Raw genomic sequence first — 60,591 nt, 5'->3', positions numbered from 1 at the left:
GGATTTTGCAGATTGTCAGAGAGGTCATTCAGGAGCTTCCACAGAAAGTCATCAACTGATACTGAACAATAGTTTAGACTCCATATTTCTAATTCTTATTGTCAATGTCAATAGATCTCTCAGAACTAGAAAGGGTTTTTGAAGAAGCATGGATATGCTAGTATCTATGGAGTTTCAGAAGAAACATCTTTAGAAGTATAATTTAGAAGTAAATAGAAGTACAATTAGAAACTGAAAAATAGTATATACAGGCCATAGAAATTAGGTTTTAGATAGCAGGCATAGATTTACCTGTATCTATTTACTTGGAAACCATCTAGGAACATTTGCTAATGTTTTATTCCATGTCTTTCAAAACAGATCAGGCTCCTCACATAGGACCATCCAAGGATGAATCATTGTAGCACTACAAGTTTAATCACGTCTGAGCACACAGGATTTTTGGTCACAAGTGTTCATCCTGATCATGCCTCTGCATAGTCCAGACAGAAAACAGCCTCAATATTGTAAGAGTGCTAATTAAAACATCATAAAATCAGACTTTGTCAAATAATTGTGTCAAAAGAAAGAATTGTACCTATGATACCTAGTGTCCAGGAGAACAGTGTAAAAAAGAATATCAGTGCTACAAAGTGATTATAATTACAGGGAATGTGCTAGTAATGAAAATAAAAATTTAAGAAAATTAAATCTTGGTAAATCTGAGCTTTAGCAGTGCGTGGAGCTGTCACCTTGCACATAGGTGACCGTGTCTCAACAAAGACACATCAGTGACAAAGAGCTCCACAGTCTCTAAAATTACATCTACACCTGCCAAGTTATCCTCTGTCCCAGAAGGGAGAGCAACAGCAAATTTGAGCAAAGTCTATCCAAGGTCTTCTACAGGTGAAACTCACATGGTGTTGGGACAATGAGCTCAAGATATAATACAGCAAGAACTCTGCAAGAAGATTTCTGCAAGCTCTTTATTGTGGGCTCCTTTCTGCAGGTTGCCTTTTGTGGGGCTCAAGATTTCAAGAAACCTTCCATTCTGCATGACAGTGACATTTCACTAGTCATAGAATATATAGGTTATAGAATAGTTGATACTCCAAATGATTTAATATTGATGCAAGTTACTTTTTTTATTTGGGTATATATTTGCAAGAGAGAAATTGTGCCTTTATAAGGCCCTAGATAAGACTTATTCACAGAATCACAGAATACCCTGAGTTGAAAGAAGCCCCACTAGGACCATTGAAGTCCAACCCCTGCCTCTGCACAGGACACCTCAAGAATCACACCATGTGCTTAAGAGCATTGTCCAAACCCTTCTTGAGGTCTGTCAGGCTGGTGCTGTGACCACTGTCCTTGGGAGCCTGTTCCAGTGCCCAGCCACCCTGAGTTTTCAGGATTCAATTCAGTTGCCTGAAACTCAGCGTTTAGTCACATTTGAGATACTGAGGGCTTTCCAGACACAGACACAGAGCTGGCAAATCTGACACAGCATCTTCAGAAGACTGACGGCCTTCTGCACCAGATCTAAAACAGTTTAAGACACTTTAAATATCATCATACCCTTAGCTATAGGCTATGAAACCACACTCAGTGCTTTGTGAAAGCTCAGCCAGTCCGAGCCAAACAAACCTAATGAGGTAGGATCAGATCCTGGAATGAGGAAATATCAGATTCCTTGGCCTTGAGGGTCTACTGAGCTGAACAGATATTTCATTAAAGGAGAATGGACTGGAATCCATGTCTGACCTGGAAGCCACTTGAGGTGTCTGGAATGAAAGTATACAACTTCATGTGGACAACTGAATCAGCCTAAATTTATGTGAGCTGAGTCCCACTGTGTTTCACCCCTATACTTGTACATCAGTCCTCTGCAAATGCTGCAGACAGAGCACAAAGTGGGGTGGAGCCTGCTTTCACACCACAGCAGATGACGCAGATTCTCAGTAACATTTCTGTTGTAAGGTACATCGCTGGGGAGGGTTTCCTTGTCGTGGTTACCCCCTTAAGAGGAAAAACAAAACCCACATCCTCTTCATTTATGCATATATATTGATAGATTGGTAGATAGACGTATATTAAAGAGCAAACAAGAGGGAACATCAGACAGAAATCATGGGTGCTTTCCTCCCTTGGTACACCTTCACTGCTGTCATTCTCCTGGCTATTCATGGAGGTAAGTACACAGTTTAATACTTTTGGAGATAAGTCCTGACGTACAGAATTCTAATTAAGCTAACATGTATTAATGTGAAGGAAGTAATCACAATTGTTATTTGAATTCTTATAATTAGTTCCTCTCAACTGTCAGCATGTGTTTGGTCTTTCACACAAACAAAATAATTTCTGAATGGGTCTTAAGTAAAGCTGCAAAGTCTGAGCTGTTTGGAGGAGTTCTGAGTAGAAAACATAATGATTATCTCATCTTTCTTTTTGGAGCCATACACATACCTTAACTGCTTGATTTTCTCTTTTTCTGGAAAACAGATTCACATAATGTGGCTTATACTACGTAGTCTAGTTTCCCTGCACAATATTTAAGATATGGGAAATATGGGGGATTGTTACTCACGATGAAAGCTAATAAATTAACCATATCAGTAACGTCCAAGGAAAGAAATCTGTGCAAAAGCAACAAAACTTTGGTGTGGGGTTTTTGCCCAAGCTCACCCCACTGATCTTGTTTCAGTATTATTGAAATGTAATGAAGTAATTCTGCTGAGCGGTTTTAAAATTCTACCCTGAAGACCATCATTGTGACATATGTGCATATTTGTGTGTCTGTATCCTTTCTAATTATAACAGCCATGTTTTCTAAGAGACTTGGAGTGTCTTACAGTATTTGTCAGCTCAGCTGTGTGTCTTGTGGCTTACTTTTTTAGGTTTGTGTGTGGATATCATTGGAGGAACTGAAGTAGCACCACACTCGAGACCATTCATGGCCCAAATCAAGGGACGAAGAGGAATTATTTGTGGAGGAGCTTTAATTAAGGAAAACTGGGTGTTAACAGCTGCACACTGTAAAACGTAAGTTCTTACTCTGATTCAGAGATTGTCCTTAGTGGGTGTCTGATATCTCTGTTCAAGCAGGAGAGTTAGTTTATCTGGTAATTTTATCCATTTATCATGACCATGATCAAGTTCTAATTACTGTGCATTATAGGTTCTATCATCAAATTTGTTATAGTGAGTAAAAAAATACAAGAAAGTATACTGATCACATCTGTTTCTGAAGAGATATCTAAAAACTTCAAGCTGCACACTAGCATAGAATAGCAATACTGAAGCAGTGAATTTGGGGAAAAGTTTTATCCCTGTTTTCTCAGTCAACCTGTACACTAGATGAGAGGAGTGTCCAGTCTAAACTGCTGCTCTGAGAAAAAAAATTAATTCTTGTAATTTTATTCTATAAGAGATACACAACTGACTGCAGAAAAGACAGCATGTGGTTAACACAGGAGCAAAAATCCTCCAAACAGAGGACAGGAGACACAGAGAGATCTCTGCCTTGCTTCGTATGTTGGCTGTGCAGGCATCTTTCTTCTCCTGCCCAAATTAAGATGCAAATGGATATTTAGTTCTAGTGAGTCCTTCAGCGAGGCAAGAAGTGAGTTTTGAATTACATCCCACCCCTACTTGCTTTTGTGAGGAGGACTGAAGCTGCTACTGAGCCAGACCTCACGCAGGCTCTCTCACCAGGACCAGTGAGCCACTGGACTCTGCAGACACCAGAGAAATGTGTCCATCTGTCCTGTCCAGACAGGGAGATCTGTGGGACCTACTGTAAAGAGAGCACTTGGCCCAAAAGCTGTGTGTTAACAGAAAGTAAAGAATGTTTCCAAATGAGATTCTGTTTAAGAGAAAATACAATTAATTATGAACCTAATGATAGCTCAGTCAACAGACAGCTCTCAGCAGATGAAAGAAAGGAGCGACCGCTTTCCAGGGTTGCATTTTTCACAATAAGACATGAATGAGTGCCAGTATACACATCTCCTAGAATATTCTCTCATTGAGCTGTGGGATGTGTTGTCTGCCCAAAAGCAGCTGTACCTGTGGTCAGGCAGTAATGTCTGCTTGACCTGCTTGGCCAAGGAGTGCCAGGCTGCTGGTCTCTGTCAGAGAGCCACAGCAGGCGCAACTCTGACACCACTTGAGGGTCTTGGAAGGACAGGAAGTTGCAGAAAAACCTAGACAAGAGGAATGAGCTGTGTCTCACACAGATTCAGAAAATGGTGTTGAAATATGTTAGAGTAAAGCAATGGTACATTTCAATACAGTCAGGATATCTGAACTAACACTGCTGTGGCCTATTTTCCTAAATTTTCAGAACAAATTATAGAGGACACTGTTGGTGAGACAAGTGCCCACAGCAAATCTGGTGCATCCACCACTCATTCAGTTCCCAAAAGGGAACAATAGGGATGGAAATAGTGTCAAGTACCTGAAACTTTTCTGTGCTCCTGGGAAGATGAAAATAAAATAGTATGAAGTTTGATTCACTGAGTCATATTTTTCTTTTAGCTGTTGTATGAACAGGGTCATCTTTTAGATATTTCTAATTACTGTTCTTTTCAGGCACAGGAAAAGAGACTGTAGCAGCTGGTCGTTATAGCACCATATTATTACCAGCAAAAAATTTAGGGTTACATCAAAATGAATCCAAATAACTATGTAGTCCTTTCCTTAGGAAAAAAAGCAAAGTTATTCTTGGAGCCCATTCATCAAAAAAAAGAGAAAAAGAACAGCAAGCTTTTCAGATTGCAAAACATAATCCTCATCCAGACTACAACCCCAGTACCAAGGAAAATGACATTATGCTGCTTCAGGTACAGATTTATATATCACTTATGGAATATAACACTACACTGAACTATTTTCTTCCTTCTTCTCATCTAGGGAGATGAGCCAAGGGAGTTTCTGGGGCCTTTTTTTCTGGAGTGACATAGTCTGTTCTGCTAATCCAACAGCTTGGGGAATTGGGGATGCACTGGTAACTAAGGCAATCAACAATTCCTCTAACTGTTGCCACGGCTAGTATACACATTCTGGAGCTTGATCAAGACATTTCAGTTTCTGGCTTTTCCATAAAGGAATAAAAACACATGCAGATAAAACATTTGGTTAAAAGCACTAACGTTCTGTCTGAAAAGGAGTTCTAATTAAAATGTCTGGCTTTTCTGATCTTCAATTTTGCCAGCATCAGTAATTACTGTTATTTTGTCTTCTAAATGGTCTGAGAGCCAGAGAAGTAAAATAAGACGTTTTTTAAGAGCTAATAGATCATCAAAGTAGGTTCTCATGAGACAAAGAATACTCATTTTCCCACTCTTACATTGATGACATAACTACCATCACAAAGAATTGAGGAATCTCAGAAAGGGATTGCATTAATTACCATAATGGGAATGATCCAATTGTTCATATGCAAGGGCCTCTGTTAGACTCTGTGCCATAATACCTGTTTTCCGTATCTTCTACAGCTTCAGGGAAGAGCAAAACTTAATAAAGCTGTGCAAACAATCCCTCTGCCATCTTCAGATTATGATCCCAAACCAGGAACAGTTTGCACAGTAGCAGGATGGGGTACGACTACAAGTCCTTTGAGAAATCGTCCAGGCAAGCTCTCTTCTGCCCTGATGGAAGTCAATGTCACTGTCATCAGGAGGGAAATATGCAACGATAAAAAGCATTATAATGGCAAACCTGTCATAACAAAGAACATGATATGTGCAGGAGCTAAGAATAAGGATTCATGTCGTGTAAGTATATCTACTATGACTGCATAAATTGTATAATAAAAATAAAATATAACATACCAGCATTACACATTTACGACCTCTCTCTTAAAATCAGTGAAGAATTTAATCAAATGTCAGTGAATTTACTAAAACTTGTTCTTCCAAGCCTTAAAATCAAAACTTAAGATGTGTAAATTCACCTTCACAGCATTTCAATATTGCAGTTGTGTCCAGGCATGGCAGATAGCCATCCTCATCTTCAATAAAATGAGTTTAATACTAAAATGTCCACACAACAGCTTATGAGCCCATTTGCAAGTAGATAATCTCAGTGGAACAGCTTATTTGATGTCGGAAGACTTTGAAATAGGTTTTGCTGATAAAAAGCATTTTAACTGTGTCCCAAGTCAAGTATACGACTGTGTAAGAACTACCACATTTTAAAAGATTTAAATATTGCATTTAAAAGGATTTTAATTTCTGGAGGCTTACACTTTCCATGAGGAAAGTTTTCAGCTTTTTTCCTTCATTTTCAAAGAGACTGATTCTTCCCTAGCTAGATTCATTCCCCATTACACACTTGAATTATTAGATTGAATTAAATTAAGCCTTTTTTTTCATTTGTTTTGCTGTCCGAAATCCTAATTTCCAAGGAGGAAAAAATGATCCTTAATAACACTGGCTACATTTTTATTTTCTCCATCTAACTAGTGAAAATTTTATTTAAAGGAAACATTTTTTAGATTTTGTTGATTTGAATGACTGTATTTTCCCTTTTTCTAGGGGGACTCTGGTGGACCTTTAAGATGTAATAATATTATGAGAGGCATCACTTCATTTGGGAAGAAGGAATGCGGCAATGCTGATGGCCCTGGTGTCTACACTCGACTCACAAAGCAACACCTTAAGTGGATAAGGAAAACCATAGGGGGGGCCTAGCAGATTGGGTTTGGGCCACATGGTTTGTGTAAATGAAATGGGCTTTTAAAAACAGCTTCAGTAGTCTGGTAAAAGAGGTATTCTCACACTCAGTTTCAGCAGCTTGATGTAGTTCTGCTACAATGGCATTTATAGCTTACACTGTCAGCCATGGAGTCATTGCGGGTATTTGGGGCTTACAACATCCCTGTAGTGCATGTTCACACTGAGCTCTACACAGACTGGTATTTCAAATCAAGAATCTAATCCTTGTTTGGGTCCTCACTCCTTATTAAGTATATATAGCACTCTTTTGTACTTGGAAGTCTGAAAATTAGTGGTGTGCTATGTACAAGTACAGACACCTAAAAACTTTGTTTCTCTGCAGCAAAGCTCTTGGTTTTATAGATGTAGTGGATTGTAAAGCTTCAGAAAATTTAATTGCAGCAATTGTGGGACATAGGTATTCATTTTCTAACTGTCTTGTATTTGAAACCTCTAGATTTTATCCCTTTATGTACTTTGCATTTAATAAAGCAATGGCAATAAAAATCTGCTGCTTTCAGCTGTCAATTTATGTGGAAAGCGCGGTCTCTTGCAGCATAGATGAACCATGTACTACCTATAGGATCTGTTAACTATCTGTGTAATGTTCCATACATGTTAAATGTTTGCAAATCATACCAAAATAAGCAGCACTGTGTTTAAAAAAATTTCTGAAAGCCCATGCTTCAGAGAAATGACATGACTGTATCAATATGATACAGCACTGTTGATAATATAAAGCACTCTTAATTTTATGATGTCAGTAGTGCTGCTTCAGACATGCAGTGAAATTTTTAAGGGCTTAAACAAGTATTTGTCAAGCAGCAAATAGACCTCTTGTGAAAAATGTTTCTGCCTGCTTCTGTATTAACAGACGAGCATTTTCAATGCCATGAGCACCTCAAAAAGGGCTTGGATTTATTTTGTGTTGCTTCAAGAGGTTTTTATTTGGAGGTAGACATTAGCTAAGAGAAAGCAGGGAACATTCAGTGGTGGAGATATTTTGCTTTGATTTTAATTTTTAAATTATTGCTCCATCCATCCTTGGTAATTAAGCACTACTTACAAACACAAAGAGAAAGCACAAACTAAAACTTTTTACACAACTGCATTTACCTAATGTCATTAAGAAGAGACGGTAGTTTTCTCACTAGAGAAGAAAGGGTAAAGATAAAGAAGGCCTGAACTACAGGGATCTCTACTGGAAGTTTGGATTATGAAAAACATCTTTTTAATGTTACAAACATTACACAGTCAGAACTTTCCATATTCCTATTCTTATTCATAAATTGTTTTTTTCACTCTTGGTCTGAACAAACAATATTTACACACAAAGGGACACACAAACGCAAAAGCAAAGCAGGAGCAGAGAAAAAGACCCTCAGACAAATAAGATTGCATCAGTGAAACTGAGAGGAGAATTTGACCCAGTGACTGCTACCAACACCCAAAGCAGTGACTTGATTCTGTGTTTAAACACACAGGAAATAAGAAATTTCAGAATTTTTTATTCTTGCAAACTACCAAACCCCTGCTTAGGCAAAAATTAATTCTGAAAACCTTCAGGAAACAAAATTGTCCTTATCAACTTGCAGCTCACCTAGGCCTGTTTCACCCTTCCCATACATTAGTCTTGCTTCATTTCTTTGTTCAGATTTTCATTGCCTTTCTTTCCTCATGCTGGTGCATTATCTCATCATTCTGCTTCCTCTTCAGCAGGATTTTTCTTTCTCCCCAAAAGTCACAAACAGCACCCTTGTCAGTGGAAAATCCCTCTCAAATCCTGTAATTCAAGTATTTTCTAATTTTCCAGCTGGTGGTTCTGAGCCAAGTGTTGGAGAACCTTAGAGATCAGGAAGGATAGGTTCTGACCAAGGAGAAGTTTTTAATGCATGAAGAAATGTGTTGCAGAAAAATGTGAAAAATGTGCAGCTTTCCTCTTGTAGCCTGAAATTTAGGACCTACCCCAAAATACTTTAAAAATGGTGGTTTTTTCACATGGATGTTTTTAGTGAATTGTGCAAAATAAGCCTGTAGAGTTGGACTTACAGGGTAAAAACAAAATTTTACGTTCTGTCACTACTGCCAGTAGCATAAACCAGTAGAAAAAAAGAAGCAGCAAGAGAGAACTGCATTTTCCAATAGATGGGGAGGTCTCTGCTAAAGAGGCATGATATGAGCCCATTCACCACAGAGTTTCACCACTGTGGAATGGAGCCCACACTAGCTAAGAAAAATGCTATGATAATTTGATGTCCCTGTTTTCTTCTCAGTCTGGCTATATGAGATAATTGGAGGGAAGTAGCAGGTATAAACCACATCACAGAAACTCACCTAACGTGTATGTAGGTAGCATCAAGTCAGGTCATGTAGGGGCAGAACTGGGCACATCTGCCCGACTCAGTGCTTTTAAGTGTGGGAACAAATGGATTCCCCAGTCATTATACTCCAGATGATTGTTTTGTCATATTGATATACCTGAGAAGAAAGACACTTGTACTGTATGAGCAATGAAGTTATTCTTCAGGCAAAAATTATTTTTGATCTTAAGTTTTGGGTTCTATATGTTGTACAGTGCCCCACCTTGGACAGGACTGTAGAGATGAAGATCTGATCTTGGTCAACTCAAATTTTCTCAAACCTCTGTGCCACCCCTGGAGACTCAGCTTTCGGTGGATACAGACCACAGATGAAGAACATGTTGAGTTCTTAAAAACAGGTTCTGATTTCTGTCCCTCCTGGGCCTGAGCAACATACCAGGCTTGTAACTGACAGTGAGCTAAAAGAATGCCATATTCTATAGGGAGGAAGTCAGGATTTCAAATTTTGACCAAGACTTCATATGTTAAGACCTCTGCACTGGCAGAATGAGGAGCCTACGCAAGAACATGGCCAGCTTTCAGCAGCTTCACACTCTGCACATTCAGAAAAGAGCACTAGAGTATGCATTTAATTTCACTTCAAATTAGTTACAGTCTGGAATGCACACTTGGATGTCTTCTCAGACATGGTCACATAATGGATCTACAGGTCACACAAACAAGGTCCTCTCGTAGTTATGGGCTTTTGAAATCAGTGGCTTTTCCCACTTTTAGATATTGTGCTTAAACACATCTGGGGCAATACAGCTTGACTAGTCAACACTGAGCAGTTAGTAACTAAGATATGAGAAGTTCTTAGGCTAAGAAACAGCCTTTCTTATTTTGACAATTCAGCATCCAACAAAATGTGCATGGTTGGTATTGGTCAGGTCCTTCCATGCTACAGCCTCCCATCTTGTGTCATGCACCTCCTCCTATACTGGGTATAAATGATATAAATATAATTTAGGTGCTGCCAAAGGAAAGAGAGAATTTCTGGGCAAATCAAAAAATGCATGAGCAAAGAGATTAATTCTACTCATTTATTTAACATTCAAAATGGGGGAAAATGTTTTTTACTATTCCTAAAACCTTTTCAATTATTTAAAATACTATTTTGAGTATTTAAATCAGATTCTGATTGTCTAATAAAATCTCTATAAACAAGCTTGTTCATATTAGAAGATAAGCACAGTATAAGCTATTTCCCACATTTGGGCATCAGCTTCTTGGCAGCAATTTCTCAATTGACAACCAGTATTACCATTTTCTGATCTTCTTTGAAGACCATATGAGATGACATGAGAACCCAGTAGCTGAGTAGCAGGTTTATTGCAATCTCTTACTAGCTAAAACACCTGAGGGGTCCCAACTTTCCAGAGCTAAAGTTAGTGACCACATAACTTGCGAGCAGCAGAAGATGAGATCTTAAAAATCATGAGAACTAAAGACATGATAGTTTCACATTCATTTACAGAGACAACTTGTGCCCCTGTCTGTTTCTTTTCATGCATTTGACCACAGTATTATTTTTCACAGACTAGCACTGCTCTAGTCCCCTAATATCCTAATCTTTCCCAGCTACAGGAAATATTCTAAATAAATTTTCAGTTGTGAAAAAAAAGAAAAATAAAAGAATGGACTCCAAACAATACAAGTTTCTGAGCTCAGAGGGCTTTTAATATAAAAATGCAAGAATGAATCCTTATCCCTTGCCTCTGATCATTTCTAACAATGAAAGCAAAACTCCAAAGGTGTTTGTAGGCAGAACACAATGAATAGCACTACTGATCTGTATCTGAATACCTTCTGAGGCCCTATCTTGCAAGGCAAATATATGTTAAAGTCCAAGGGCTTTATTCCTTGTGAGCACTAAATAAAATTCACAATATGATGACAGCTGCACTATTTGCTGGCAACCAGAATTGAATTGGCACCCTTATGAAATGAACTAACAGTTGTGTTCGGCCCAAATAGCATGCTCCTATGCCCATCTGAATTCTTAATTAACTTATTACATAACTATGCATAATAATAGAATTATTATGCAATTTTTTGTATTTTAAATCACTGTCAAATATAGTTGGTGGGTTTAAGGAAAGGAAGCAATTAAAAATCTAGTTAAGACATTTTCCTAATTATGTTAATTATCATAACCTTTATGAAAACAATAAACAATTCCCTGTAAATAATTTCTATTTAATTACATATTTAAGGTAGAACTCAAGGAGTATTTAGACAGATTCCATAAGACAATTTATGTGATACAAAGAACAAGGCAGACCCCTGAACTGGTCTCTGCTCATCATAGTCCTTGAATAATTCAAGGCAATATATATGAATTAGTATGTGGTTACCAGTGGGGATGCTAAGGTAATGTAAAATTTATTGCAAGAATCAAAGATAAAAGCAGGACCTAACACTTTATGCTAGTGCTTTACACAGTTGGATTCCTTCCATGTTTGCTAAAATAATTGAAATATACATTACATTATTCTTCAGAGTTAGGATATTTTTCCTTTAGGTTAAGACAAGCTACTAACATTTCACATAATAGATTGATGAGAAAATTTTGTTCTTTTAAATAAATTGTACTGTCCTTTGTCATGTTTTTATTGGAAGGAAGACACATATTTTGAATTATTGAATGGGCTGAATACATTAATCACTGGCTTTCAAGAAAAAAAGTCACAAGAATGAGCTCAAATAACTGTTATTAAAAAGCTTTGTTGCTGTGCATGCTCTCCCCAGACCCATGTTGTTTCCACAGACAAGACATCCCATCCACTGCCACAAAAATGAACCTACTCTGATCTGAGCTCAGGGTTATATGCGAGACTTTCCCTTTGCTACCTATAAAATAAAACATGTACAAAAGAAAAGGAAAGATACATCAGAATTCTACACTGATTATGCCAGTCATTTTCACCATCCACACTATGGCTTGTTCCACTTTACTGCAGCAGAGAAACATGTTGCATAGGATGTGGGAAGCTATCATCCTCTATTGACTGTTTTCATATTAATAAGGAGCCAAAGGAAATATATTCTTAATAGGGAGTAGGCTTTACCTGTCTGCACCACTTTGAGGAGACATTTCTGCCAAAGGAACACATTGAACCTGAACTACCATTGTCCATGCATTCACAATGTCAGTCTCATCTGTGCTTGGTAATGTCTCTCACTGCTGAGCCTTCCCATCTGGCTGCACAGGCCTTGCAGACAGCTTGCAGCAGCTGATCCAATAATGAGATACTGTCTCCAGCTGCTCAGTTATTACTGCTAAAGAGATCTTATAACAGTGACTCCACTAAGCCATTTAGTGGAACTGTGTTTTCAGTTTGTCTGCAGTTGTAGTAAATCTTGGGAACTACACATGGAAAGCAGAAAGCTACCCAGTCTAGCAGCACAAAGAATGTACCAAACTCATTAACGTGGTTGTTGAAAAATCTCACCCACAAGCAGACACTGAACTTGAACTGAAGGCAGGAGGAATCTGTAACTTAGTCGAGACTCTCAAGAACTGCGTTTACCTCATAGACTTCTTGTACCTTTTAGAGCTATGCCGATGCCAGGAAAACGAGTGAGGTTTTTAGGCACATGGCAGCAAGAGAAATTTGAAGCTTTGTTCCCTGAAGTTACTGGACTTTGTCTTTTCTGGCTGGGTCAGTTACTGGCAGTCACACTGGTAGGCTAAACCTCCAAGAGAAAAAAAATCTTCTGAGTAGTAGTTTCTAAAGCAGAACATATAAACCACATCCTAAAAGGAAGCACGAAAGTAAGAAGTCATATGTGACACGCTAAAATGAATGTGAGCGATCTGTGTCCTCCCATCACTCGTACCCCAAGTTCCCCGTGGACACAAGAGAATGGCACTCTTCTAGTTCAAGATACTACAAGGACAAACGTGAGGAACTGCGCAGCCCTGTGACACCTAATGAAGGTCACTGTTGCCAATGCAAAGTCTGCCCTTAAATTGTGAAGCTGATAGAGTGGCTCACTGGAAACACTATGGCTAAATGCAAATACCTGCTGTCCTGGTGCTGAGCTACATGAGTTCCTGCTAAACTTTTTTTATTTTAATTTCAACACCACTAAATTATTTTAGCAGAGATCAATTTTCTAGATTTGCTCCTTCTTAAGTTATTGAAATATACAGAATCTTTGTCAATATTTAGGATTGAGATTTTACAACTCGGTGAATTCCTTATGCTGTGTCTGTTCAGTGTCTGTAATGACTTTGAGGGAGGATGTTGAGCTATAATCTATGGAGGCACCCAAAACTGTCCATAACACTGATTGAAATTTAATTTACAGTTTAAGTCAAAAAGCAGTGGATGGCAATAGGGAGAAATCAGACAAGTTGAAATTATTCATTTGCATGGGTTTTGAGTGGAGTTTTCTGGGTTTATTTCATTGTCTCAATACCATGTTCAGGTCAGGTAATTTTCAAAGCAATTACATATTTTGCCTGCCTACAGGCAGGCAACAGCTACAACAACTTTCCTAAGGAATGGACATTACATCCAAAATTATTCTTTTTCTTTTTTCTTTTCTAGTAAATTACTCTGATAGTTCTATCAGAAGCATCTCAAAAACTGATCCAGTGCTATAAAAAGGTTATTATCTTTCAGTCATCATACTGTTCTGAATATACTAAGTGACAGTCACTCTTAATTACTAAAGTGCTCAACTGGTGCTGATAGGTCCTCATTCTTAGCTGGGGTCTTCAGCATTTGCAAGAGATTTATAAAATGAAATTCAGTTACAGTTTGTCAGATCATTTCTGTGGGTGTAAAACTTATGTGGTTAAAAGTGTCTGAGGTTGACTTAGAACCACCTAAGTCGCAATCATCCACCACAGCATTTATTCTGATTGTATCTTGATACTTCCACAATTTTTCCCTATATTTAATTTCCTATAGTAAGTTATTAGGAGTCTTCATAAGCAGGAATATGTCTGTGTAGCAACGATCTGGTCCTTTCTGTTCATGAATAACACCAGAGACAAGGAGGCTTAGCAAGAAACAACCTCTGCATATGGTGTAGCCCTACAGCACCATGGAACAATACAGAGCTATAAGGAACTCCAGTTTCTCTGTCAGGGTGCAAGGGAAACACTCTGCAACACATTTATTCACAGCAAAATCCTTCATCAAAGCACAGACATGTGTATCAGACATGTACATCTCCATGTACATGGAGATTTGGTTTAGACATCATTTGAAAGCTGGTTCAGTATCCTTACATCATGAGATGTAAAATCATCTGTCTATTTATTTAGAAGGGCCATTTACTTGTTTTCAACTCTTCAACATACAGTTGCTTTATTGTCCTATCTAAACATGGTAACAACCTATTAGTATAAAAAAACCCTCAAAACACATCCTTAGCTACACTGTAATAGCTCCAGCAAACCAAATTATGCTGCTCCACTACAGCTGAGAACCTGTTCCTTTGTCTCCTAATATTCAAACTCCAGAAAGCAGATGTTTTCTCTCTGACTCTTACACCTCTCCTCACCCTAGTGCTCTGGGAACTTTTCTTCCCCTTCATCATTCTCTCTGCATTTAGAGTTTTGGCCAAGACTGTCATTGCCAGCAAGGAAAGACGATGAAAAGTGTTTGGCTTCAAGACTGTCTCCTCTTCCATCACTTCTGCATGGAGACAGAAGTGGTGAATGAGAAACAACAAACTGCTTCTGAGTCAATCACACATGGTGGAGCTGAGAACAGCACAATTGCACATCCAGAGAAAATCCTGCTGTCCCTCTCACTGCTGAACCACCCTCAAGGTCAGTGGCAGTTTGCCAAATCAACACAGCTATACAAAAAGAACATAGCCGAAGTATGCAGACATTTCATCATTTCACCTGTGAATCTGTAATTGCACTTTGGATGATTTTCTCACAATTCATGCGCCAGACACGCAAAATCCCATCTTTCATTCCACCTCGCATAGCAAGGACTTTCGACTGCCAAGGACACCAGGTCATAACCTAAAGAATAAAAAGAAAACAGATGCCAGAATAGATTAGGAGGTCAGATGGAAGAACAGAGGCATTTTAGCTTGGGGTCTAGCTGTTAAAATGAACTACTACAAGCACCCAGCATCTACGCTCAGGGCAGAGTAGGATCCCAGAACTCCTAATGCTGCTTCCCTTGCCCTTGTTTCATAGCCTACACTGTTCCACACACCCTCATGAAACTACAACTTCTCTGCTTGCCCTTCAGAGGCCACAGACTCACACATCAGCACAGAAGAACCGAGTAGGATAGAGTCTTGCCTAAGCCAAGCCATCACAGAAGTCTAAGGAAAGTGGCCTACAGGGCTTACAAGAGAACTGGTTTCTCCCAGGGTATTTCCAGGATATGTCTAAGGCCCAAAATTTACCTGAAGAAAACTTCTCAGAGCTCAGTTCCACATGTTTCAATAAATTTCCCTGACCCTTTAACCCCAGCACTACAGTCCAACCTCAGATTCTTTTGGGAGAACAAACAGCTTGTAAATACTCTACTCTTCTGCCTCTTATTAGTATTACCTGACCTATCTCCCACACAGACAGACACTACATAAAGAATCTTAAATAATTTTATTTAAAATTTCCTTCTTCAGATTATTTGTCACCAACAATGGCATGAAAACATGGTCAGGAGGGCAAAAGCAACCTCATATATCAAATTAATTGCAGCAGAGGTAGTTTTCCAAAACCCCAAAAATCAAAATATCTTGTTTGCAAACTTGTAAGCATTACACCACCAAACTTTTCTGTGAAGATACATAGATAGAAGAAATTGTGATAAACATTATTTCTGTTTGGCAATATATTTACAAAGGCCTACTAATCCACTATCAAAGCCCTAGCAAGCTTGCCTACTAAGAGAACTGGTTTTAAAATTAATTGCATTACAGACAGAAGATACTAATAGACATCAGTCAGATAATTTGAAAATTGCCTGAGCAACATGCCTTCTTCATATGCTTTAACTGCTAAGAAAGGACGTACGGTTTTCAGTGCCTGCAATTGCAATTTCACCCCAGGGTTGCTGGGCCAGATATTCAATGTACAGCCTCTAGACCAAATTGCCAGCAACATGTTGGCTAGTGAAAATTTCAGGCTGCAAATGATTTGTTTGTTTTGACAAAGAATCCCAACACAGTGCTGAGCACTCTGAACTTCAGAGTGAAGGGCAAATCCTAGTAATGAACCACTGCAGACGAGAACAGACAGCATAGATTTAATGGTAATGGAACATGAAAAGCAACTCCATCACACCAGTGTTTCTTCAGAAGCAAACCACATCAGAGTGAAGCAGCAGAACAGCAGTGTTTCAGTAAGAGGAAGCACAGAACAGCCACCAAAGCACACCCTGGCTGCGGAGGTGCCTGACAGCAGGAAGGAGCCAAGCAGCTGCCCCATTCCAGCTGGGTGGAACACCTGCTGACTCTCATGTTTCTTTTCCACGAGCACACTCTGTGCCACTAATCCACACTCTGTTCAACTGCTGAGCCATTTGATGTAAACTATTGCCTGTTCTCCATGAAAAACCCTTTCACTAGGTGATTTTTGCCAAAGCCAGGTGTGACTCCACGCCCAACTGAGGGGCAGTGTAAAACTGCATTGTTCTGCTAAAGGGCTTTCTGGCAAGTTACCTGTATTCTTTGGTTCTGTCCCTTCCCTTGCCTTGTTTCTCCCTCCCACTCCAAGGCTTTAGAAAAATCTGCACAGCCTGACACTGCTGCACCAGCTGCTTGCTAGGAAATGGATTCACAGTTCTACAATATCATCAGTCTAATACTCTGTTCCAGCGTCAGTCTACCAAAGGCAGGAAGGAATACCCTGCCTGGAAGCACTGCTACTGACAAAGTTTAGCTCCTAGATATGGCTTTTGCACATTAATATGGGAGTTGAACTGAAAATACTGAAAATACCTTGCAATACATTTTGCCACTTTTTATGAATATTACTTACATTAATCCTATGACAAATCAGAAGAGATTCCTGCTGAAATTCACACTTAAAACTAGTACGACGCTGAAATAAAATCAGCAAGTTCAATACAATCCTTTTAGGTATCTGAGAAACAGGTATATGACATTATTGCAATAGATTTATTTAAGGATTTTAATTATATTAATAAGGGTTAGTAACTGGAAACTTTCCCACAATGACTATTAAAGTTTTTTCAGATACATATTGAATTACTTAGAAGTACTGAAAATGCACACACAAGCCTGACTTACTGCAAGATATGTCCTTGTGTTGTGTTTGTGTAATGGACTTTATGGTACTGAAATTTATTTTCAGATTCATGATGATGTGCTGTTGGACTATTTTTAACCACAACAATTACAATGTAATCCCAAAGTCAATTGATACTTTGGAAACTTCACAGCGAAGTTCAGTGTAAGAATGTTGCTCTAATTTTAGTAACAATTAATATTAACTCCATGTACTTTTTTTTTTTTTTCTCCTTATGCAGTTATTTTAACTCTGCACTAATATTAGAATTATCTGGTTAATTTCAAACCTAGTAAAAGAAAACCTAAGGCATCAACCATAACTGTAGTTCACAGGTTCACACTGAATTTTGTCATCAATTTCTGCTCCGAAGTTCCTGTTGTTTTCACTGCTTTGGCCAGGAGGAAATGTGAACCCAAACTATTTCTTACTGCAGTGAGGTTATGCCACTTGGCACTGGCAGGATGTTACATCTGCATCCTTGTAACCTAACCCACACAGCACAATTGCAACTGCAGTTTATTAACTGTTTGTTCAGCTGGTATGCCTGTACCTCCTTGCACCTCCACCTTGCAGACCTCATACAATCACAACCAGAACATCTTGTGAAACCAAACATAAATCTACCACTGCTGCTCTTATCAAGAGATACTAGTTTCATTGTGAGTTAACAATAAAGTCAGCCTACCCTTGCTATTATCTTTCTATTTAAGTAAAACAGAACACTAACATATGATTTTAAAATCACAGAGGCATTCATCATGCACAAGTCTCTCCTCAGCCCCTTCACGTGAGAGTCAAAGATCTGAAACAGAAAGTGGGATGGAAAAAAAACCACAAGAATACATCTGATCTTTGTCATCTGAGCCCACATACTGAAATTATACCTAAATGCAAAATATTCACCTGCTACTAAAAATACACCCTTGACAATGCAAAGGTCAACCACTCCATCCCTTCTTGGGTTGCAGATAGCAATGAGCTGGCCTTTCCTTGCAGAGAGCTAGAGAGTGTGTGCAGCTAGAGAGCTAGAGATGTGCAGCTCCTAACAGCCCTGCTCTGCTGTGCATTTGGGAAGACAGATGGAGTCTTGATATCAATGGTGGGGCCATCTGAGTCACACACTGTTTCCCCAGCACTGGGCAGGCCATGGTATTTGAAGTTCAGACCCACTGGACACAAAACGATTTCAAGCTCAGGCTTTGCACAAAGCCAGTCACAGTCTCCAGGGCATAGTGAAATTCTGCAAGTGGTGACAGATTTTTGGGAGGAGAGTAAGAAACAGAGACTGCAGAAACAGGTTAAATCCTCTTTGGCCGCTTTCCTGTCATACAATAAATCTACTACTGATTTCTGAGATGGGGGAAGAGGTAAATCACATTTGAACAAAGTCAAGAAAATCAGCTAAAATGAATGAGTCATTAGCCTAAGTAAAAGCAGCAGGGCTTTTTCTGGGAATAGACTTTACTGCTCACCTGCTCAGAATACAATGATTCCAGCCTCAATTACAGACAGGTGGCCAAACATATTTCTCAGCCTCTTTCTGGTTTCAATGTTCCACAACTGCCAATCCAAAACAAACAAGAAATAAAAAATTTGACAGCAGGAAGAAAGAAAAATTTGTTCCTTTCATTTGTTTACAATTTGGCCACTCCCCAGTTCTGAACTGACATAAGGAAAACTTCAAGCTCATTTATTTCACAAGTAAGACCATGAGTACTTCCAAATTTCAATACTTTTATCAGTGATGCAGAAGTCAGACTGAATTGAAGGGGTACATACCTGTGAGTTTAAAGCTATTTATTTACATGTCAGTCTTTGTGAGTTCACACATGGAAGCAGTGTACTTCATTTCCTTCAGATTGCTGACTCATGACTGCAGCAGGTAGGGCCAGGACTTATCTTAGCATCTCAGCTACAGTCACATAAAATCCTCTCGTTAGTAGTAGTGTAACAGTAACAGTAGGCACAGATAAGTGTGTATAATCAGATTGAAGTCAAATTCTCAAATGTGAACCTATAAGGAGTGTTTTGGATTGAACTGTAAAGACGTTGACAGCTAGAGTGATCTTAGCAAAAGACATACAAGAAAAATATAGCCTGTGCTAAACAAAATAATTTAATGGGAGTTCCTCTTATGATGGAAAAATAATCTGACTGTCACTGGAAAACTGAACCATTAATTCAGCCATCAGCTTTTTTTGTTTTAGGAGCTTCATTGCATGCAGCTAATTCTGGATGTCACTAGGTGTGGATGTTCACTAAGGTAGGTTATGACACTGGGAAGTGCTACATATGTTTTCAGCAGAGTTCTTCCATAGTCTAGTCAACCTTCTCCATTTGTTTCCATAAAAAAAAAATAGTATCAAATACTTTGGTAGCCACTTTAGCTAAAAATGGAGAAAGACCAAAAAAAAGTAAGTTATCTAGTACTTGCACTTCTCAATCACTCATCCAAAATGCAAGGCATATTCCTTTTTTATCCAAGCCAGACATGAAATGTGTTTGGGACTGGAATTCAAATCAATGCCTTCAACAGCTTTCAAATCAAGAGTTTGTCCATTCCAGATATGTGCAGCAGGTCCTACAGGGACAGCAATGAGATTCTCAAGGCTCCAGCCCAGCATGTTTAGCTCTAGAAGAAAACTACTAAAAATTACTGCAAAAAAAAGTAGATAATAAGCTGGGGTAAGGGGCACTATGGTTTGGGGGAGAGAGACTATGGAAAAATATCTAGAGAATTCTTCTATGAAACCTTTACTGGCAAGCATTCCACTTACATGAAGGAGAATATCTCTGACAAGCCCAGGTCTTTGTAAGTCTAATCTCCTCAAATGTGTATGTTTACACAGCAGCATCTGAGTTATAGTTTACCCACTAAAATTTTTTAATCTCTCTGCCACATCACTCACCCTAACTTCTTCCACCAGAAATGAGGCTCCTTCTCCAGCAGATACAGACCCAAAAACACCCTTGTTCCAAGGTGATTCTTGTGACTGACACATAGGACAGAGTCTATATGGTACAGTTTGTCCACCATCTTTGAGTTAATGATAACATTTACCCTGCAAATGGTAGGGGAAAATGCAAAAAGTTATTAAGGAAACTCTGCTCCTCATCTTCAGGGCTTGCTCAGTAAATGGAGTGGGAGTACTGCCTCCATTGTCCCTGACACAGGGCACATTGCACTTGCAACAGAAATCTCTGTAATAATTAGCTTCAGAACACCCTGTTATGTCATGTAGGTCAGCAGCAGATGGTGTACAACATTTAATACAAAACCAGGACATTCTCATTTTGCATGACCCTGAAGCAAAGAATGTGCTACCATAATCCAAGGTCTGGCATCTTTTTTTGGTGACTGAAATTTTTCTGGAGAGCAGCTGAATCCATCAGCCTGTTTAATTATAGACCTGACTGTTGCAGCAGAAATCATTTCTGTAGACCACTGTTGTTAATCTTGTCAGTCTCAGCACATACCTTGTGCATTATCAGTGTATATCATACATGAACATGAACCTTTATCCTGTTCATGGGTATACATGGGCACTTGCAAAGCTATGCTGAAAAAGTCTTCCCAGAGACAATTATAAACGCATATACATAAATAGTTTGTTAGATCTTATGAATTACTCAAAATCTTCAGACCTAAGATTTACGTGTGTAACTTTTGAGTGTTTAATTTTTGCGTCCTCTCCAAAAAGACATGAGTGAGAATTTACAAGGTGTCACCCAAACCACAAATGTTGGGTGTTGTCACTGCTATCTTCCAAAAAAAGATATTTCAAAGTCCACTCAGTGAAACTGCTGGTGTGGCTACTGGCTGCTAGACAGCCAAGGCTGATTGCTGAAACATTTAACTTAATTTTAAGTGGAGGTAGATCTATTTGATTTAAAAGCTGTATTGAGATCTGTAGCTGAAGGAAGGTGTATGAGAGTTATGTCCTGCTGCTTTTCCATTTTATGTGAAAGGGACACATCACCATCTTTCTTGAAATACACAGAAGAATTCACAGTCTGTGAAAAAAACCAACACATTGGAGGAATTGACTTAATCATTGCACCAGTCCATAGTATGAAGCCTCACTTCTTGCTCCAAAGGTGTGGATGGCTTCATGGTGGTAACACTCCTCAGCTCATTTTGGGTCCCCTCTTGACATCCTGCATTTGAAGATTCACCACACATAAATCAGTAACACAAAAAAGCACCACCATCTTTTCTAAGGCCTAAGCCTTTCACATTCTCATGTGAATTGCCTCTACACACCTCAGAGGAGGCTTGAAGGGCCTAATTCCTCCTGGGTAGGCTCAAAACACTGGACACACTAGACTAGGGAGAAGCCACATTTCAACAGCTTTTTGAAACCCCCATGCATTTAGCCAGGTAGAGCTAAGAATAGGCTCCACTGTATTTTGTTTAATAATTAATATAAAATATGGTGGTTTTTCTCTTTTTTTGCCTTTTGCAGAATTTGCTAGCAGCAGAATTGTTCCTGTGTGCCGTCCCGCTCCAAAACCCCCTTATACAGTAATTTATTCTTTTACTCTCTGGGCTTTATTTCCCCACAAATGTCTGCCCCACTGACACCTAACCACAGGAAAAGGTTTTTAAAGCAAACGTCCTTCGGTCACACCACAGTTAGCTCATGACAGCGCAGTAACGAGAAACAAAAGCCAATACAGGTGTGAGAAAGAAGAGTCATCTTTTGTGGTCACTGTCTACATTAGGCTGCAAAGATTCCTCAGCACTATGAAAAAAAAGCCAGATCATTAGTGTTTTTAACAATTTAATGCTAGATTTTTATGTGTAAGAAATTATATTGCTATAGTATATAGAGCAAAATGCTGAAGACCCACATTTTTGCAATTTTCTCTGTGTTTTACTTTCCTTCTTCAAATTATTCCCCAGAGAGTAGTAATTACAATGAGACTTAAAAGTTTCAAGGGCAGAATATGATACTTATCTCTACAACTAACCTCTCTGGTTCAAAAAAGAATTCAACACTGATAAAATGTTTGTACTCTGTAAATATACACATACACATCCTACATAAAATTTCAGTGACAGTTGTGGAAAAATTACATTATAAATCCCTTCCATACTCTGTCCTTAACCTTATCCCCTGTTCCAAAATTCAATTGGACAGGCAGCAAATGTTTCTCCTCTTAGTTGTAGTATTCCTTCTTTCTAAAGATGAGCAAGTGGATTACAGTAATTTTCTTATGTGTCTAAAATTCTGTGGAGTTAATTAAGGTCTGCAGGAATGACCTCAGGTCTGCACAATGGGCTTTGTAGCACTGCATTCTAACCCTAAAAAGGTCTAACATTACTGAAATGAAACTTTGCAGTACAGAAAAAACTGTATTTCTAATATCTAGATTTTTTATTACTTTTGAAAAATTTTCAAAGGCTTTTTCTGAATCCCAACAAGTAAAATAATTCATAAAATTTAGGGCACTTAATTGTAATATTCAATGAATAGTCACATTTCTGAAACTCTGTATACAATTTTCTTCTTTAATGCTGGTAGCTGGTAATATGGAATGAGACAGTAACAGGTTAAATCATCTCTAACTCATTTCAGCATTCTCTTCTCTTGTGAGTAATTCATCTAGCCCAAATCATACTGGTTACCCTTTCAGTTTTATCCACCTACTTCATGGGTACATTAATATGCACAACAGACACGTTAATATGCATAACAGGCATAAGTTAACAGGCATTTTGGAGTGGAAATTAAATTTCATTGTGCCATTTTGTTATTTGGCCTCGGTAGTGGTGAATATCACTGACTTTGGTAAGATTTTGGCACTCACATGCCTGTGTCAATTCTCAAAATGAAACTCAGGAAGTGATAAGTTGTCAGTACTATCCCATCAAACTACTCAATTAACAAGTAGGTGGGTGGCATCAAACCTGATATTCTTAAAGCCTATATTCATCTGTCATCAAGGGAAAAAAACACTGGGATTTTTCCTTGTACAGTTGCTATTAACTGCTCTGAAATGAGGCTTATTTGCACTGAGGAAAGCAACAAAAGAAAATACAAATCTACCACATAAACCCCAATTTCTTCTACAAGGGGTGAAATCCAGATTGATAAAGAGAAATAGCCAGAGCACCAAAACAAAGCATCTTTCCAAGGCAGAAGACACCAAAATGTTATTCTGATTTTTAATGAATGGTATCACATTCAAATAAGTATGGGAATACCTGTACAATTTCTTTTCAGATTCCCCCTGTTTTCAAATCACTTGATCATTCACACCCCTAATGCCCAGTCAATCATAGGTCATTTTATGTAGTAAATCACCAACTCCCCCACAGATGAAACCAGCAGCAGTGCTAGGGAAAGTTTGGCCTTTCCCTGCAGGCAAGAGCAACAAAACTCCAGCACCTCTGCGTGCCCTGATCTCAGGTACTCCACAGTCCATATAACATATATCCCCTGCCCCTTCCACAGCACAACCCTTTACTGCTTGTAGTGTCCTGAAACAGAAAAGCTAAAGGAAATTAATGTTTTAGGACCACCAGTGTATCAGATGGGGGCCAAAGAAGAGCCAGGTAAGATGCTAGGAGTTAACCACACTGAAAGGTTGTGAGAACTCTAGAAATAGCTGTGGGCAGGTAGCCCTCAGCCACTTTGTATTACTGGGTAACACTTACTGGAAGAGGTAGATGCACTTGCTTTTCCAGTGTAGATGCAGACTGTACTGTCTTATTGTTCAGTATGCCTGAAAATTGGAAGGTATCTTTCCAGACGCAACTAGTATTTTCCCAGACCTTCACATCACCACTTTCTGCAATGCTATATCCAACCTCTGGGACCATTGGAAGCTAAGCTGAAGTGAAAATTTGACTGAATTAAGAAGTCAGTTGAAAAACATATTTAAATATTGTGGACAACACCAATCCCATCAGAGGACTCAATAGTCATTACATAAAAGCCTCAAAACAGCTTGTCTCTGGGATGGGAAATGAATAACAAATACAGAATATCAAATCATGTTCAAATCATATTGCTCTAACCTGAGAGACTCAAGATATTTTTCTTTCCATAATACATGGTTTCACTGCTAATGATCACACACACTTTAACAAAGTTCTTTGAACAAGGCCACCTTAGCAGTGGAAGAAGGTCCAAACCTGGATTACTGCCTGGGTCACCTGTCAAACCTTAGTGACTTCTTGTCCTCTTCTGAACTGGCATTTGGGCTATTGTTATGAGCTTGCAGGGACATTTCCCAGATGCAGTCAATAAATGTGTCTGTGAGGGAAGAGCAGTTCTGTGGTGCACACACTGCAGGGCCATTGATTACAGCATCACACCCCCTGGATGTCAGAGTCCTCCCTCAAACCAGGCCCACAGACACTCCACTCCATGATCCCATTCCCTAAACCAGTGCTACAATATAAAGTGGAAAATAGCTACAAGGTATGTCTGAGGAATATGACCTTAAAAATTACATTAATATTTCCTTGCGTATGAAAGAAAGAGATGATGCAGCAAAAATAAGGAAAGAGATCTGAATCATTACGTCTTTAACCAAGATTCAAAGACTCAGATCAGCTCACACAGGCAGGAATATCTTCATCAATTCCTAATAATATGCATTTCTTCACAATGGTCACTGAGATGAATCCTCTGATGTTAACTTTCTGCTTGTTCTGTAATTATTTATACATAGTAATGTGGAAATGCAGTAGATATTTTTACCAGCAATTCAAGATTAGTGAATTCTTTCTCTCCAATGTCTGTGAAATCTGCCCTTCCACGCACAGTCTGTGTCACTCTTCTTCAACACCCTGCTGCAATCATGATAAGAAAGGTCTTGAAAAACATAACTGGAAAATAGAAGTGTTTCTCCTTTATATATTCCAGCTGTTCTACAGCAGGCTTTCAGCTTTGAGAGGCATTTTCTGTATTATTTATACAGACAACCTGGCAGAAAGCTAATCACATTGCTTGGACATGTGTCCCTCTAAAATTAGTGCAGACATTTCTGTGGAAAATTGATTGTGTATGCAAGGAAGTAATATTCTGTCCCACAGAGAGACCACACACACTCACTGGTATGTGAGAAGATTCTGTTTTCAGCAGACTATTCTCAACAGATCCCATTCCTTTATACTAACAGGCTGCACAAAGTAAATAGTCATTTATTACTGTATTTGAGAAGATAAGTAGATTTTCATATGGATTTAGCCAAGACAGACTTTTACATGGGTTTAGGAAGAACTTACATTTTGTTCATACCACAACGTATTGCAAAGATGCCCATATCACAATTTAGTAAAAGGTTGTAGTCCTGGATCTAGAACTCTGAACATATTTGCTCTAACTCCGTTTCTACATATAAGTCACGGTATAAATCTAGGTTTACACAGAATCCACATGAACCTCATGAGGTTGAGTAAATCCAAGTTCAAAGTGCTGCCCATGGCTCAGTATCAACACAGGCTGGGGGATGAACAGATTGAGAGCAGCCCTGCCCAGAAGGATTTGGGGGCATGGATGGATAAAAGCTGGACATGAGCTGGAAATGGGCAGTGATAGCCAAGAAAACCAATTGTATCCTGGGCCACACAAAAACCGGTGGCCAGCAAATTAAGGGAGGTGATTCAGCTTCTCTGTTCCACTCTGGTGAGATCCCATCTCAAGTGCTGTGTCCAGCTCTGAGGCCTTCAACACAAGAAAGGCCTTTTGTGGGTCCAGAGCAGACGCACAAAAGTGATCAGAGGGCTGGAGCACTCTTCTGTGAGCACAGGCTGAGAATGTGGTTGTTCAGCCTGAAGGAGGGACCCTGGGGAGTCCTTACTGTAGCCTTTCAATACTTACAGGGGGCTGATAAGAAAGAGAAGTACAGCCCTTTTAGCAGGGCATGTTGTGATGGGACAAGAGGTAATGGTTTTAAATTAAAGGAGGGGAGATTGACATGAGGTATAAGGAAGAGATTTTCTACAATGAGGGTGGTGAAGTAGTGCAATATGTTGCCTGAAGAGGTGGTGGATGCCTCATCCTGGAAAACATTCAAGGCCCAGTTGGACAGGGCTCTCAGCATCTTGATCAAGTTGAAAATGTCCCTCATCACTGCAGGTGGTTTGGACTAGATTATATTTAAATGTCCCATCCAACCCAAATAATTCTATTACTCCATTTGAACAGAACAACACGTACTCATCTTCTAAAAGATGTTCCATTATAAGAAAAAAATATTTTCTGTACATAACTTCATGGAAAGAGTTTATTATCTCATCAAAAAAGAGCAGTTACATGCAATTTCTCTGTTGGCTAGATTGACCTAAAACTATTAAAACAATTGGGTTGTTTATCTTAAGAGTTAAAAAATTTACTGATTCTCCAATCAGTTGATGGAGGGGAGCGAGAGCAAAGAAAGCACTGTTTCCTCTTGAAAGGGAGAATTTCAAGACTAGTTTGTTTATTAAGAAAATTAAGTGATTGTCCCAAGAATCAGATTTCCCAGAATGGTATAAAAGCATGGTCTCTTTCCAACATCCAGAGATGTTCAAGAGTGCCGCTATTACAAAGCATCAAACAACCCTAATTAGTCCATCAATGCTGACATCACCTCCTTTTGTTAGAAGTTCAGCTTAATATCCTCACAGCAACTTCTCAATTATATGAATTAAGAATTATAAAATGCTATAAAAAGACTAGGTATGCATTTCTGAAGCAAGTTCACTCAATAGTTATGGTCAAAAGAATAATTATGGGAAAGCAGCTACTAACCTCTTCATATAACTTTGGAACTGGTGCTATCCAAGGAAGAAAAGAACAGGAGAAATTGTAATCACTGACTAAAAGTTTTCATCTTAATATTTGAACAGTCACAAGGAGATAGCAGTAAAGTAGAGATTTTGAGGGTCATATTATGGTAATAGATTTTCTAATGTGAGTACCAATGCTTCACACAAGAAGTCAATTTTGTACTGAAGAGAAACATTTTCACTAATGAAGGCAGGTAGCTGAAGCATAGATTTATGGTCCAAAAAGGCACGGATACTGCCTTAAAAAAGAAAAAAAATTGTGTGCCAGTGTTCACTACAAAGAATAAACTGATAAAATATACAGCAATAGAAAATAACACCTTAACAGGAAGTGTTCTGAAGTCTTTGTTTCACATGTTAAGCAGATTCCTTGTGTTCTTTCAACCTTGATCAAAATCTGGCAACCTATTTTCACAACAATATTCTCAGAAAGGTACTTTTTGGTAACTTTTTGGTAACTTTTTGGTATTTTTTTCATAGCACCTCATTCTACCTGCGTGACAAAATCAACAGCTACATCCTGAAGAACTGAAACAATTATCTCCTACACACACAGTCTTTGTTAAAGCAAGTGGAAAACTGAGTCATTCATGTTCTTCATGGATATTTATTTCAATATATGCTTTCTCTCAGAGGTAACAAACCCATCTTGGAGGCTTCATTAGTTTAGTTTTGATTTTAGTTTACAGGATAATAGCCTAGAGAAAAAGAAGAAAAGATGAATCAAATAAACAACAAAAAAGCTACTCCTAACTTTTCTCCAGCAGACATTTCCTAAATGGACCTTCTCATGTTACTGTTATCCATGTCAACAAGGCAGTACCCTTGTAACTAATTCCAGGCCAAAGACAAAGCAAATATCCTGTCTGTGCATTTGAATATGGCATAACTCACCTTTTGTGTTTCAGCTCTCCTGGTATTCCTTCCTTCCAAACCTGTTGCAGCATGACTGCTAGGTAGAGTAGTTTCCGTCATAGAGAATTTCTTAGGCATCTGAGGTGATACTGTAAAAACAGTTTTAATGGAAAAAATTCCTTTTAAAAATGTGCATGGGAATATATGTCAAGCACTTTTTAGAATAGCACTGACTGTGTAAGAGAGTACTCAGAAAGCAGATCTGCACACTAAGTGGGACAGCACCAATACTGACATTTGGAGCAGTCACCCTGCTTTCCTTCTGTCAATGAGAAAAAGAGATATTTCTACAGCACTAATCATCTTATCCTAAAAGAGATTATTAAACAAGATCAGATTGATCACTCCCTTTATAAAGAATACCTGCTTACTACTGCAGCTCGTGTCTGGCCTTAGGTTTATTGACTAGTTACAGAAAATCCTGCTTGTTAGAAAATTAGCATCTGATTTCCCAGGACCACACAGGCTTTCAGCACTGCTTGTAGAGGCAGCATGAAGAACTTTCTGCTCTAGAGGACAGAAAGACTTCAGACTGTTTTAGAGTCAGAGTTTCCTAGACCTGAGCATGCACTACTGAAAAGCTCTGGTATTCTCCTTAGTAGAAGATAGAATTACACTTTCTGATCATACTCTTAGGAACATATCCAGAGCACGTAGGAGCATCTTTTATTAGTTTTCTAAATATTTCGATAGAACAATCAAGGAGTCAACCATGTAAAGTTCCCTACGTCTTCCAGGAATCCCTTTGCGGACATGCAGCAGGCAAACCCTTCCCCACTTTCCCCGGGTGCTGCTGGAAGCAGCAGCCAGCACTCTCGGGGCTCCTTCGATGTTCCGTCAGCTCCCTCTGTTGCTGACGGAGAGAAACAGCCTCCGCTGCAATCGCCTGCCCTCCAGACCGATTCAGAGTACTGCAAGTTTGATCTGCGCTCCAGTAGATCCCTTCCAGGATGAGTAGAGTGCGGGTGAGCCCTGGGCAGTGTCCCTTTGTCAATTCATGGAGCCTCAGGCTTTTGAGAGGAAAGGGGCCCGCTCCTCCTGCCGTGGGTACGCACCAGGCCAAAGCCAGGCCTCCCTCCGGACTGGCCTGCAGCTGTGGCTGGGCCTGTAGGAGCCGCACACACCATAAAGGAGAGGCAGAAGGAAGCAAAGGTGAGGCCTGCATGAGCTCTCCTACCCTTCTGCCAGTTGTTGATAGCTTTTCCATATGTAAAGGTGCTGGTAAAGACCCTGTGGCCTCTTGCAGTCCAATGGAACTTAAAGCCATTCCTGTGTGTCGCACATCACAGCAAAAAAAGGCTGGTGTGCCAAGGACACTTCTTGGCTAGGGATAAGACCCGTTTTTTCATCTTTCCTTTCATCCTTTCACCCCACTCTGTGCTGGCTGTCTGCACAGCCTGCTGCCCTAAGCTCTCTGCATGCTGGAAATGGGAATTGTGGGTACAGCTCTCCTTTCACGACAGCAGCATGCTCCTGTGAGAAAATCATAGAATCAATTAGGTTGGAAAAGACCTCCGAGATCATCAAGTCCAGCCTATAACCTAACACCACCATGTCAATAGACCATGGCACTAAGTACCATCCCTAGTGTTTCTTTAAACACTTCCAAGGACAGTGCCCCCACAGGGCTTTTGACGATCCAAGGCACCTTCAGCCACATAGCAACGTAGGTTTAGGGGTCTGGTGGCTCCTGAGAGAGGGGCTGGCTGGCTGCCTAGAACCAGGCAGGTTCTCTGACCTCCACCCGTGAAAGAGGACTTAGACCTCTTCTGATTCCTGAACCTTCTCACCACTGCTGCAGCTTATTCATGCCATTATTTTTAATGTTATCTTGTATTTTTTATATATTAAGGGATACTAAGTAAAGATTAAATTGGTTTTTTTATTTGCATTTGTTCAAATTCATTTATAGAGCAATTTGAGTCAGAAAACAATAAAATCTGAAAAATTATTAAAATGTAAGAGCCCAGACAATATTAAACAACATATTTTGGGTTTCAAACAGATTTTGAGCAAGGTTTTAGTTGAGGTTTGGTTAACAAAAGGAAACATAGTTAATACAATATGCTTCTGGGTAATTAATAGGTACACCAGTATTATAATATATTAAGGGGGTTTTGTTTGCTTTATTTTGTTCTGAAATAAATAGATGCAAATTGCAAACACTTGAGATGTGGCTTAGACATCAGGATGTTACATGGATTTTCTGTAACCAAACACTTTTGTTCTTGCCTTTAAGGTCAGCGTTAGTCACCTGTGCTTGCTTGTTGAGTACAGCTTTGTTCATTTCAGCACACAATTATGTGTGTTTTCTTCCCCACCATCAAAACACCCTGCTCACAGGCCTCACTGCCAGGCAAAGACAAAGCCCAACATGTCCTCATATACAAATACTGAAATTTCGCACTGTTTCCCAAGCATCTCTCTGTTTTGTAGAAAAGCGTGAAGCTGTCCCTATAAACTTGTTAAACAAAATGAATGTGGATTTTAGCTATTTAGAGATTATAGAAAGAGTTGAACCCACCACTATGATATTGTACAAATGAGTGATACTGGTAGTAGTACTGAAGACATCAAAAGGAAAGAAACAAACAGACTCCAGGTTTTACGTTCAGAAAAGCCCTTTCTATTTCCATCCCTTAAAATGCATCATCTAAGTGCAGCAAAAGATCAGGGTGATGAAGAAAACCAACTGAGGCAGAATGACTCTTCCATGGTGGTTTGCACTGGGAGAGACAGTGAGTAAGCAGAGACTCACAAGCAGCAAAACACCACTGGGGCTTGGCTTAGATCTGAGACTTTCAGCTAATTCTTCTCTCATGCAGACCTTCAACCTTACCATCTCAGTACAGCTCGTTGCCAGGTAGCCAGTAGCAATTAAGAAAGCAACCCATTTTCCATTATCATCCCCACTCTCAATGCAAAAAAAAAAAAAAATCCACATTATATTATCTTCCTTTATTAGGACAGCCTATTACCAAGGAGTTTTTCTCTGCTCCATGTGCTGAAAAGAGTTTTGCACAGCTGCCTGTGATCCCACAGCAGCTGATGAGACGCCGTGCTGAGTTTGTAAACAGGGTGGTTTCAGCCACCCTGCCTTTTTTCTACCGGAACAGCTGTCCCCCAAAATGCTTCTCCAAGTCTGCCTGATAACACAGCTGCCTCCTGCAGAGCAACTCCCCAGATACATCTGCGGGCCCAGGGGATGTGCTGGAGCTGCGCTACACACTCAGTCTTGTGCCCAGCAGCTCTCGTGACACTGCAGACACACGCTGGAATATCCCACACAGGTCACTTGCACAGAGCAAGCAGCCTCCTTAGGTGATGGTTACACCCTTTTCACTCATTTCTTCTCCCCCCTTCCATCCCTCTTCCCCTCCCCAAAATATCCCGAAAACTTTACATAAGTGCCCAGAGGCCCAGCAGGCGCTGTGATATGCAACAGCTCTTTTGTAGCGGGGACAAAAATGAGCAGCTTGCTCTTTCCGGTCTGAGCCGAGAGTCTCATGTTTCAGCTCCTCCTTCACATTCCAGGCCTGCCCAGGCTGCTCTCCAAAGATTTCAAAAATGGAGCCTCTCACAACTAGTTATCCTCTGAAATACTCAGTGCACAAAGCCAGGATCTTTGTTGTCTTCCTGTCAATGGTTTTGTGCACCACCATTCTCTGCCTGCTGCAACTCAGGTTTTTTAAGCCTAAAATCAAAGATTTTTATTCTTTTGAAGTCAAGGATTCACGAGGAAGGATTATTTCCTTGGAGAAGTACAGAGGGAAAGTAAGTTATTCTTTCACTTTTTCTGTCTTGAATCCATACTGACAAAAAATGTGCATGTTTCTAGATAAATAAAAGGCTTGGTTATGGGAGGTTCTGGCAGAGATTTTTGCTAAATTGCTGTTCTTCATACAGAAAGCTGGAGAAAACTTATTTTATCTAGGCCTGTTCCAGGAATCAAGTATTAGATCTAGCAAATCAAGAAAAGAAATTGTATTATTTAGCACAGGGCAATGCAGCTTAACTGGCAAATTGGTGGATTTTAATCTTAGTTAAGAATGTTGGTTTTGGCTTTTGGAAGTTTATCTAGTAAATACAATTTTAGTGCATGTCCTAAATATCTGCTTTTTTAAATGCTTATATATAAACAAAGCTGTAAGATTAAGTTTATGAGTTTACTATATATTTACAACAGATTGTCTGAAAGCAAATCTCTTCAACTGCTTTCATCTTTGTCTGTTTAATGAAATGATGATCAGACACATTATGTTTAGCCTTCTGACAGGAACCATCATGATAATGAGAAATGTCATTTTAAGGTTTAATTGTGATCTTTACAAAATCTATAGGCTTTTTCCTTACTAGACTAAATAATAGCTAATAACTAAATAGCTAATCACTAATAACTGAAGTTATTATAACTTTATTTTTCTGAAGGCAACTTTGGTTGTAAACGTGGCCAGTTACTGCCAGTACACAGACAAAAATTACATCGCACTGCAAGAGCTGCACAGAGAGTTTGGTCCCTCCCACTTCACTGTGCTGGCGTTTCCCTGCAACCAGTTCGGAGAATCAGAGCCTAGCTCAAGCCAGGAAATAGAATCCTTTGCCAGAGGAAACTATGGAGTAACATTCCCTGTTTTCCACAAAATCAAGATCCTAGGATCAGAAGCAGATCCAGCCTTTAAATTTCTAATAGGTAACTGTTTTCTTTTATGTACCAAGCTGTCTGTAACCTTGGTAATCTCATTGAATCCAGGCTGCATGTTTTTGTCAGGAAACATTGAAGTCTTCACAAACTTTGGAGACAAGCAGGCATTTAGCATACAATTACTCTCATTTTAATTTGGATATCAAAAATATGGGCTAAAGAATTGTGTCCTGAAAACATCAGTTTCTCCTCACTGCTTATAAAAAGTCTGCTCTGACCAGCCCAGCTAGAAACATCCATTTTGCTAGAAATGCTAGAGCTAGAAACTTCCCCTTACAAAATCCTATTTCAAAGTACATGATTTTTATTTATAAAAAAGACTTTTCTTATGGACAAAAATGTAGGTATGGGGGCCATAAAATTACCAGAAGATTTTATATAAAAAGACATGTAGATGAGGTTTTTAGCTGGGTGCTACATCGACCTATATGTAAACTGTGTTGTAAAGCAGGCTTACATATACTAGTTATATATAACCACTGATTTGTATTAATTTGTCATGTGAACTTCAGGACCTAGCCTGCAAAATCCTGCATGAATACAGGGAGCATTTACAGACGTAGAACCTCATATTCTGTTGAGCAAAATAAAATTCTCTCTCCCTTCAGCTGACCAAAGTTTCACAGACTCAAAGCCACCTTGAAAAGCCTCTCTGAATTTTCCTGAACTTTGATCAGGTTTTGAACCATATTGATATATGAAAGAAAAAGAAAGCTAAACATAACCCCTTTCTGACACTCCACTTTGCCCAGAAAATAAAGTAGCGAAGAGCCCAAACCTGTATTCCATCTCCTTGCCTTCTGAGTCCATTTCACTCTCTCACAGTGCTTCTTGTTAAAGAACTATTTCAATACCTAAATGAAATCTTTCCCATAACTCTTATGTGCTATATGCCCCAAGACAGTTCCTATGTACTTGAAAATTGTCTTTATTGAGGAATCATTTAGGGTCAACCATTGTCATTGTAACTGTGTTAGTTCCTACCTCCTCTTAGGCATGCTAGTAAAAGCCTCATGTAACTTTGTTGCCCTGAGTTGCCAGATGTCCAGTGGAATTATTGAGTTTTCTCTCAGTTCTTTATAGAAAAGACTCAAGCACAAAGGCACCTGCTCTGTGTGGTGAATCCAGGTTCTAAATATCAGTGCCATCAGTGTTAAACATTGGTACCTATAAAGAAAATTGTTCTACTCAATTTTTTTAATTGGACATGCGGTTTACCTGCAAGAAGGAGAAAGATCTTTTGGTACTTCAATATTCTAAAATAAAGTTTTTCTCTTCCTGCATTCCTGAGTTTCACATTAAATTCTTGTGCATTTTCAATTAAATTACCTGTTTTATTCATGTTGCTGTTCGGACAATCAGAAGGCTGAACATCATGCTATACCACCCTTTTGTGCCTGTGACCACTAGCAAGAGGATGGCAACAGCATTGTGCAAAAATCTAGTGCAAAATTATCCCACTTGAAGCACAAATGTGGTGCCAAAATTCAATCCATTGCTTAAAAAAATCTGTTTAGTGTTCAGCATCATTCCCAACCAAACACTTGTCCTCCAGTCAAAATCTACTGGAGCCTTTTTCGAAAGAAGCCTAATTAAGCCATCACCAGTACAACTTCCTGCTCCCATCTCACTTCCCCAAACTGACACCAAAGAAGGGGTTGCCTGAATAAATATGCAGCCCTCGTATCTTCTTCCCTAGGAAGTATAGAACAGTCAAAGTAGGAACTCTTTAACAGTTTTGCAGGAATAGGGGAGCATCACTGACTTCCAGCTTTTCAGATCATTAGCAGATCATTAGCAGCAATCAGTAAATCCATGCCCAGGCTACTAGCAAAGAGTATGGTGGGATTACTTCTACATAAATAGTCAAAGAATCAGTGTGGGGCCTGGAGACAATTCAAGATGTAAGTCACTAAAATTACCTGATTTCATTCTTACAGATTCTTCAAAGAAAGAGCCTCGATGGAATTTCTGGAAGTACCTTGTTAGCCCTGAGGGTAAAGTTGTGAAATTCTGGAGACCTGAAGAGCCAATAGAAAGTATCAAACCAGAGGTAACATCATTAATCAGGCAGATCATCATGAAGAAAAGAGAAGACCTCTGAAAAAGCCATTCAACACCAGGGGTATACAGCCTTTCTATTGCTGAGAAATGTTGCTAGAAGCTAAACCATCAGGTGATTTTGCTACTCTTTAACTTTGGTGTTTGCCATTTGTCTGCTCGTTCTGGAGTGGCTCCTGCAGTAGCCTCGAGAACAACGGAGTTAGTGACACAGCGAGGCACTCAGTACACTGCAGGGAGGGACCAGCAATTTGCATAGAGGGTTTATGATTTCTTTTTCTGAATTGCTGACAATAGCTAATTAAAATTGTCACCAGCAGGTAAATAGTTAGAAAGAAGGTTTATTAATAAATGATGCATATTTACACAAGTTTTTCCCCCATTATACCAGTAACACAAAGATCTTATACTCCATTAACACATAATTGCCCTGTCATGAAAGACATGGGATCCAGAGACATCCATAGCAGGGTTTCACATATGTAACTGAAGATACCAGTTTTGTAATATCTTCTCAAGGAAGACTACTGAATTGTGAAGCTGCCGGTTGCAAAAAAAACGTGCATAGAAAATAAAATTATTAAAAGAAGAAAAAAAAAGAAATAAAGTTTGCTTGCTGCTTCATATTTTGCATATTTTACATTTCAGTTTTCCTACACCTTTAAAGTCTTCAATCTTCTCCATAGATTTGTGCTGCAGTACAGTGCCTCAGATGTGAGCTCCTCTCCTGCTGGGTTATTTCTCTTCTGACCTGGATGAAGGCAGGGCCTGTGTAAATATTCATGGTTGCTTACAGAAGGATTCAAGGGGCAACAAAAATCAAGAGCCTGGCACTCTAACAGACATCTTTCTGAGGCTATTGAAAACAGTGCTCCCCAGCCACCCATCCACCTCTCATCTCTAGAATAAAATGGCAATCTTCAAGGAGAGGTAGAAGAAGAGGAAGCAGGCTCCAGGCTCAAGCCCCACTCTTCCCACCTTGCAAACTCCCCAGTCCTGCATGTAACTGCTAACCCATTTCCAGTTCTGTTCCACTCTTCCATCACAAACTGCCAAGAGTTTTGATTTATCTGAATGAAAGGAGATAGAAAACTTGAGTAAGAAACCTCACTCCAGGTGTCCATGCCTTGAAGAAGGGCTGAGGTAATAGGAATGACAAGAACCTGTGTCTCAGTAGAATAGTGAAATTTTCTGTATGAAAAGGATGGCTAGAATTAGTGGTGTTCTTTTCTTGGACTAACACTGATTGAAAATACCTGAAGTGCTTAAAAACGTTTTCCATTAAAGACAGCCACTCAACTGTATAGAAAAGGTGAGAAATTCAAGAATATTTTTTTTTAAAAGAGAGGTTTTTTTCATTCACTTATTGAATTAATTGAGAATATCAAAAAAATCTATGAAGATTGAGTAATGATACTGATGTAGAAGATTAAACGAAGTCACTCTCAATAGTGGCAAACACCTTTTTGGAAAGGAAATTAAACTAATGCGTGACAATTTTATCCATCCTAAATTTCAGAAGCCAGTTAAAGACTATGTAAAAGTCTCATTAGACCAAACAAGCCTGCTGCTGGTGTTTTAGACTGGCCTCTGTACTGTTTGCCATTGTCCTGCAAGATCCCACATCAAATCTGTGAAAACAGTGCCTATTTTTATGCTGAGATCCTGCATTTTACTCCTATCTCCTCCTGCATGTAGAGTGTGAGAATGCATAGTGGGACATGTCAGGTGATTTTTGTCACACATCTTGGCTGCTTTGATGGAGCAGGAAGGGAACTGAGATATGGACCCCCTCCCCTCACTGGGGGCAGTCGATGGTCCATGGAACTAAGTGTCAGGACACAGTGTTTTGCCCATAAATGGTGGATATCTTAATTTGAAAATGTACAAGTCTAAAACATCCACATCCGTTCATGTGAACTACAAAAGCTTCCTGGATTTTGTATCACTGAATAAAAAAGGGTAGGTATAAGGAAATGTTAGGTGATGTTAGTGGAAGATCCAAAACAATGCCTGTTTTAGTCCTGGTACTGCCTGAGAGTAATTTTTCTTATGGGAAATTTCACCTGGGTCCTTAAACACTCAAGATAAACAATTAGGCATGATTTTCTTGTTTGGAAGGGAGCAGGAGGGAAGCAAATGTGTGCACCTTGTTTGTGACTCACTCACTAAAGCTCATATTGTTTTCCAGAGGACACAGTGTAATCTTGAATGTCTCAATGCCAGCATTAAGATCAAGTGTCTTTCCTGGTATTCAGAAATAGCATGTGATATTAGCAAACAAGTGGACAGAATTACTTAACTCATGGCTTCCTGAATCACATTCACTCGAGTCCTAAAGAAAGAAGATTTTGTCTGAGAAAACAGTCATGGATCTTCTCATTCCACTATTTAGATGCAATGCAGTGACACAACCATCTTCTGAAGAAATTTCAGTACAGTTACCGTTCAGTCCTGATTCTACACTGTTTAAGTTTTTCAAAATTTACTGTTAATTAACATTCCTCAACAAATTAACATTCCTCCTTAACAAAAACTCTGTATGTTTGTATTACTTATACATCATGAGACATGCCAGCTCTTGCAATATAATATTTAGGGCAGACCATTAATAAACTAATCACCCCTTTCTTAAAAGTATGTTACAAGTCATCTGGTAAAAATGAAGCATCTAATGGCCAAATCTACACAAACTTGGAAAAGCAAACAAATAAAATGAAAGTCAGAATATGTTATTCAAACAAGCATTTATCTATAGTCAAAAGCCAAGGAAGTAGTGTGACTGTATGTCTATATAAATACCCACTTAGAGTTAATTTAAAATACAGCATATAAAAATATAAAGTCCAACATTTTAAAGAGATTGAAACCTATTTCTTGGATTCTTGAATAAACTCCCCACTTTAAGATTAAACTTCTCTCCTATGATGCTTAACAAATGTCAGTCCATGAGTATTAAAGTTATTTTATTTCCATTTGAGCATAATTTATTGCCTCTTTCTTCCTAATCCTTCATACCCATCTCAAGCTTCCTTCACTCTGTCTGAGGTATCCCTATTTTCCAAAACAAATACCATTGAAATGTGAGCTTCTCTTTCCAAAAAGTTGTCTGACAGTGAAAATATTCTAAATCCATTTCAGTCACCAGTAGTATATGTTCCTGTAAACTCAAGTGAAATACTTGTTTGCTGAGCCAACATGTCAATGTTTCTTCAATATTTAGTGATGTAAGAGAAACATACTCATATTGGGTTCAGACATGAATCTGTAACTTAATATTTACATAATTCAGTAGATTGTTTATAAACCAGTTGGGGTTGCTGTATAACTGTGTAAAATATAACTACATTTACTTCTATACTCTCAGTTACACCTTATTTTAAACCCTGCATTCACTCAGTCTGCATAACCTAGCACACTTCCCTTAGGTCAGGGGAGCCAGGCAGGCACTGGACCAGCTAGGGACCAACAAGATGTTTAAACAGCAGTGTTTATATTCTTGTCTGGACTGTGATGTGCTAATCTGACAGTGTAGTCAGTTGCTGGTGTGTGAGGAACAGCTAACTAACAGTACACTGCCTAATCACCACACACAGCAGTGGGATGGCAGTCACTCTGCACACCTTCACCAACACGGCTGCTCTTTCTCTTCACAGTCCATGGCACGGACAGCAGCTCCTAGATAAAACAAGAAACAGCAAAGAGTGTCGTTGGCACTCTGTAGATGTCTAAAGGGTCAAGATGAGGATGAAATTAACACTGATGGCTGTGCCAGCAAATTTGGAGAAGCTCACAGTGTAACATGAATCAAAAAGGTCAATGTGCTTCCAGCCTTAATCCTTCCACATGTAGTGCTATGTCCTGTTCACACTGTTTGGTTGGTGAGGCTATGTGCAGTTGTTTTAATGCATTAATGTTAACAAATTAAGTTATCTGGAGAAGCAATGAGAGAGGAAAAACTCTAAGACTGACTTTTTAAATCATATACAATGGAAAGGTAATTATTTTTCAGATATAGTATTTAGAAAGTTAGTGAAAGTGACTTTAAGCCGTTGAGGACTCTAGTTACTTGATTAAAAACAAACAAACTAACAAAAAACACCTCTCAAAAACTATCAAGCTGCATTTGTCAAATAATACTATCAAAAAAATTAAAATCAAACATAAAGCATACACAAAGTTTTTAAGTGTGCTGCTTGTGCTTTAAATAAACTCCCAAGATTGAATTTAATTTTTTTTAAATATTTGAATTATACCTGGTCCAGGTATTTAAAAACTTCCTATTACCTTGGTATCTAAAAGTAGATGAACACTAGAGTCTAAATAAAGAAAAAAATTCTCACTGTTGTTAGAATAATGGAAAGATGCAAGATACCACTTTTATTTACGTGACAGTCAAAGAAAGCAATAATCAGGAGAAACAAAAAGATTTACTTATACAAAAGTAGTAGCTGTCCATTTTGATGACCAAGGTATGTGGGAAAAGAGAGCAGCTGCATGTTAGCTGCTGTCAGAACTTCAAGCAGCCAACATACACTGCCGTCCCATCACACACAGCTGCACCCCCTGCACGAGTTCCTGCAAGAATCCCTGCACCTTCCAAGGGAATTGCCTTGGAACAGCGGCGAGCCAGCCCTGCAGCTGGTGACAGTGTAGCAGTGACTGCTGCATTACGTACAGCAGTCAACTAGCAATACACTGCCTACCAGACACAGAGCCCTTACGAGGGAGATGCCTCCTGAAATAATATGCCTGGAAACATTCCTTATTTTTGACCTAAATCGAGCAGTATTTACCTGTTTTAAGGTTCATGTTTCATATGTATATATGCACAAGTTCAAACAGTATATAGTGTCAAGAGGTAAATGTCACAGGTAGGGGTCTGACTCAGGAAGACCAGAGAAAGAGCAATAGTATAAACCTCCTGTGGCGTTCCCAGGCTGTCCAAAAGGAACTGGATAGTGTTGCAAACAGTTTCTTGTCATAGTTGTAGGAATATAGACCTTTACCTCTACATAATTTGTATCATGTAGACTTACTCCAGTCCTTTTCTCTGTGGGACATTTGCTTATGGCCACTGTTGCAGCCCTGCCCTTAGCCTAGATGAGCCCAGATTCAAACACTGAGTAGTCAATTTTATTTTAAATTAGAATAATCATTGGTTACTCCATAGTCCAGCTTACCTGCAGGTTACAAGCCACAGCATACCTCTCTCTACAGCCACCTAAAGGAAAACAAACAAAGGTTTCAGCACTGAAGCTTATTAATTTAGTCTAGATGGAGGTAAGATTTTACCTCCAACATCCATTTTGATTGAAAGTCCTTTGAAGTCCCTCTGGAAAGGAGGTACTGAGTTAGACACCGTTTAAAAGCCAATTAATATTGTATTTGAAGCCTTCACTTTGTTTCTTCAGAAATGGTCTTAAATCACTCAAAATAAATCTTAACTCGATACAAAACAAAACATGAAACATTTACTTCCTTGAGTGCTGCTGCTGTTAGCAGCCACAGAACGTACGGGCTAATTGAGTTCTTCTTGTTCCACAGCAAAAGGCAGCCACCTCTGAGTTTTCCGTGATGCTTTTGAATGAAACAATATGGAGTGCAGCTAGCAGCTGTAGACACATCAGGGACAACAGCCAGCTAACGTGCACTGCCACACTGTTACACTCTCTTCAGTTTTGGCCATTAGTTCCCCTTCACCACCAAACCCAAAGTTTTGTCTCCCAGAGCTCAGTCGTTGCTCACTTCAGCAATACGGCTTTTCCCTGAGGGATCATTTACATAAAATACATATGTTGAAGCAACATCCTCAGCATGCTAGAGATTACATTTCTATGCTATCATATCTAATGGCAGAATGAGTTATCTTCTGCTTCAGTGTTTTTCAGTATGGTCAATCTCAAAGACACCTTCACCTCCCACTCCATCAGTTTGCATGCTACAGTCTTACCTGGTTTTGTGATTCAAGTCAATTCCTTAAGGCACAAGATGCCTGTATTTTACCTATTGATTACAGTGAAGCAGTTATTTTTGTGATTAAAAAGTTTCCTACCTAGGTTCCTACCATACTTGAGAGCTCTTTGTTGTGTCCCTTATCATATAACACCTAAATGTCGGTAACGGAGTTTGCAGTGCCAATGGAAAGAAGTTCTGCAGATCTATACAACCCCTTCAAACAGAGCAAGTAACTTTTGCTTTTGAAGAGTAAGCAGTCCCTCTAGTGCACCAGGAGAGAAGCCCGAAGGTGGTTTTTTTTCCTCCCCTGAAGGGATGTCTATTGACCATAACTTGCGGGTTTTTGACTTTGCAGATACTACGCTCGAGAAAGTGTCATAAGGACTAATAGAAAACAATAGAAATTACACGTTGCGGGGGTTTGTTCAAAATCACCTACTTTCCATAGTTTCCTTCCCTCCTTCCTCCCTCTGTCCCCCAGAAAGGCGCAGTGGAACTCTCAGTTCAGTGCGTACAAAGGAGTGCAAACCTCTGTGTCTGTCCTTACCTTCGCTGCTCTCCGTGGGCTTTGCTTTCTGCTCCACTTCAAGTCCTTTCCAATCGTTCTCTTCGCGTCATGCTTGAAAAAAACCACAGAGACACAACACTTAGCAACCGCGCAGCTCAGTTTATTCACCCTAAATCACCTTCCCTCCAGCCTCGCAGCTGGCGGGGCTTCCCTGGGAGCCACGGCTCCAGGGCCAGTTCAGAGGCACCGAGGAGGACCGGTCCTCCCGAGGGCTCGGGCAGCCCCTGCACCCCACGGGATGCTGTTACCAAAGCAAGTCCTCGTCCCTCCTGCTCGTCCTCCGGCGGGTTTTTCTAATTTCCGCTCCGTCTCTGCCGGGGCTGGCTGAAGCCGCTGCCGCCACCTCAGGGGAGGTTTCCTGACCTGGGGCAGGATCCCTCCCGGGGGGTGGGCTCCGGGCAGGTGCGTGGCAAGCAACTCCTCTCACGGCAACCCGTGCGGAGGGAAACTTATAGCCCGGCCGGCCCTCGGGGCGCCGGTCCCCGCGGGGAGGCGGTGCCAGCTGCTCGGCCGCCCACCGCACCGTTCCGTGGCGCCGCACGCCGTCCTTTAAGCATCCCGCAGGCGCGCCCGCCGCGGCGGGAAGGGCGGTCCGTCCCGCCGGCGGGCCCGGGCTGCGCGGCGGCGGTGCCGGCTGGCGGCAAAGCGCCCGGGCTGCGCGGCGGGGCCGCGCTCCGCGGGCAGGGCAGGGCGGCGGCCGTGCCAAAGAGCCCTGGCTCGGCATCGGGCTCGGGCAGCCCGCCAGACCGACGGCCTGGGCCGCCGACTCCTGGCCGAGGCCGCTGTGCCACCGCCCCAGCCGTGCCCCCTGCGGCTGCCATCACTCGGCCGTGCCGCCGTCTGGGGCTGCCATCATCACTGGGCTCCTTCTGCCTCGGCAATGGGGCTAGGGCAACAACTTCACAGAATCACAGCTTCACAGCATCACAGATTCAACTAGGTTGGAAAAGACTTCTGAGATCATCAAGTCCAGCCTACAAACTAACACCACCATGTCAACCATACCAGGGCACTAAATCCACAGCATCCAATCCATTTTTAAACACCGCCAGGAATGGTGACTCCACTACCTTCCTGGGCAGTCCATTCCAGTGTTTAATTGCACTTTCCGTGAAGAAATTCCTTCTAATGTCCAACCTAAACCTAATGGCTGAGGCTATTTCCTCTTGGCCTGACACTGGCTGCCTGGAAGAAGAGACCGAGCCCCACCTGGGCACAGCCTCCTTTCAGGCAGCTGTAGAGAGTGATAAGGTCCCCCCTGAGCCTCCTTTTCTCCAGGATAAACACCCCCAGCTCCCTCAGCTGCTCCTCACAGCACTTGCGCTCCAGCTTCACCAGCTTTGCTGCCATTCTCTGCCCTGCTCCTCAGCACATGCTGCACAAACCCCTCACGTCTCACATCAGCTGCTTCCCACTGCCGCTCCGCCTGCTGCGAGGAGCCGGGCAGCACGCACGGGGAGCCAAGTGTGCGGGGCAGCGCCGTCCTGAGGCACCCAAGCCGGGCTGTCTGAAGCGGAGGGCTGAATGCAGTGGCGCCTCGTCAGACGAGGCTGAACAAACGGCATCGCAGCCTCCTCCAAAGCAGGTCCCCAAACCCAAAAGCGAGCCAAAGCCGCTCTGCTTCACCACCATCTTACACTACCAGATTCCAAAAATAACCTGCTATCATTTGCTTTTACGTGACAGGCAAAGGGAGAAGTTGTAGGAGAAAGTGTGAAACGTCGCTTAATGCCAGCAGGTGAGTTGTTCCTGCATGTGCTTTATGGAGTTCGCATGCCGGAGGGACAGTACACATTCTTAGGCACTCAGTTCATCTCAGAAAACCTGAGCACAAATTTGATAGGAGAAAGGTAAAACAGTCGTTTGTTTTGTTTTGTTTTGTTTTTAACGATAGAGTTTAGTTAAACGAAAGAGGTAAAAAGAGAAGAGTTACTGGAACAGGTAAATATGGGTTTTTCCAAAGTAAGTTCATAACCATTCTTTTTCAGTCCTTGTCATAATGTCAAAATTCGGGGTGTCACCATCTAGGTTTTCAAGAGAGAGATGCAGGCGGACGCAGAGCATGTAAAAGAGTACATTTTCCTATTTCTAGCTTTTGGATGTTAGAAACAGCATTAAAAGTGTTCTTTTCTAAGGCTAAGAAATAGAGTACCACTTTTTAAAATATGCTGAATGTATTCTTCACTTTCTTACTGTTTCTGGAAACCAGGAGAGATTTTTCTAAATTTTACAGTGAAAAATAATTATTTGAACCAATAAAAAAATTATTCTGCAAAAAAGTTTCTCAAATAATTTCTTATTTCCTACCTAATTCTATTTTGGAGCTGCATGCTTCACATCTGCAGAAAAAGCACCGTGTAAACAAGATGCTGGAGGACTATACTGATGCATTTGTAATAAGCAATAATTAAATATCAGTTGATGCAGTTGTTTTGCCAAAACAAAGTAAAACTATTTCAAAAACCTGCCACCTTATTAGGTCCCTTTGTGCTGGTAAGGACACAACAAAGCACACCCAGCATACAAAGTGGCTGGGTCACTCAGCACCTCCTTAACGCTTTCCGTAAAACAAACAGCACACAAGGCGCTGCTAGCATAGCTTCACAAAGGGCTGCTTGCAATGCTTCAGTTGCTCGTTTAACTGAATGCGAATTTTTTCCCTACAAGACTCAACGTTTAACGCGAGCAGCCAAATATCGCCACCCTGCCTAACAGCAGACTCCGGCATGCGCTGCAAAGCCAGCTCGCTTGAACACTCAATAAATCAGCAACACTCAAGTGAAGTGTATTGAACTGTTACCTATCAGACCAGCGTTTGAGGCTCTTGACAAACCTCTTTCTCACACTGAAAAGTTTCTTTCAGGTGAGAAAACCTGTAACCGTGCAGTTTGTTTGACAGTGGGAGGAAAGAGGTTGCAGTTGAGAACTTTATGGCTGTAAACTGGAATAAAAGTCAAAAGTCTTTCAAGTCAACAAGGTTTTTTGTTTGCATGAACTAGAATTGGGATTAATAAATGCTGAGCAAATCATTAAAGAGGAAATAATATGACCCACTGCAACTGGTGTTACAAGCAATGTTTCCTACCTGGGAACCTTCAGCTCACGTATGCACACATGCACAATGAATGGATTATAATAAAAATTTTTCTATAAAATTTCTACTGAACACTGATTAACAATGGGATATATGCCAAGACATTACCTTTGGTAGCAGCCTTACGGCAAGTAGCTCCCTAGGTGAAGTCAGTGGTAAATAAAAATAAGCAGGAGTGCAATGGGGAACTCTGAACTTCTCTGTGTTTTTTGAGGAGTATGTGTTGAATTGTCAGGAAGGTATTATAATACCAGGGATATCCTTAATACATTCTTCTTCACTTGAAGCACATAATATTCTGGAAATTATGTGCTAGATAAGAGATTTTTTGTCACTTTGAGATTGCAACTTAAACAGAGATTTGTTTTAAAAAGTTGTACACAACTAAGTGTATCATTTCTATAATGCTTCCAGCACCTCACTGGTATGTCTACAAAGTGAAATTAAGTCACTTGGGTTAAGTGTCTTCATTTCTTTCTCACCATGTATTAATTTTAGGCTCCTCGTTATGGAACCTATACAGCCAACTGCTCAGTTATTTCATTTAAGTACTAAAAACATGGCTAAAACTTTGTAGCTCACGGCAAAACATTCCCAAACTGGTATGTAAGAAGCCATGTAGTTTGTCCTCACTGGCAGCAGATGGTGCTGGTATGTTGTGCCCGGTACTCCTTTGAAAGCTGTTATTCAGGTTATCAATACCGTCGTAACATTGATTTTTCTCATCCATTATCCCTAAGGTCTTCTACTATAAAATTGCCGTCATCATCATGTGTCAGAATTTATCGAGATAAAATACAAGTTTGTAGTTTGAAGGTGAAGTTTGGACATCAGCAGCAATACTCATAACAATTAAGAGCTGACTGCAACAACACTTTTCAGGAAAAGTTGGATTCATCACATCCAGGCTGCTGGACAAGGACCACTAACATTTTTACGACCCAAGAATTTCTCGGCATGAAAGTGAGGGTGCTCCTTGCCAAATGACTGCTGACAAGTCGTGCTGGCAGCTTACACCTGATCCAGGCAAGCAGGGAGATATAAAGGGCAGATCACAGAACACTGCCTTAAAAGCAGTAGATGGCAAATTGTCTCCACGACAGAGAAAGAGAGAAGTGAACAAAAATGGTCTTTTAGGTAAGTTTTTAAGAAACATTTGCTTAAATAAAGGCCTACTTTGAGAAACCTGGCTAGCTAAGGGACTTAAATATCAAGGGCATATTGGATACTTATCAGAGATGATGTAGTCACTGCCTGTGACACCCAGGATAAACCAAGAAAGGTGTAACAAATTGTGTTAAGAAAAATATCACCATTTACAGTGTGAGGAGTCTAATTAAGATTTATCACCAGTTTGAGTTTTGAAATAGATGGGAAAAAATGTTGAACATACAGAAGTGAAATTTTTTTTCCATTTTGCAGGAGAGATTTCTGGGAACCAAAGCCTTCAACTTCTGCCAAAGCAAAAAATTACGTCCCAGCTTTGTCAAGTGCTCACTGAGCAGAGATCCTGAGACACGAGAACATCTCAATATTTCTTCCTGTTTTTCTTCACCATTCTCTCTAGATTTTCAGCCAGTATACAGAAAGATCCCAATCTTGTTGCCTGCTCTGTGCTTAAGCTCCTCTGAGTGGGTTAGAGGAACATTTCTCACAGCAGTATGGACAAAGCCCTGGGCCTTTCTAAGTGGCTGACAGTTGTACTAGATGGTGGTTCTCATTTATTAAAGGGGGCTTTGACCCTCAAGTATTTCTACCTACAACAGAAAGCAAAGCAAGCAAGGGGAAGGAAGGAATCAGGAAAGAAATGAGGACTCAATTCATGTGGCTGTTCTCATCACATCATTTCACACTGCAGTGAGCAGCTGTTGTTTAGACTCCAGAATGAAATATTGTTGACCAGGTAACTGGAATATTCTGGCAATGAACTCAAAGCTTCCTTTTAGCTGTACAAGGAACTCAAAGCTTCATTTTAGTTGTACAAAGGAGAGGTAATTAAGAGGGCAAGAGGAGGAAATAGTTCCTGCGTCTTTGCTGGGGCTTTCATTAAAACCAACAATTAACATCTCAGTCCAGTACTCTGCTCATTACAAATCTCCCATTACATTTATCTTTGCCTGCACAGTAAAAGTGACTGTGAACATGAGGGGAGTGATCTCTAGAAATAACTATCCACTATTACTCTTCAGATGAACCCCAACACTCAAACATTAAGGAAAATTACATCTCCTATGCAAACAAGTGAGAAAATAAAGAAAAAAACCCATGTAACTGTTAGTTGTGTGCTGCATTCTGTCATAATAAGAATGCATTATGTGCATAGACTGTCGTATTGATTACTGGCTATATACAAATACCTCTGATTCTTGTCCATTTGTGCCACACTTTTTCCTGTATCTAAACTTCTTTTATTTCCAACACTAAATTTAGTAAAAATAATCCTGGTTGACAAGTATATGAGAGTAGATCAAAGCTCTATTTCGCTCAGGGAGGAATTTGTGTCACCTGTTAATTTCTGGCTTTATTGGTTTAAAAAGAGGTGGAAACAAAAAACACCAAGCAAACCAGGGCACCAAGGGATAAGTGCATTTTGATAAATTGTATTAATTTTCATGTAACACACAGCTGACTCCCAGGATTTTCAGTTTTGATGTGACCTTCAGCTTTCATAAAACAATAGTCTATTTCTTCCTCAGCACCCTACAGTAATTTCCTTGTTTTGCTTTTCCATGGACAGATCAAAAGCTGTCCTGCTAAGTCATTCATCCCAGGCCTTTCTGCTGAGTTTCACTCTTCAACGTGTTCTCCCTTTTTTTGTGCACACCGCTTATCCATTTCAACACACCACTGCTACTGTTTAAGTCAAGGTTTACAATATGCTGGGATTCTGCACTGGCATTAGAGCGCATACAAGGTAAAGCTACATTTTGTTTAGCCTTGGATAAACTCCAACTGAACAAAAGAACCTCTGGGTTCATTGCCAGCAGCCAACTGTGTGGCTAAATAATATTTCATCCTGGAATCCCGAGAGTCTGGATTAATAAACTGCCAAAACAATACTCAGACTATGAGTGGTTCTTTCCAAAGCTTCCCTAGCAGCCTCCATTGATAGCACAAGACTTATTTCTACATTACTAGTACCAAACTGTATGTTACTGTACAGTTAAGTATTGAAAAAAGTAATTGCAGCTCCAAATAATTATGAATTGCAACTATATCCAAGGCTTCAGGCACCTGCTGCAGGTGATTCCTCTCATGTTGTCTTGGACTCAGGGCAATGTATCTAACACTCTTTCCTGGATAAGGGTAATTCACCATACAGTTAAAAAGCACTGTCATCCCTCAATGCAAGTAATTGCTGACAGCTTCAGCTTCAACACCTATGAGTTCCTGAAATGCTGTTATGATTTCAGGAACTTCATATGACTTGCCATGGAAATAAGTCCCTGGTTTCACTTCCAAAGACTAATATTTAGGGAATCGTGTCCAACTGTATTTTCAATATAGTTGAATGCACAATCTAAGTTTTCAGTTAAAATGGTTTTTTAGGTTCGTTTTTCAGTTTCACTCTTTCAAAACTGATTAATTTACAATCATAAGATCAAAATAGATCTTTACAATCTACAAATTTACAAAGATAATATCCCTCATCTCCCTATTGAGATAAGGACTTCAGCAAACCAGGTGTGCAGTTTTTAGTTGAGACAGGTTAGGTCATATTCCCAGCACTTACAAACCTAATGTTGAAGAAACCCAATTTGTACCTCACTCTGTAGGAGATGCTCATCTATTTCAAGTCTTCCACTTTTTTAGGCTCTAAAACCATTCCTTGATATTCAGGGTGTAGGTATAGGTCAAATAATCTCTGTCAACCCACAATTTGTATAATCCCTTCCCCTCACAAGAGATACAAGTCCATTCCAGCTCCTCTCAGAGTTATTGTGAGTGTCTAGTCCTGCAAGGGCCTTGGAACTGCTGGATTCCTGGTCCCACTCAGAGGCCCCCTGCGACAAAGGAGACTGTGAATTTCACTTGGAGATACAAATTTGACCACAAAATTAGAAAGAGAGGAGCACACTACAAACATACGAAAAATGGAACTACACTAGAGACAATCAGACCAAAGAAGAATAAAATGGTATAACTTTTTTTTCATAAGTATCTCTGTATCTGTTTTATTAATAATACCTTTTACACAAAGAGGTCATTGTGAGAGATTCAGCTACTGATTTTACCCTCATCTCTTCCTTTCCTGTTTGTTTTGTTGGCAAACTACTAGTTGGTCTGCACTGCACACCCTAGAATATCCTGAAGTATGCGTTGTCCATTGCTCCAATCATTGCTTCAGTCATGTGAAGGCGTATTTGATAGCTCTAATTAGAATTCTGAAGAATGGTGTATGGAAGTGCTGGGTGCCTACCTCTTATCACCTAATGCAACCACCCCTAGGGCACCAACCAATTGCAAAGAAAATAATACCAAGGAATTTCCTAATAGAAAAAAGACCTCATTTAGGGCTATTAGAAAGCTCAGCAGTGGCATGTCACGGGTTCAGTGGTGATTGTTTAGCACTCTTTACCACTCACCTTGAAAAATAGTGCAAAATTTCCCAAGGCCAAAAGCTGTTGAAAGTCAAACTGAAATATGTTAGGAAAGTTCCTGCACCTTTTTCTGCCTGGGATCTACCTGAGTTAGGGAATTACAAACATACAAATCTTTAGTGACAGACAGAGAAAGCCCATTAGATCACAAACCCTTCGATCATGTCACATTAAAGAAGAATGATTTCAGATGGAGTCCTGAACTACAACAAGCTTTTGAACACGTGAAACAGGAGATTGTTCATGGAGTAGTCCCCGGGCCAGTTCAGGACAGGATAAGATGTGAAAAATGTGCTCTACACTGCAGCCAGCAAAATGGTCCTTCCTGGAGTCCCGGTGAAATGTGTCCAGGAGACTCAAGGATGAGCCCTGGAGTTCTGGAGTCAGGGATGCAAAGGATCTGAAGCTGTCTACACTCCAGCTGAAAAAGAGATCCTTGCAGCTTATTATGGGATTTGAGCTGCCTCAGAGGTGATTGGTAGCAAAGCACAGCTTCTTCTGGCAGTGCCAGTGCTGGACTGGATGTTCAAAGGGAAAGTGCCTTCCACGCATCATGGCACTGGTGCTATGTGGAATGAATGGATTGCTCTGATCACCCAGTGAGCTCAAATAGGAAACCAAATCACCCAGGGATCTTGAAAGTCATCACAAACTGGCCTGAAGGTGAGACTTGTGGATTATCATCACCAGAGGAGGAAAAGGTTGAACATGCTGAGGAGGTCCTACACTACAATCAGCTGCCAGAAAATGAAAATCAACACACTCTCTTCACTGATGGTTCCTGATGTATTGTAGGGACAATTTGCAAGTGGAAAGGTGCTCTATGAAGCCCTACACTGTTGAGGGACAAGGTGGATCCAGTCAGTTCACAAAGCTGGATGCTGTCCAGCTGGCTTTAGATGTCGCTGAGTGAGAGAAATGGCCAGTGCTCTACCTCTACACTGACTTGCTGATGGTGGAAAATGGACCAGTGGAAAAAGACAGGCAGTGCAAAGGGAAACCCATCTGGGCTGCAGAAGTGTGGCACCTCTGCCCAGGTGGAGGAGCTGGCTGTAAAGTAGATCATGTAGGTGCACAATACCCAAGAGCTGGGCTACTGAAGAATATCAAAACAATGGAGAGGTGGATCGAGGTGCCAAAGTTGAAGTGTCTCAGGTGGATCTGGACTGGCAACAAAAGGGTGAATTATTTCTGCCTCAATGTACCCACGATGCCCCAGATCTCCAGGGAAGAGATGCAACATCTGTGATTGATGAGTGCACTTAACCATGGACACTCCCTGGTGACCCCAGACTGTGGCAGATTGGTTACATCACACTACCACAAACCCACCAAAGCAAGCTTTATGTGTTTTCAGTGGAAACAACCAGTGGATACCCCTTAGGGAAGACATTTTGGATTAGTCCTGCCTCAAGCAAAGGCAAATACATCCATGAAATTGTTTTTGCTTAAGGACGTGGATGCAGTCGGTGGGTAATGCAGAAGAATGGAAATATGATGTGCCTCAAGGAGGTTTGATTTTGGGGGGAGAACAGTCTGTAATACTGAATTGTATAACATTGCTGGCAGAATGACACTGCCACTGTATGCCATAACTACCATGGGCTACAAGGATGCTCCAGGTCCACCAATTGTGAGCTGATGCAGCACAAAACCAGCCAACAGCACACAAGCCCTCCTGCTCTGGAAGAAGTCTTGGGAGGGTAAAGCACACAATCATGGGCTACACAAACTCAACAGGCATCTTGTAAGTATGGCCATTGACTACAGAAATAATACCTTTACATGTACATTTTTATCTCTGTATCTATATAGATAGACATATGTGTCTATACATATACATATATATATGCCAGAGCCATGTGGATGTCTCTGTCAGAGCCATGTGGGTGTGCCTAAGTCTTTATCTGCCAGGTAAGGGGAAGCAAGGGATTCTCATGTCCAAGAAGGAAAGGGCTGTGGGTGCTGTATTGGTCTCCATCTGAGAAAGCTGTATGACACTGGGTCTGCTCAGTCAGACACCATGAGCACTTTTTGTGCAATCACCCTCTTTTATACACTGTTGTTAGTATGTATTGTTGCTGTTACTTTTCATTCTCTTATTTCATTGTTGTTTCCAGTAAATTGTTATCTCAACCTATAATTCTGCCTTCTCTCTCTCTCTCTCTCTCTTCCTCTCTCTCACCAGTGTGTGGGTGAGGGACTGGAGGACAGGGATCAGTTGCATGAAGTTTAACTTCCAGCTGGATTTAAATCATAACTCTCGCGGGCAATCACAACAACAATTTACTGGGTGAAAAAGAGAATAGACTCAAAATCCAAATTGACTTATTTTAGCAAGTGAGTTCTAATTTTAGCTGCATTATCCACGTAAGAAATCTGGAGATTTTACCAAAAATGAATGTTTTCATGTGTTTTACCAACACATGAAAAACCTTGAAGGCTCCTACTGATTTATTCTTCGTAGTATTTTATTTAAGATATAAAGTAAATATTGAATATAAATAGTCACTTGCTATCAGAGTTTGAACAGGTGCTCGGTGCAAGTCAGACTTTAAGACTGATTTTGCTGTAGCTATGAAATAGTTGTGCCAAAGCAAACTACAGCCTCTTTTGTCCTCATTAGCTTTAGTTGTTTGTTGAGGCTGTGCAATGCAAAATGCAAATAATGGCTGCTGACCAGAAGTCAATGTTTAGAAAAGATGAAGAGTGCTGCTGCTGTCATATGAAGAGGACTGAAAAATGCTTGCCTTTTCCTTGAAGTTAGACACAGGGGTATTTTTATTTAGAAAAATATTCAGGAAAACAAGGGAATGAACGTCAGTGAAATTCAATCTCTCTGCAATTGCTGAAGAGCCAACAGGGGTGGTTTAGTACTGCTGCTGTCGCTGATAGCCATGTTAGAGTCTGGTCTCTACATGATCACCAAATGCCCGAGCCACCTCAATGCCTGCCTGCCACCACACAGGATCTGTGGCAAACTGGCAGGAACATCAGTTGCATCTTTGTGATGGAATATAGGTGGCAGTTGCCTGAACCCATGTGCTACAAAAACAGTGACCAGAGCAATTAAATGACACCAAATGTTTGCCTGCGTTTACATACAATTTGACAATGAACATCAAAGCAAGAACATTTATACTACTGGCATGTGGAGAGTAGCTCAGACTTGTGAATGGGCAATATTTTCTCTTTATGATCCATTGAACAGCCCTAACAAGCCCTGCAGGAAAATGCCATGCTGACAGTCAGTATTGGATATTGTCTTATGATCAAGGGATGAACAAAATTGCTGATTAAAAAAGGCTTTCACAAATTCTAGCTAAAACATCTTGCTCTCATTAGCCAATTTTCAGCCTTCTGATTAATAGATCTTCAAATTAAATAGACTTAAAAGTACATTTATTATCGTTTTCTACTGCTTTTATATTACATCTCAAAATTAATCAAGGATCCTCTTACCATAGAACACTATGAGTAAGAGTAATCAGTGGAAATGCCATAGCAGGTTCACTGAAAAAGTGGGTGAAAACATATTTGTAATTCTGAAAAACTTGAAGTAGCAGCAAGATCAACAGTAGTCACAATCCAACAGGGTGGTTATTTCATTTTTGCATCCACACTTTTACTGTGTCACTTAATTTCTGAGGAATTAATATTCTTATGAGCATTACATAATTGTACATATATATATGTGTGTGTGTATATATATATAATTGTACAAGTATTTTTATGCTATCTTTTGTTATTAATCTATTCCCTGCTGAATTGAGTGCAGACAGAAAGATTTGTCTCTTCTGTCTGCTGTCAAAGCAGAGCTTTCACACAGGATTTTGGCCAAAGTGGGAAAGGTCTTCTGCAAAAATGTATATGTCTCTGAAGTCATCCCAGGGTTGAGGCCACAGCATCCCAGAAAGGGCTTCAGCATAATTCTTGCTAGAAAAATGTCAGTGCTGCAGACATGAAGGACCTCAGATACTCAATGACCACTTTTGCAGTCTCCTAGCAGCCATACCACTACATATTGTGCTGACAACAACAACCACTCGCCTCCCAAATACATCACTGCTTGCCACAAGCACAACAGCTTGCGCAGGGTTTCAACTCCCCTAGGAAATCCACTGAGGTGATGATGTGATGGCAGTTTAACCATAACAAAGGCCTGTCACAGATGGACTGCTGTTAATGTTCATGGACCCATGCAAGGACACTGGAAAAGCTGAATGCTGAAAAAATGATAACTTCACAGGGAGAAAATCCCTACCCTGGGTGGAGCAGCGTGTCACTTGTGTGCCACAGAAATATAAAACTATCGGGTACTGTTACATGAGTGTTATTAGTGGCTTAGCTTTCAAACTGGTGGGTGAAAGGAAATGTTTCTCAGTGAGACTCACAGGAGCATCATCAGACACAGAGATACACACTGATGAAAAGTGTTTGGTATGCATCATGGTCATGGTGTTAGGCTATAAACATATTTCTAGCAGTACACGATATACATCTCCCTCAATCTGTTACTCTTTAACATTTCTCTTTATATAAGTTAGTACCACTGACTAATGTTAAAAGCAGCATGTATTATTCCAAACATTTCTCTTTATATAAGTTAGTACCGCTGACTAATGTTAAAAGTAGCATGTATTATTCCAAACATTTCTCTTTATATAAGTTAGTACCGCTGACTAATGTTAAAAGTAGCATGTATTTTTCCAAAACTTTACATCACTATTCTGTCAGAGATGCTTTCTGCTACCTCTGCTCTAATTAAAGTAAATATGCATACCTGCTGCAAAATTAAGTCTACAGTAAATCTGCACAAACAAAATGGCAATTTTAAGCACCATTTAATCATCATAACAAGTACAAATATACACATACAGTTGCACACATGAACGATACAAGTTTACTTTGTAAACATTGGGTGTAAAATTCCACGATGCAGCATCGTGTTTCACCACCTGGGACGATCCCTCTGCTTTCACACTGGCCAACTCCAGCCACTGTCCTGTCAGCTACGCTTGTCTCCTCAGCTGACTAAAAACCTCTGGATAAAACTGGGCAGACCTTCGCTTAATTTCTACTTCCATTAGCGAGCTACTGACGGCAAGCTGCCGGGCCAGGAGCCCGTACGGCGGCGCGGCGTACGAAGCCCGCGGCGCAGGACCCTCGCTGGGGCACGGTGCCTCTGCCGCGCTCTCCCGTCGCTTCTCCGGCAGCCGGGGGGAAGCGCGAATTCCCCTTTTCCAAGAGAAAACGGGGAGCGCGCGAGGGCTGGGGGGCGCCGCAGCGGCCGCGCTCCGCCCTGCCCGGGCCCGGCTGCCGGCGCCGCGGGCTCTCAGCGCGGCACCCATCGGAAGCGGAGCCCGCCGCCGGCCGTGCGCAGAGTGAAGGCGTTTCCCTGCGGGAAGGCCAGGGTGCGGATGGCGCCCGCCTCGCCGAGCGCGGCCCGCAGGCTGCCGCCCCCCTCCAGCTGCCCCGCGGCGGGGCGCGGCGCGGCGCGGCCGGTGCGCAGCCCGCGGAAGGCGCCGTGCAGGCGCGGGCCCGGCCGCGGGCGCTTGGCTGCGGGGCTGCCCCCCGGGCTGTGTCCCGGGCTGCCCCCGGGGCTGCCCCCCGCGCTGTCCCCAGCGCCGCCCCCCAGGCTTCGCAGGGCGGCGCGACACTTCTCCGACACGGCCCGCAGCATGGCATCCACGCCCTCCGCATCCTCCGGGCCCGTCCCGGCCGGGGCAGCGGCGGCGGCGGGCGGAGGAGGCAAAGGATGAAGAGGAGGACGAGGAGGAAGGACTGTTCCGTCGGCGCTTTGCGGGAGCATCAGCGTCTGCCAGCGAGAGGGAGCGCGAGTCCCGCGATCTGCATCGCGCAGCCCCGTCCTGTTTCGCACCACACTGCGCTCCCCTGCTCCATCCCACACCGCACGGCCCCCTCCCACAGCTCACCGCCCGGCCCCGAACCGTAGCACGCTGACCCCTGCTCCACCCCGCACTGTACCAATCCACGCCGCCCTGCCCCACGCTGTCCACCCCACACCGTCCTGCACCACACAATTCCCACAGCCCCACACTGCACAATCCCATTCCACACCTCCCCCCATCCAGGCCCTGTCCCACCCCGTGCTGCCTCACCCTGCACCCTATTCCCCCCTGCACCCGACATCACACTGTCCCCCAGGGACCACCTGGGCCGCAGGGCAGCCAGGCTGGAATAGTGAGCAGCACTCACGTCAAGGACAGCAGCCAGCTGCCTGGCCTGACTTGCCAGCTCCTTCAGCTGCACGTTGCTCTCCCGCAGTGACACCAGCTCTTCCTGCCTCTGTGTGAGGGTCTCCTGCAGCTACGAAGGACAAATGGGGAAAGGGGTGGTCGAGACAGCCACACTGTCCAGGAGCCAGGGGATGCTGAACACCAGGGCCCTCCAGTCACCTCAACAGGATGTGACAGAACACAGCACAGCCTAGGGAGGGCTTTGGGCTCCCTACCTGGCTGTTTGCCTCCAGGGCATCTCCCAGGGCTTTCTGGTGCTCCTCTGCCAGGTCCCTCCAGCATGGCTCAGGGGAAGACAGGTTCTGTGGGGGAACCTGCACCAGCATGCTGCTCTGCAGCTGCGGGGTGCAGGGGCCAAAAGCCACCTCCTCACCAAGTGAGAAATCATAGTCAGTACAGTCCAGTGGTGGTGGCACTAAGGTGGATACATCTGGAAGGAATAGCCACAAGTGTTAAGTGGAGGTATTCATGTCTGCTCGCCCCAAACCCAGCACACCATTCTGGTTCTAAACATCCCTCTGGAGGTTCCCTCTGGACATGTCCCTCTGAAATGCTTTTACTCTACTGTGACAGCTGTGCATCCTGAATCTAATTTGTCTCCTGTGGGAGAAAGCTCAGTGACAGCTCAGGTCTCTAAGGGGGTGAGCGAGAATGCGCTTCCTCACAGACTGTCCCATGGTGGGACAAGCATGCAGAGAGTAGGCATCCAAAATTCCAAAAGCAAAGCAAAAAAAAGAGGAGACCAAATGTAGCATGACTGCAGATGTGCACACGCAGGTACAATTGGCTCAGGTAAGGAAAAATATCTACTTACCAGGTATAAAATCACCAAGAGTATCCCTGAATTCCTGGAAAACAAACTCTGGCCCATCCTGGAAGCAGGGACCCTGGCAGGGGTGAAAGAAATGATCCAGTGAGCGGGGCCCAGGGCTCAGACCTGCCCACACCACTGCCCATACTGTTTCAACAGTGTCTGCTGCCTGTGCTCAGCACCTTATCACAGTTACAGCATCCCCAGGCGCCATCCCCTAGCCACTTGCAACCCATCTGACACACGGCACAAGATGCTGTCCTCTGCTGTGCCCATTTCACAGGTGGGAAACCTGAGGCTAGGGAAGTTGCCAGCACCCATCTGCTTGAGAGAGCTACCCCTTCAGGTGCCAAGCGCAGCCTAGGCTGTTCTGAACAGTAGGTTTACCTGCTGCAGGGTCACAGGGCCAGCTGGGGTGGTGGGAAAAGTGGGGGCAGAGGCTGCCAAATCCTGCCAGTTGATGGTGCTGAGCACTGGGGACAGTCAGAGACAAAGGTGAGTAGCAAGGGCAGGGGTAGACATAGCAAATGGGGCAGGCCAAAATGAGAAGTACGGCTGGGGAACATCTTCGATGTGCATGGCCAGGTAATGCAAGGCTGGGAAACGGGGTGCAAAGGCACCAGGGAGGATACAGCGGGGTTCACGGAGAGGGGTCATGGCCGGCAGAACACAGTGGAGGGTAAGGTGGGGGTATCACGGCTGGGGAGCACGATGGGCAACACCAGAGGGGCGCAGAAGGAGGAACGGGGAAGGGTACGCGCCTGGGGGTTAAGGCTGTCGGCCGCAGGCTGACTCACCCAGGGCGGGCGCGGCGGCGGCCGGCGAGGCGCCGCTGCGGCGAGCACGGGGCGGGGGAGTCCGGGGGCTCAGGGCGGCCGGGGGCGTCCACGCCGTGTCCCCGCCGGGCCGGGCCGGCTTCTTGGCCGGGCGGGCGGGCGGGCCCTGGACTGTGTTGGGGCAGATACTGCCGAAGGCTCGGCGGCGGCCGCCCTGCTCCATGCTGGCGCCGCGGCCCCGGCGCCGGCCTCGGCTCCAGCTCCGGTGCCGGCGGGCGTCCTCCGCCCCGCGTCCCGCTCGGCGCCGCCCCGCGAGCAGGCACAGCGGCCATGGCGGGGCTGCCCGCCCGCCCTCGCTCCGCCGGGGCGCCGAAACCTCCCGCCGCCGCCCCGCGCCGCGCCGCCCGCTCCCGCGCCCGCGGAACCTTCCCCGCGCCTGCGGAGCCTGGGCGGGCCGAGGGGCTGCCTCCAGGGAAAGGCGAGCATAGCGCTGCCCGCCCCGCCAGCGCGGCCGCCCGGCCCCCAGCAGCTCGGTGCCGCGCTCAGCCCCGCGGCTCTCTGCCGGGCAGCGCGGGCGGCAGCCGGGGGGCTGGGCTGGTGTTTATAATGGTGTTTGTTAAACCTCTCTAAGGAACAGGGTCCGGCTGCGTTGAAAGCCACGGGGCACGGCGGGGGTCGGGTGTGGGGTGTGTTATGTAGGAGAAAAAAGCCCGTCAATGGCATCTTGAATGTAGCGATCCGCGCACCGGGAGAGGCTGCCCTCGCACCGGCAGAGGGTCGCACCCGCTGCTACGGCATGTCCAGCTGAAATCACCGACGGGGCTGGCGGAGGTTGAGCTGCCCTTTATTCCCCCGTGGTGGTCCTGTAGGTATTTTTTATAACAGCAGCGTGGACAAGAGGGCAGGCAGGACTTGGAGCGCCGCCCGGCGTCCGGGTCCCCCCTGCGCTGAAAGGTGAGCACTCCCGAGGGCAGCTCTAGGTCTTTTAACACTGCTTTTGTACACTGATACAAAAGAAATTAAGAAAATGAAATGTTTTACAACACTATGATTGTTTTCTGTCTTTGATTGTGCCAGCCTGCTCAGGAGCGTGCATCTGGATTATAGACCTGCTAGAAAACTAAACAAACAAACAAACAAACAAGCAAACAAACCCAGCTGTTATTATTCCACACTCTGTTTTCCTACACTTATGTCAGTGTGCCTATTTTTTTTTTTTCCTGAGCCATGACCAAGCCAGCGGTGGCAGTTTGAAACAGGTGAAATAAAATCCCATAGACTGGCTATAGAGCAGGTATTTTTTTATCGCAGCACTGGAGGTGCGGGGGATTTCTTCACCTAGCCCACCCACCTTTGTCAAGTGCTGTGGTTTATTTATACAGTAAGTATTGCTTAATGTTGCTATGTTGTTATAACATCATCATATATGCACGGAAACTTATTTACACAATGTTATCTCATGGATATAAATAGTTCTGTACTGTGGTTGTACTTCCCCAATTTAGGTGGTCTTGGAGGTCTTCTTCAATGAAGGCTTAAGGTGTTCCTCACAACTGAACTTTTCAACTTTGTCTTCAGAGCATGCACAGTTATGGTGTTCCTCGGTCTTTCTGGATCTAACTGGTCAAAATTCTTAATTTTGTGGCTAATTTGCTTTACATTTGCTAATTACTAATTAGTACATCCTGCTGCTTCCCAATATAGCTATACCTGCCTATTTTTGAAACTATTCACCTGGCGAGTTTCTGTTTATTTAAGCATTAAGCAACTAGTTAACCATATACTGGCTCCTACATTGTCTAGAAAGTTATGATTCGGGTTATATTGGTATCTTATAACTCAAGATGTACAAGCATCTTGTAACTTTGACTCAAGCTACATAGGCATCACAGGGTATGACACTGTTGGGCGTGTTTATTTTGTGAGGGATTGTGTTAACTGACAGGGCGAATTCGTTATGTGCCAATGTGTTTCCTCTCCCAGATGGGTCTGCCTGCTGCCAGCCAATAAAGGTATAGATGTAACAAACAGAAAAGAGTTTACTCAATATTCAGTTGGTCCTTATGTTATCTTTATGGACCACCCTCCATTTAAATAACACAGTACGTGAGATTCAGTACAATATTTACATGCTTGACTTAAAAGAATACAGCAAAGGGACTGTGCAGATAACATGACACATAAAACCGTTTGAAAAACGCCATCTAATTTTTAAGCTCCAATGACACTAAGGCTTAGTGGATCACACTGCACCGACTTTGTGGAGCACAAACGGCGAGCCAGAGCCGTCTCCACCACCACCCGCTGTCAGCGGTCATCTCCAAGCCAGGGGCACTTCTGGGCCACCTCCGAGGGCAGGAGGAGAGACAGGGACCGCCCGTTCAGAGACACCAGGAGCTGAAGCTGGTCCATGCAGTCCCGCAGGAGCCCTTCTGGGTAGCCGCTGATTCGCAGGTCCAGGGGGCTGCGGTGGCGCAGGAGCCGGTCCGCAAGCCCCAGGCTGCTGGCGGCCAGCAGAGAGGGCGCGTATTTGGTGAAGGCATAGTCAGCCAGGCTGAGCTCCGCCACGCCCGCCGCCAGGCTCCGGGCATCGGCCGCCTCCCCCGCGTCGGCCCCCCGCGCCTCCAGCCGCACCCGGCTGAAGTGCTCCAGGAAGAAGCTGACGGTGGGCGCCGCCAGGTCGAAGTCCAGGCGATGCAGGACGATGCACTCCAGGTTGCGGAACTGCTGGCGGGTGAAGGCGTCGCAGCAGAGGGCGAGGAGCTCTTTCACGCTAGGAGGGTGCACCTCCACCTGCGGGCGGGGACAGGAGTGAGGGCGCTGCCGCCGGGAGCTGGCGCGGAGCCCGGCCTGTCCAAGGCGCCCTCAGGCCGGCCTCAGCGGGCCGCCACCCCCGGTGCGGGGCAGCCGGGATCGCCCCTACCTGTTTGCAGGCGATGAGCAGCGCTGTAACACCCAGGAGCTGGAAGCAGTCGGCGGCCACCGGGGTAGTGGCGAGAAAGCGGTCGAGGATGTTGACGGCCAGGCAGAGAGCCTCCAAGGAGAGCCCGAAATGCCGGTGCACGGGGATGAGCCAGCTGACCAGCTTGCAGCGCGCCTCTGCCGTCACCTACGGCACCGGCAGTGGGGATCAGGCGGGGCCGACCCCGGGCTCCCCCGCCCATTTCCCGCCGCCGGCCCCGCTGCCCCCACCTGCGGCTGCCGGGCGAGCGGCTCCCGCGGCTGGAAGCGGCTCTCCAGCCCCTTGCGGGAGCGGTACCAGCTCTCCCCGTAGTCGCGGAAAGCCTGCAGCTCCTGCGCGTTCTCCGCCGCCGCCGCCGCCGCCCCCGTCCCCAGGCGCCGCCGCCGCACCGGGCGCCGCGGACAGCCCCCAGGGGAGCCGCCGGGCCCCCGGCGCTCCGGAGTGCCGCCGCACCGCCCGCCCGCCGCCGTCACCATGGGGTGGGCGGCCGTGCCGGGTCCGCTCCGGTCGCGGCACTGGCTATTTGAGCAGAGCGGGGGCCGCCAAAGGTGTCACCGCCCGCCTCCCGGGCACCCCGCCCCGCCCGTCCCGTCGTCTGGGCACTTAGGGGATCACCGTCTCCAAAACAAAATCCGAGCCACTGAAACGTCTGTCTCTTCTCTGCCGCTTGCCCTCGGGCAAAAAGGCTGTGGAGTCGCCACGTGCCCTCCCGACCTCAGCCTCCTCGCTCTCCCGCGGCACAGACAGCAAACCAGACAGCTGTGCCGTAAACCCACAAATGCGGCCAGCTGAA

At 42.5% G+C, this 60,591-nt stretch overlaps 5 protein-coding genes across 5 annotated transcripts; 2 read left to right on the top strand and 3 right to left on the bottom strand.

The window, feature by feature from the left end:
- Nucleotides 1-2,088: 2,088 nt before the first annotated feature.
- Nucleotides 2,089-6,674, top strand: LOC128944544 (granzyme A-like). The gene is made up of 5 exons (XM_054287849.1): nucleotides 2,089-2,170; nucleotides 2,877-3,021; nucleotides 4,685-4,823; nucleotides 5,478-5,756; nucleotides 6,519-6,674. The coding sequence occupies exons 1-5, from the start codon at nucleotides 2,110-2,112 to the stop codon at nucleotides 6,672-6,674; spliced, it is 780 nt and encodes a 259-aa protein (XP_054143824.1). The 5' UTR covers nucleotides 2,089-2,109.
- Nucleotides 6,675-11,774: 5,100 nt separating this feature from the next.
- On the bottom strand, nucleotides 11,775-29,272 carry CDC20B (cell division cycle 20B). The gene is given in 12 exon segments (XM_054289646.1): nucleotides 11,775-11,911; nucleotides 12,130-12,157; nucleotides 14,931-15,056; nucleotides 16,041-16,269; nucleotides 18,776-18,803; nucleotides 18,806-18,863; nucleotides 19,734-19,777; nucleotides 19,780-19,933; nucleotides 21,352-21,463; nucleotides 24,056-24,138; nucleotides 27,985-28,094; nucleotides 28,774-29,272. Coding segments are annotated over 12 exon segments (1,608 nt in total).
- Nucleotides 29,273-31,558: 2,286 nt separating this feature from the next.
- Nucleotides 31,559-35,354, top strand: GPX8 (glutathione peroxidase 8 (putative)). Its single transcript, XM_054286529.1, has 3 exons — nucleotides 31,559-31,779; nucleotides 32,434-32,695; nucleotides 34,648-35,354. The coding sequence occupies exons 1-3, from the start codon at nucleotides 31,573-31,575 to the stop codon at nucleotides 34,809-34,811; spliced, it is 633 nt and encodes a 210-aa protein (XP_054142504.1). The 5' UTR covers nucleotides 31,559-31,572; the 3' UTR covers nucleotides 34,812-35,354.
- An 18,970-nt stretch (nucleotides 35,355-54,324) lies between these two features.
- Nucleotides 54,325-57,059, bottom strand: MCIDAS (multiciliate differentiation and DNA synthesis associated cell cycle protein). Its single transcript, XM_054289635.1, has 4 exons — nucleotides 56,858-57,059; nucleotides 55,465-55,679; nucleotides 55,209-55,319; nucleotides 54,325-54,807 (listed from the first exon to the last, which is right to left on the bottom strand). Exons 1-4 carry the CDS (start codon nucleotides 57,057-57,059, stop codon nucleotides 54,325-54,327), a joined length of 1,011 nt encoding a protein of 336 aa, XP_054145610.1.
- A 1,843-nt stretch (nucleotides 57,060-58,902) lies between these two features.
- Nucleotides 58,903-60,289, bottom strand: CCNO (cyclin O). Its single transcript, XM_054287714.1, has 3 exons — nucleotides 60,029-60,289; nucleotides 59,760-59,945; nucleotides 58,903-59,629 (listed from the first exon to the last, which is right to left on the bottom strand). Exons 1-3 carry the CDS (start codon nucleotides 60,272-60,274, stop codon nucleotides 59,144-59,146), a joined length of 918 nt encoding a protein of 305 aa, XP_054143689.1. The 5' UTR covers nucleotides 60,275-60,289; the 3' UTR covers nucleotides 58,903-59,143.
- Between the last annotated feature and the right edge of the window lie 302 nt (nucleotides 60,290-60,591).

Source organism: Melozone crissalis, unplaced genomic scaffold (assembly GCF_028551555.1).
Source record: "Melozone crissalis strain CALT ecotype California unplaced genomic scaffold, PUWL_Pcris_2 ptg000005l_1, whole genome shotgun sequence".
NCBI classification, from domain to species: Eukaryota; Metazoa; Chordata; class Aves; order Passeriformes; family Passerellidae; genus Melozone; species Melozone crissalis.
The sequence above is the reverse complement of the archived record's forward strand: the minus strand, read 5'-3'. Positions and strand labels throughout refer to the sequence as shown.

Coding starts and splice junctions, on each gene's coding strand:
- LOC128944544 (XM_054287849.1), top strand. CDS start 2,110: ATGGGTGCTTTCCTCCCTTGGTACACCTTCACTGCTGTCATTCTCCTG. Junction 3,022..4,684: donor ACAGCTGCACACTGTAAAAC/GTAAGTTCTTAC, acceptor TCCTTTCCTTAG/GAAAAAAAGCAAAGTTATTC. Junction 4,824..5,477: donor ATGACATTATGCTGCTTCAG/GTACAGATTTAT, acceptor TATCTTCTACAG/CTTCAGGGAAGAGCAAAACT.
- GPX8 (XM_054286529.1), top strand. CDS start 31,573: ATGGAGCCTCTCACAACTAGTTATCCTCTGAAATACTCAGTGCACAAA. Junction 31,780..32,433: donor TGGAGAAGTACAGAGGGAAA/GTAAGTTATTCT, acceptor ATTTTTCTGAAG/GCAACTTTGGTTGTAAACGT. Junction 32,696..34,647: donor AGCCTTTAAATTTCTAATAG/GTAACTGTTTTC, acceptor TCATTCTTACAG/ATTCTTCAAAGAAAGAGCCT.
- MCIDAS (XM_054289635.1), bottom strand. CDS start 57,059: ATGGAGCAGGGCGGCCGCCGCCGAGCCTTCGGCAGTATCTGCCCCAAC. Junction 55,680..56,857: donor CGCCGCCGCGCCCGCCCTGG/GTGAGTCAGCCT, acceptor TATTCCTTCCAG/ATGTATCCACCTTAGTGCCA. Junction 54,808..55,208: donor AGCTGGCTGCTGTCCTTGAC/GTGAGTGCTGCT, acceptor TCTCGCTGGCAG/ACGCTGATGCTCCCGCAAAG.
- CCNO (XM_054287714.1), bottom strand. CDS start 60,274: ATGGTGACGGCGGCGGGCGGGCGGTGCGGCGGCACTCCGGAGCGCCGG. Junction 59,946..60,028: donor CGCTCGCCCGGCAGCCGCAG/GTGGGGGCAGCG, acceptor CCGGTGCCGTAG/GTGACGGCAGAGGCGCGCTG. Junction 59,630..59,759: donor TGCTCATCGCCTGCAAACAG/GTAGGGGCGATC, acceptor CCCCGCCCGCAG/GTGGAGGTGCACCCTCCTAG.